Source organism: Epinephelus moara, chromosome 12 (genome assembly GCF_006386435.1).
Source record: "Epinephelus moara isolate mb chromosome 12, YSFRI_EMoa_1.0, whole genome shotgun sequence".
Taxonomy (NCBI): Eukaryota; Metazoa; Chordata; class Actinopteri; order Perciformes; family Serranidae; genus Epinephelus; species Epinephelus moara.
In genome coordinates, this window is record NC_065517.1 from 29,874,857 (window position 1) to 29,946,945 (window position 72,089).

The 72,089-nt window shown below is 42.0% G+C and overlaps 3 protein-coding genes and 1 non-coding gene across 5 annotated transcripts in view; all 4 read right to left on the reverse strand.

Annotated features, from left to right (window-relative positions):
- Window positions 1-6,144: 6,144 nt before the first annotated feature.
- trnal-cag (transfer RNA leucine (anticodon CAG)) lies at window positions 6,145-6,227 on the reverse strand. Its single transcript has one exon. It is a non-coding gene; the product is annotated as a tRNA-Leu (tRNA).
- An 11,329-nt stretch (window positions 6,228-17,556) lies between these two features.
- Window positions 17,557-20,771, reverse strand: sox7 (SRY-box transcription factor 7). The gene is made up of 2 exons (XM_050057651.1): window positions 20,291-20,771; window positions 17,557-19,230 (listed from the first exon to the last, which is right to left on the reverse strand). Exons 1-2 carry the CDS (start codon window positions 20,520-20,522, stop codon window positions 18,248-18,250), a joined length of 1,215 nt encoding a protein of 404 aa, XP_049913608.1. The 5' UTR covers window positions 20,523-20,771; the 3' UTR covers window positions 17,557-18,247.
- A 5,339-nt stretch (window positions 20,772-26,110) lies between these two features.
- pinx1 (PIN2 (TERF1) interacting telomerase inhibitor 1) lies at window positions 26,111-56,686 on the reverse strand. The gene is made up of 7 exons (XM_050057652.1): window positions 56,549-56,686; window positions 55,698-55,807; window positions 55,488-55,580; window positions 54,307-54,388; window positions 53,660-53,752; window positions 46,616-46,698; window positions 26,111-28,092 (listed from the first exon to the last, which is right to left on the reverse strand). The coding sequence occupies exons 1-7, from the start codon at window positions 56,565-56,567 to the stop codon at window positions 27,385-27,387; spliced, it is 1,188 nt and encodes a 395-aa protein (XP_049913609.1). The 5' UTR covers window positions 56,568-56,686; the 3' UTR covers window positions 26,111-27,384.
- A 10,145-nt stretch (window positions 56,687-66,831) lies between these two features.
- tdh (L-threonine dehydrogenase) overlaps window positions 66,832-72,089 on the reverse strand; it is a 6,029-nt gene continuing 771 nt past the window's right edge. The window contains exons 1-9 of one of the 2 annotated variants that reach the window (XM_050058069.1): window positions 71,723-71,873; window positions 70,755-70,949; window positions 70,424-70,466; window positions 70,212-70,282; window positions 69,431-69,580; window positions 69,129-69,301; window positions 68,903-68,993; window positions 68,331-68,600; window positions 66,832-67,954 (exon numbers count right to left, since the gene is read on the reverse strand). In XM_050058069.1, coding sequence (XP_049914026.1) covers window positions 67,815-67,954; window positions 68,331-68,600; window positions 68,903-68,993; window positions 69,129-69,301; window positions 69,431-69,580; window positions 70,212-70,282; window positions 70,424-70,466; window positions 70,755-70,941 — 1,125 coding nt within the window. In that variant the 5' untranslated portion in view covers window positions 70,942-70,949; window positions 71,723-71,873 and the 3' untranslated portion in view covers window positions 66,832-67,814. Of the gene's footprint in view, window positions 67,955-68,330; window positions 68,601-68,902; window positions 68,994-69,128; window positions 69,302-69,430; window positions 69,581-70,211; window positions 70,283-70,423; window positions 70,467-70,754; window positions 70,950-71,722; window positions 71,874-72,089 lie in introns of those variants that run through there. The other variant, XM_050058068.1, reaches the window with a different exon arrangement.

A 72,089-nucleotide genomic window follows, 5' to 3' on the forward strand; every position in this document is an offset into this window, starting at 1 on the left:
TAAAAAAGTTCAAATAAGGAAAATAAAAATCACATCCTGCACACAGGCCAGCCTGAGTTCATCCAGTTTAACATGGATTATTGCATCCTTTCTTTGTATGAATCACACAAACACACTACTGCTCAACATGACTTTAACCCTAACTTTAACTGACCTTTTGTAGGAGCAGTTTCGAGTGTTGCTCTTTTAGTTGTTAGTGCATATTGCTGTTGCTTTACAAATAGCATTTAGTGTGCACAAGATACAGCAGTCCAGCCAAAATGTACAGTAAGTGTGTATACTCACATGATCCAACTGAAAATAAATAGTCCCAAAAATCACAGCATGCAAGACATAAACTCCCAAAGACAACACACCAGAGCTATTGCAAGCAGGAAAACAAGAAACCGGTTCAAAAGCCTCCCTCCAGAAGCGGGCCTACCTGCTAATCACATACATGGGAAGCTAAGGATAGAATGAAAAGCCCTGCTAATCACTCTGAGATTGGACTGAAATCTGCTGAGGCTTTGGACACATGACTTGGACTTCACCATTGCATAAAGGGAGTTAAACACGCTTTTAGAAAGCAGTTGAAGGCTCAGTGACAATCTATGACTAGGCATAATGCTCCTGCTTTTATCTGCCACCTTTTGTCCCTTCACTCATCCTTATGTGGCCGCAGTCTCTGCTGCTAACTCCTGGTTAGGCTGTGTGTTATACCTTGGCAAGAAAGAACACATGCAAAATATGAAATTTCTTATTATACACCAATTTGTCCTGCCATAATGTGAAAGTAGTCTTGTTACAATTACTTGGTGATATTGAGTGCTGCAGGGAGGACGCTTATTTGTAGGCCAACAGGAAGCATAAATGCGACCACCAGAAGTAAAAAGCTACCATTAGGTTATAAATGAGCTACAACATAGTAGCATGACTTCAACATCGCCACCACAACCAGGCTGATTCTCATTTAGCCACTTGTTAGCGTCCGTCTTTTTAAGACACGTAAAGGCTTCAAAATTTAGTGATGGAGCATTTACTGACGTATTTTATGTCGAAGAGCTAAACGTGAAAGTATCTTAACCTTGTGTTAGCCACAGACCTTATGTCAGGCATCGAACCTAAATTGGACTTTGAGACAAGGGAACTGGGAGTGCTAAAATGCTAACTTCGGGTTTTAGGACTCATTCCTGTGCCACTGTAAAATAAGAAATACATTGGTGTGTCAATAATGTGAGTTAACTTGTAAGCGAAAATTTTGCCAATTCTTTTTTTCACAAGGAAGACGGGGATAGCAATTGGACAAACAGATTTTTTACATTTTTTTGTTTCTTTTTTTAAGATATTTTTTGGGCATTTTTAGCCTTTAATGGATAGGACAGACAAGTGTGAAAGGGGGAGAGGAAGACCACAATAAAAATTGAACGCACTTTATTTATTTTTTTGTTTGTCCTTTATTTCCTAGAATGACTTTCAACAACATCTACGAGGTGAATGGCCCCACGATATGATATTATCTTATTATCTTAAGTCACAATAAAATATCAGTTTAAACATTTGGCAATATGCTGAGTAGTGTTAAAATACATGTTGCAATAATTTGTGACTTATCACTTTCTTCAAGTGGAAATTATATCCCCAAAGGCAAACTCTGTCATTATCTGTTAATACGTTTAAGTTTTTTATTACAGCAATATGTACCCAGTGAACTGAAGACGCAAATGATTTTTAGTAGGTTACCAAAACTTTAATTTGTGTTTGCAATATTAATAATTTGTATAATTTGAAAAATTGATATTTTGCATCGGCATATTGATGTAATATTGCCGTGCAAAATATCACGATACCATGCTGTGTCATTTTTTTCCTCCATCCCAATCACAAACCTCACCTGCAGTTGTCACATTTTAGGTTTTCTGCAGCTCAAGAGAGACAAAATCATCTGTCACAGTGACAGAAATGACAAGGCGGCAACAGTTTCAAGTCACGAAAAAGCAAATGAAACTCATCACTGTCACAACACATGTTCCTAACTGAGCGATGGGTTTGTTACCTCTTGTCAGAAATGTCACTTAGGGAGCTAAACTGAAAGCTCTCCCTCTTGTGACAGATTTCTCTCAAAAGAAAACAAAGCCTGACATCTGTTTGTGTTTCAGTCACTCACATATTAAAATCAATTGTACATGTGCTTCACTGTATTGTCTACTGTCAAAAACTACTACACAAAACTACAGCACAAAGCTTTAAATGAGATTTTAATGTTTGATTTTATATCCTGCGTTACTTTACACACTTATTGTGTTTTAGTATTCTAGATTGTTTTATTTATGTGTCATGTAAAGCATCTTCGAATATCTCGAAAAGCTCTTGATAAATACAATTTTAAATCATTATTTTTAAACAGAACTTAATTTTTTTTTGTGTTTTTGTTTATTTTCTCCAACGGCGTGCACTGATTTTACTTTTCCTTACTTCCTGTCTGAAAAGTTCATGTTGCGTTTCAGTTCCACCCTAGAAAACCTGCCTTTGTGTCACACTTAGCAACCTGAACAACAGCACAGCCATCAGATCAACAAGTTCCCAGTGATATTCAGCCAATATGTCACTTGCCCATTTCACACCGGCTCTCCTAATTGCTGCGTCATGCTGTGTAATCACCATCACAAAAAACCAGATACTAATTTACATATAACAAGCAGAAGACAAAGACATGTCTCCAGGGTCGTATCAAGATAAATGGGGAAGGACGGTGGCGTTTAAATCACGTCTTTATTTTGCATGGCACTGTGACACTAATAAGAGAGGCACTGCCCTTGGCTAATTGGCCTACATCAACCCAGCTGCCTGGTTGGCAAAGTCTCCCCCGGCAAGTTTGATGTGAAACACTCACAAGGCCAAAAACAACATATTTGCTGCATTTGAGAGGTGCCGTGTGTGAAGCTGTTTTACAGACTGTATGTTCCATGTCTAAGTATCACTCAGGGTCAGCTCACTCTTTTCAAGGACAAAGGAACTGCCACAGAACACACGAGGGGTTACCCTTATCAGAGGCTCACAGACCGCGTGCCGATCCCTCCCTGTGATACCGGGAGTTTCAAGAAGTGCTTCATCATGGGAGCACCCACTCCCACTAAGCCTTTATAAGCACACGAACAGTGGGGCAAGCCCCCATGCTGCCATCTGTCTTTGGTCTTAAGGAGCTTGACGTGTCAGGGTGAGGTGGAGTTGACTCAGGGAGGGCAGATTTATTGTGTCCTGAGTCATGGGAAGAAAACAGCAGAGAGACCCCCCTGCTGAGTCACGACAATACATGCTGAGAGTGCCGCTTTGACCTCTGTGGGCTTTCCTGTGCAAGGAAGACACCGCCCCTCGCTCCTTAGAGTCGAGTGAAAGAGGTTACTATCAGTTTGAGTCAGTTGAATGGAGTCATCACTTTATTAAATGTCTGAATTTCCCCATATAAGGGCCTTTCACCTTTCTGAGATCTATCAAACTACTCCATCCACTGCCAGCCTCTCAGAGCTTACAGTGCCACACAGAAAATGATTTCCCAGAACCTGTAGTCTGTATTAAATTGAATTAAATATGATTAGCGGGCACTTCAGTCTCCGCTCAGCTGTCTGGGCTCCGCCACTGCCAATGCAGTTTGGATCACACTCACAGCGGGGCGCCCTGAAGCTCATCATCTGTCAAGCTCACACGTGAGGGCTGATGCTCAGGCTTAGCACTCCCCCCTCCTGGCTGCAGCTAAAATATCAGGGCTAATTAGTGGGCAACCTGCTGTGCAGCAGGACTCCTGGTATGTTAGTCACAGTCCTACTGAAGCTGCAGACCCAGGAAGTTGCAGGCTTGACAAATGACCTCAGTTAGGAGTCAAGACTTGGAGGTTTAACCTAAAGTTCAAGGTTAAATAAATACTGGTAATTAAATGATGCACATGACGGTCACACACACAAATATTGTTATGTAACTGCATCAATTTAGGCTAAACATTTATTCTCATTTGGCGTTTCAAATTTGTGGGGGGGTGGGGTGGAGGGGTCAGTCTGCCACCTGGTCGCTACTTTTTTATAAAGCCCCGACCTCACCTGAGCACTGTGGAGGTACACGCCAAGAACGTCCTGAGCACTGAAAATACAGGCAGAGGGCAGAGTCTCTGCAGAAAAACACACTACCTCACACTTATAGTGGGTTGCAAGTGATGATTGAGAGTCTCTTCATTGTCTTTTAAGGGAAAATCCTGCCTTAAATAACCATTAAAATCATATTATACAAGTACATAAGACATGCCAGTAATCTGGGGCACCCACTAGCTCACCTATCGGAGCAGGTGCCCAATGTGTGAAGGCTAGGTCCTTGCCGCAGCTGCCACGGGCTCGACTCCAACTCCGGCCTTTCGCTGCATGTCAGCCCCTCTCTTCCCATTTCACGCTACAGTTTCCTATCAAATGAAGGCAAAAATGACAAAAGAAAAAAAAAAATCTTAAAAAACTATACAATAAAGGTGCCTTTTAAGTGTGATTTAAAATACTGTTTAGAAAAAAAAAACATGCCACTTGCCGATACCTTGCCAATGCCACTGTCCATTCATCTTCCATTTACTTCCCTCCATCTATCCCTTCAGCCTGAGGAAAGCACCCTGAGTAGATCATCAGCTCCTGCATGTTGAATAAGAGATGAATACATTTAAGCAAACCAAGAAAATACATAAGGACCAAATTCATTGCTGCTCGAGTTTAATCTATACGATTAAGCACCTGTGCCAATCTCATGGTAATGAGTGCCCAGACAGGCTTGACCTCCGTACACTCTTTAACCTTTACCTTTCGCGATGAGGTCGCGGCGAGGATCACGGGGAGGGAGTATAAATATAACCGAGAACAGGAGCCTTGACTGCATATTTACATACAAAGCACATTTGCACAATCCGACAGCAGCAGGCCCACACTCTGGACAAATCCTATTACACTTAGAGAAAACCTCTGGAGAATGCTAATGTACATGTCCTCTTATATTTATCCATTTGTAGTTTAGTTTGGTTTATTTACAAGCTGTACAAATCTGTAAGTCTGGGGTTTAGCAATGCAGGTATAACTGATTTTATATATGTAATAAGGTTGATGCCATATCAAAAGTTAGCAGACAATATTGCTTTATGAGTTTAACACCATCACGGTAAATTAAAATGCATCAGTGTGTTAGTACATACTGTTGTCACTGCATGCATGTGCACCTGTGCCTGTGTGTGTGTGTGCTGCATGTCATGGAGATACTTTGTGTCTCTGCACGTGCAATAAATGTACAGCCATCCCCATTTATATTTTCAGAACATAAGTCACTATTTTTACACCCTGCTATCATAAGCCACGAGGGCTGGGAATCCCATTAGTGACGTCTAAAAATACTTCTTCTGCGTAATCAAATCAGGCAGTCGCCTTATCTGACTTCTTTAAACAGAAGATTTACGTATACAACCATACCTGCATCTACACACCTCCATGGCAGGAAGTGTGGTCATTATTATATGTTAAAGTCAATTATTTCAGACACTGCCTCTTGCTGCATAATCACTATAAATGACAGTCTCACATTGTTGCTAATATCAATCAACTCAGTCTCCAAACAATGAGCTGCTCAATAAAATGCCATCTAAATTATGCTTTCTCTGGTTTTTAGCTATAAATCAACTATAACTGGCAGATTCCAGTATATAGCACATATATTTATATTGGGTTTTTTTCTGAATTTTAGAGTGATAAAATTGAAAAAATATATATATGGCTACATAATCTTTCTTAATGTGTCCAATTAGCCACTCAAACTTGTTGGTGTAATTAATTATCTGTACTATTAACATTAATGTAATCAGTGTTTGTAAACCTGCATGTCACATTATTCAAATGAGACCACACTTTAAAACACAAACACAGCTGCTGTGCTGTCAAACTGACACAGGGGTCACACATTGCAGGCAAACATGACATAATTGAGAAACAGCAACAATATTTGGTAATGTAATGTAATAACATAAGTCGTCCTGGTGTGATATCATTTTATCTTATTTGTGGTGAGCGTAAAACATGCAGAAAAATAAATAAGTCCGCCAACAGTGTGATTGAAGTCCGTAGTGAGCATGACGACACACAGAGGACAAAAAAAGTTGTTTGTCAGAAGTGGGATTCGAACCCACGCCTCCAGGGGAGACTGCGACCTGAACGCAGCGCCTTAGACCGCTCGGCCATCCTGACAATTGTACATAAACTTCTCCCCTAATCGTATAAGAAAATATAAACACACAAAAAAGATGAAAGTGTTATCAACTGTACAAACTACGGTCAACACAGCCGGTGTTTTAAAATAAAAAAAAGGCGGCCATACATTTTGAGTGCACCCGTATTCTGACCGTTATGATAAGTGCTTTGAAACGGCCAAGCGCGAGCTGTCAGGCAGAGAGACACACTTTAATCCCTCTTTTTTTACATTCTGTCATTTTCTCACTTTACAAAGAAAAGTTTTCCATTGCAACAGTCTTACCTAAATGTAGTCTATGGACTATATTTGTTGTCAGCGACGTGAGGAGTCCATATGATACAATTTAAACTTTCAAACTACGTCAGATTTAGCGAAGTTAGCGCGACGGCACACGTTGCTAGTTCCGGTTTTCAAAATAAGAGATTAAATATTTACCAAATAGCCTAAACATAGTATTTGGAAAAAAAAAACCTTTTGATTGTATTCATAGATTTTAAAACATGTTAGGCGTGTTTCTTTGAAAAATTAATAGTCAAACTTACTGATGAAACTGTTTTTCCCCATAGTACTCATGGAAGAAATGCAGTTTAATCCACAAAGGCTTATTCTTGACGTTACATTACTCAAAGTCTACAGAGTAAAAGACGTTTATAGCAGCAGTGTAGTCATACCCACCTCTTTTTCTGTCCATTCACAGTATTAAATTCAAATTCAAATATTTTCAGTCATATTACCACAGAAATGTCTCCAGATTCTCTCCGAATTCCTTAATACTTCCATTCCTGGAAGGATTCCTGCTCATTTTGATCTGACATCAGTGTGTTTACTTGGTCTTAAATTTCATTTAAGGTGGTATCAAAAAGGTCTTAAAAAGTCTTAAATTTAGCTTGGTTATATCTGTAGACACCCTTTATAGAGTATACCCACTTCTTCCTCAGTAACCTACCCTTCTATCTCGTAGCACACCTACCTTTTCAACTACCACTACACCACTAGTTTATTGAACATGTAGTCCAATTCCAGAAATCTTAGGTTCATAAACTACTTGTGGACGAAATGGGTCAATGGGTCAACAGAGTCAAACAAAATGGCTTTTTCTTTGGGAAAGACATTGTAATAATAAAAATCTATGCAGTAGGGATGCCCCATATTTCACCAGGAATAAAGTGCGCCCAATGAATGAAAATGCTGAGTTACTGCAGTGACTGGGGTTCAATTCTGTTCCACAATATTTGCTGTATGTGTCCGCCCTCAATTGTCCTATCAAATAAATACAAGAGGGCCAAAAAAAAACTACACAGTAAGATTAGTTTATATTGTATGTGGGTGTTGGCTTAGAAGTACCAAGTCCAGCAGCATAGGTGTATGAAACTACTTATGGAAGAAAATGGTTTTATCCCACATTAAGGTTAGACAAAAAAGCCCAGACATTTGTTTTTACAATATCTCATGCCTCAAAAAAGGAAGACATTTTGAGGTACAAATGTGGTACTTTTACTTTAGAAAATCTCTAATTTGATACAGTGAAAATGTCCAAATTAGTCTTGAACTGAAATGTATGAGTTCATGTCAGGAGTTGTTTATTTAATGATTATTCAGGCGACCCAAATTGAAACAATCAAGTAGCTTACCTCACATTTTAGTGTTTTTGCACGTTTGTTTTGTTTTTTACAGAGGGTCATAGATAACATGTTTTATACCTTCTGTGAAAACAATCCAATTAATCATATTTCCACAGACAGTATACATTTGGTATTTAATTTGTGTTAACATCTTATTTTGAAAACCGGAAACAGTCACGCATATCCTCCGTACACTTTACGCCAACTTCGACGCTAAATTGTACAAACAAATAAATTGTATGTGGAGTACAATTAAGAATTCATAGTTTCTCCTCAGGTAAGTCTTTCATATTGCAACACTTGTCTTTAAAGTTGAGATAATACGAAAAGTAAGTTTCAAAATCTTCCTGCTCGCGCTGGGCCGTTTAAACACATTTACCGTAAAGGTCACAATACGGGCGCACTCCAAATATCTGCCTCGGACACAGTACCCACCTCTGCAGTGGCATTTGACAAGTAGAAGAGCTTTTGACTGCAGCTTTTCTCGTTGCCACCAGCTGCTAACTCCCAAAAACGACTTTAAATCAATAGAAGAATCCTCCAACGTCTTCAAGCCCAAAGCCAGGTACTCAGTTTTCAAGTGTAATCCCTTTTATTTTGTCGCCATCCCTGCAGGACACGTGTCACTGTTGTGAATGGCAGGAGTCAAACCAAACTAACTTCCTGATTAAAAAATATTGCAAGCTTGTGATTGGTTTAAATGTCAAGCAGATCAATTTGCAGCTGCAGCTGAGCCAATAGTAACGTGTGTTAGCAGCCAGTCAACTAAAGCATTTGTTGAGCCCCTAAAAAGTTGCTTGACGTTTTTTATGTACTTTTATTATTATTTATTTATTTGCAAAGCTAGAGCAATATTTCGTTACATATTTTGCATAAAAACAAGACAAATAGACCTTGAATTTAATTTATTAGAGTTTAATAAATTAAGACCTCTGTCTATACTACTGTCATGTCACTCCTAACTTAATCTTCAGCTCTCTTTAGTTAGACTGCTCACAGCTGGAGCCAATTCAGAAGATGACTGCATCAAAATCTCTCAAATGTACACATGCCATTGCTCATGGTTGAAGAACAATATAATACTGTAGCCCACATATCTTAATGTTTAATTTATAGTCTATGTTTGAGAGGCACTCTTGCCTGTAGGATTATTAAACCACTACTAAGCAGAAATTGGTCAGTTTATAGATGGCGTAAGTTAGCCTATAAGGTCATGGGGTACTGTAATTAATGGGGTTTATAGATTCTTAGTTCCTAACACCTTGGGAAAACTGCTCTGTGAAAGTGCACACTGTGTAATATTTTGCAGAAGCACAATTAACTAAACTACAGGGTCAAGTCTTGCAGTTAGTGCAGCACACTTTAAAGGAGCTGTGATCCTAGAGAATGTCTCAGTGTAAGTTTATTTGTGCTGCATTGCTGTGTTGCAGCTATTTTTGGGAGTGGAGACACAGTTGAAGCGTGCAGTGAGCCTAAACATGAAATGACTGTAGCCTGTATATGTTTGAATGTCTTATGTAATGTGGCTTATGACTAATGGTTATTGAGTTCAGTCTTTGTGTGCCCACCAGTAGGTCACAGTGGATACGTGACTGAAGCTGCTGTATTTGCTTATCAGAGCCCTCAGCTATCACTGCTCTTAAGTATTCCGCCATCTGTAATAAACATAGACCTCTCCAGCTCATATCCTGTTTTGAACCTGTCAACATGGTACTTTAGTTGAAGTGTCTGAGCTCTGGGGACGAGTGTGTGAGTCATTTCCATGCGTCTCATTTTTGATGTTGAGTCTTTAAGGAAATGGGGCTGAGCATCCAGCAGGAAGGGATTCCTCTGAGCTCAGACATCAACAACATCCCGAATATTACACCCGTAACGTAAAGGTCGGAGGAATGGGGAGTGAGCATGGAAATGATGCCAGAGTGACCCACTGCCAAGGTCAGAAAGGAGTGTTCTTACCCAGAAACTCTGAGTGTAAACAGCACACATCAAGGCAGCGGAAATGCTGTGTGTCGTGACTGACGTACTTTTTTTCTCTGAATAAGCAGCTGGGATGGGGTTTGTTGTTCCTGTATGTAGGAACTTGCATCACCGATCAGTCATCTTACATGACTCTTACACTTGCAGACTCTTCAGGCTCCTGGTTGACAGAGACTTAAAGTGTAATTCCAGAGGTGTGGGCAGGATGTCTTTGTGCGTAAAGCACTTGATTTTTTCCCATACTGATAGGCAATGGCGCCCCCAGAAATTTGTCATAGGGGTGGCCAAAACCAAAAGCCATAACTGAATTTAAGGAATTTGATGACGCTGCTGCAGGCTACATGACCCAGGTTAACTAGTTTGACAAGATACCACTATCTAGCTTACAAAATGAGCACACCACAGCCTCTTAAACCAATCTCACCCCTCAAAATCAAGGGGACCATACTCTTAACATGTCGATAGTAAATAAATAAATATGCAGTATTTCAATCAAAATGCAATATGAGATTAATAGCCATGTCTAACACAGATAAAAGTGATTACAATGCAGCAATGTCTCTGCTTTTTTTGGCACTACCAGGCAGGAAACACAGCAATGTCTTGGTAAAACACAGCTGCATTTTTTGGCACTCTCCTGGCAGGAATGTGGTGACGTCTCTGTCAAAAACAACCACTTTTCATGGCACTATCTGCTGGAAAAAATGGGTCGCTACAAAACAAGAATGGATGGCAGAGGAGATGCCTGCACACTAAGAAAGCCACAAAAAGGTCCACAGGCTGAGATCAATGCAAAAATAGTAAATTTATTTAAGACATCTGTGCACAAAAGAAAGGGTGCTCAAAAAGTGATAAAGAGATTCGATACTATAGTTGTGTTTTTTTGTACATTAGTGTATTCTTATGTTATAGGACAGGTTATTGTGGTTTGGTAGTCAGGCTCCTCAGAGTTGCTCTCATCTAATTAGTGGCACCAGCTGATTGACTGATCAGCACACCTGGTAGGAATCTGTCTGTGTCTATACCTGTTCTGTGAATCAAGGAAAAATGGTGGTGGGTTGCTACAAAACAAAAGGTCCTGGCAAACAACCAATGTGTGGCTATAAAATACCCATCTTTGGTGACTAAAAAGCCACTGGAAAAACAGCAACAGGTTGCTACGAAACACCCATATTTGGTGACTAAAAATCCATGGGAAACCATCAACAAGTGACTACAAAACACCTATGTTTTGTTCCTAAAAATGTCACTGGAAAACCAGTAACGGGCTGCTACAAAACAGCTATGTTTGGTCCCTAAAAAGCCACTGGAAAACAGCACCGGATCGCTACAAAACACACATTTGATGCTGAAAAATCTGCTGGAAAACCAGCAACAAGTGACTACAAAACACCCATGCTTCATTCCTAAAAAGTTGCTGGAAAAACAGCAACCCGTCGCTACAAAACACCCACATTTGGTGACTAAAAATCCACTGGAAAACCAGCAACAAATGGCTACAAATCACCCGTGTTAGTTCCTAAAAAGTTACTGGAAAAACAGTGATAGGTCGCTACAAAACACCCACATTTGGTGACTAAAAATCCGCTATAAAACCAGCAACAAATGGCTACAAATCACCCGTGTTAGTTCCTAAAAAAAACCAGCAACAAATGGCTACAAATCACCCGTGTTAGTTCCTAAAAAGCCACTGGAAAAACAGTGATAGGTCGCTACAAAACACCCACATTTGGTGACTAAAAATCCGCTATAAAACCAGCAACAAATGGCTACAAATCACCCGTGTTAGTTCCTAAAAAGTCACTGGAAAAATAGTGACAGGTTGCAACAAAACACCCATGTTTGGTCCCTAAAAAGTCGCTAGAAAAATAGTGGGAGGTCGCTACAAAACACCCACATTTGGTGGCTAAAATCCACTGGACAACCAGCAGCAAATGGCTATAAAACACCCGTGTTAGTTCATAAAAAGTCATTGGAAAAATAGTGACAAGTCGTTACAAAACACCCACATTTGGTTACTAAAAATCTGCTAGAAAACCAGCAACAAGTGACAAGTGACAAAAATCCTGTGTTAGTTCCTAAAAGTTACTGGAAAAATAGTGACAGGTCGCTACAAAACACCCACATTTGGTGACTAAAAATCTGCTAGAAAAGCAGCAACAGGTGACTACAAAACAACCATGCTTGGTTCCTAAAAATATCGCTGGAAAACCAGCAACAGGCTGCTACAAAACAGCTGTTTGGTCCCTAAAAAGTTGCTGGAAAAATAGTGACGAGCCTCTACAAAACATCCATGTTTGGTTCCTTTAAAGCAAAAAGCAACACTGTAATTACTCACTAAATCTCAGCTGGTTTTGTTATGACACACCATCCACCATAACCCCTCCTCCTGATGACAAAATCATCTCATATACTATGTCATTTTAGAAAAGTTTACATAAAACATCGGTATGAAGTGTGCAAATGTAACATATTTGTGGTTTGCTGAAACGTACAACTCCAACATATCTTTCTGGCGACTGGGCTATTTAAGATGTAAATCATTGTTAGTTGTTAAAAATAAATGTATTAAGTCAGTTCTTATGCAGACTGATCACAATCTAACTGTTAAATTGTCTCCACACAAATTCTATGAATGACTTTTTCTGAAATATGCAAAACTTAATGACTCTCAGAGTTTCTCACAAGCTGTCATCAGGCAGCCGGGTGCTTTGCTTTGTCTATCCTCCACAGTAGCTGTTAAAAGGGACTCTCTCACACCGCTGATCTTATAACATCACTCATCCAAATCATTAGTGCGTCTGCTTCTCAGGATGCACGCTGAGTAAACGCTGTTGGTGCAGGACGACAAGGCCAGAGCCACATAGGCAGTGCGAGGGCCCGCTAAAATGGAAAAGATGGGGAGTGACTCGAGATCAAAGACATGTCGCTCCTGCCCTTTTTAAAGAGCAGTGTCCAAATTCACGTAACATTCGGGCATGGTATTAGCTCATGTTTTTCCAGAGCTGTGAATTTACAAAGAGAAAACCAGTCTCATAAGATGACCAATTTTGCCTTGCAAACATTGCAGGAATTAGCCATATCCTTTCCAGTTTAGCAGCCTGTTTCACCCCAGTCTTGTTTAAACAAAGATACCAGACAACGAAACCACGTAATATTCGAATTATCTCGATTAAAACATGAATCAAAAACACGCAATTCCTCCTCCAGTTATTCCCACAATACGGGATCACACACGGAACAGATAAGGATGTTCTATCTCTTAAATGGAACAACCACATTGCAATTAGGAAGCACAATAGGAACATCCACCTCCACATTGAGGTGAAGAGTTACACCACCCCTGGGAGAATCTGCAGCAGTCAAAAACAAGGCAGATAGCGCTGCAGCACACACAGGCCAGTGCATGCCATGCTATTAGAGAGAGGGAGAGGGACCAGTGCGGGCCAGGCGGTAAAAATAGGACATGCACTGCAATTTTGCATCATGTCTTTAAGAAATAAGAGTATTTTTATACGTCTTGACTTTTCAGTGTTTCTACTTTGATGAATAATACACAACTACAGAACTCTTATTAAAGTGGGGAGTTTACTGAAATGCACAGTTTTGGAAGACATTTCTCAATCCTTCTTTTTTTCTCCGCACATCCTGCAGTGGAGCACAAGCTTTGCCGCCTGTGCCGATTTGGTAATCAGGCCGCGCTTATGGGTAAATGGAAATCTAGCCTTCTCCTTCCCTGGGTTGGCAGCCATGTGCTGGCCTCCCTCTGTGCTTTTGCCGCTCGCCTGTATCTGCTTAGAACAGGTGCCGGATCCCGTTCAGCTGCAGCATTCACAGCACAGGTACGGGTGGGAGGCCCTTGGCTGCTCGCACAGTCCCCCAAGTTTTCCAGGGGTCCCCATCTGTGTCCCCGCGCATCCTCTGCCACATGGCACCTGTCCCTCGACGAGTCTGGTCCATTCTTCGTCCGGCGACGTACACGCCTGCCTGCCACCCCACACTCTGCCTGTTGTTGAGCCACAATGAGATGAAGAATAGCTGCACCCATAATCCCTTGCTGTGAGATGTGTGTGTGTTTTTTTTCCCCCTCCTTCTTCTCCCCTCCTTTGGCCAGATTTAGGGCCAAGTACAAATTGTAAACAGGTTATTATGCTGCTGAAACACACTCCAACTGGAAATGCACTCCGACAACATTTAGTGTTTACTGATGTAAGTGTGTCTTTATCCGTCGCGCGGAGTAGTTTAATTTGGTGTAAAGTTCACTGCATTTATTGTGATGAAGATGTTGTAATGGGTTTGTTGTTGTCTATTTGCAAGGCTTAAAAGGAAGGACACTTGGAACGATAACTTTGCTTCATCGAATGTGATGTATGCAGCTGCATATATTATGTTTATGTAAGTGGAATAAGCCATCTGTCTTCATGCAGCGACAATACAATGCTAATTTAAACACCATGACACGAGTGTCTATATGTAGGTTTAAAGTGCATGTCAGTCTCAGCCTTGATATGCCTTAGTCACGTACTTCAAATCAGCCACTTCCTCTTGACCTACAGTTAATACGCATATAACGTCATATAGCACAAATGTTCGACCTCCAAATGTGACGCGATTGGACGCTCCCTCCGCGGCTACACAATGGACGCTGGACCAACCAGACAGTCAGCCTCCTCCGTGCCTCCGGAGGACACGATATTTAAAGTGATCACTGCTCACCTCGGTCCCGGCAGATGGATAATACTTTACACAGCTGTGCAAGCCTCCGCGCCCCCCGAGTCTGCACACACACCAAGAGCCCGTTACCTTGACAGTTGGTGTTGAGTTTTGACCGCCAAGTTGTTTGTTTGCCCAGGGAAGTGACATGACGGCAGAGGAGGAAATAGGAAACATAACAGACTACCTGACGGACTCATTCCACGGGCTTGACCTGAGACTGGAACGGAGCCAGTCAGCAATCAGAGAGAAATAACAAGAGGAGGCTCTTTTGTTTGTTCAGCCTATATCCTTATAATGGCAAATATTGTAAATCTTGTTATCCTGCTGAAGATTCAATTAGTCAAATTAAGAGATCATGCACTTCCTTCGCACAAACTGCAGGGCTTTACAGGCAATCCCTGCAAGCGCGCGTGTGCGTGAAGTAAAGTTTATGTTTGCAACAACGTCACGCCAGTGTTTGTTGACACATTATTTTCCTCTTTCCTTTCTTGTTGATTTATGGTCGCTTAAACAGCAGCGATGGCTGTCTCAGGTTTTCAGCAGAAGCCTCTGAGTAAAGGTTACGTTGACAATGAGTCACCTTCTAGGGAGGAAAGGATTGAGGCCGACAAGCTGAGTGTTTTGCCCTCACTTCCCGAGACCTAAAAAGTCACAGGATCTGCAAATCTTGATAAAAAACTTGTGGGTATTTCGCAGAAATATGAAGTGCCATTGAAAGATAAGCGTTATCACTGACAGAAAATGTGACGTGGTAGTTTTCTCATTGGAAACCACTGTGTACTCATTGGTTTAGATCAGGGGTGTTTCAGGCCAAGGACCCCTTAGCTGGAACGGAGACAAAGCAGGGCCCCCTTACTGCATATATTGTATAAAACTGAGTTGTATATTGGCAGGCAGGGGCCACTTTCACACAGATAAGTTGCTGGATAATGATTCATGTTAATTTGTATTTTCAGACATATTTGAATTTTTAAAAACCTTCAAAAACCAACAATAATGTTGCACCTCCCCTGAAGCAACACTAGGGACGCCCTGTTAAAGACCCAGGGTTTAGACACCAAATATTGTTTACTCATCACTCTAGAGGGTTGATCACATTATGAAAAAACCTACACACAGATAAATATAGTTTTAGTGGGGAATGCACATATATATTACAGTTTATTATAATGTGTAAGTGTGTGACATGTATTTGAATTTGATGCGTTCGCTGTCCACTGAAAACTGAAACATTTATCTCCATCTTTGATTTTGACAAATTGAAATGTGGCTTTATAGTTTCAGAAAATTCTTCTACTCCATAAGCTGAATACACTGTTGAAAAATAAACATTAGATAATCTGAAAACTGCACCGTTGCCATATTAAAAACAGAACTGAACAGATCTAGTCGTTGCCTAAATCTCTGCAGTGGTCACGTGATTTTCTGATTCATTCGGACATGATACACTTAAAATATCAAAGCAGAGAAAACGCTGCTTTATTCTGCAGTTCATGCGTGTGCACCGGTCTGACCCTAATGTGACGATGCTTTGTTGACGCTTGAGTCTTTGTCCTTGTCCGTGTTCCATCGTCCTACCCTGAGGTGCTGGATGTGATTGTCGAGACATTGTAGGGCGTCTTTACCGAGGGAGTCTGCAGCAGCACCCTGAGCTGACCCTGACCAACGGTGCACCAAAGACTACTTTCTCACCCCCGTAATGCCTGGGGCACCACCCGACTGGCTCCCTGCATCCAAAATATGATCGCACTCAAATGGACCCTCCGCAGAGTTTTGCACCCCTGCAGGCGTAAAGGGTAATGATGTAACCCCGGAGAAATGAGCACAGCTGCAAACACCGGTGCTTGATAAATGTTGTCATTCTGGTCAGTTACTGTGTCAAAAGCGAGCAATCATGGTTGAGTATGGGTACAGAGAAAGGTCATTTTGGGTACATGTGTTCGGCTTCAGAGTAAGAAACATGCTCACTGCTGTTTGTGGTGCATCTGCGGTCAAGGTACGACAGGCCAGGTTGACAAAGCCTCTCCTGAAAAATGGTGGGTGAGTAAAGACGGGTAAGTGAGATGCTAATCAGCGCGGCAGTGTTTCCTCCCGCTCGCTGAACAGCGGGTTCCCTTCCCTCTCTCTGGCTCTTTAATGCAGGGCCCAGCCAGGCCCAAACATCCTGACGGAGAGAGGCTTTTCCCTTATCAGTCAGGAAACACCGCTCCTCCGCCACATCCTCTTTACAAGAAGCACGACTCAACCGTTCCCAAAAAAATGCAGGAAGACCAGCCAGACTCCAGGATTTGTCAAAAGCCCCCTGAATTCCTTTTATCGAAAAAGAAAAATTCAAGAGAACAGAGAGGGTGAGAGGGGAGGAGTGGAGAGGAGGAGGAAAGGGGAGGTGGAGAGGAGGAGAGGAGGGGGGGGTAAAAAAAAAAAAAGAGAAAAATGAGGAGGGTGTAAAACAGTCAACGAAGCCCTGGGATTTATTTTTTTATTTATTCTGCACAGATTACGAAAGGTCTGCATCAGCAAGATAGAACACGGGGGTGAGGGGGTGGGGGTTGGAAGTGGGGTCCGGAGTGCCTAAGAATGGCACCCAGAATAAGACTCCGGGAAAACAAAGGACGGTTGAGATGGAGGCGGGCAGCGACGGCTGTGCCTGTTTTACACTAATCCTCTGAACCGGGATGAAATGAAAGCGAGAGGAGACGGATGGAGAAGGATGATGTGATGGAGGGTGGAAAAAAGCACGCAGGGGAGTGGGTGTCAGAATGGGCCACTCGCAGCACACGAGCTCAGGATAGAAGAATATAAAGTGTGACAAGTCAAAGATGGACAAATAGCATGAAAACCTGTAGTGTGACATAAGCAGTCCTACTTTATTTTAATGCGTGAGTGTTATTGTGTTAATTAGGTGCAATATGTATGAGTAGAAGTGTGTGTGTGTGTGTGTGTGTGTGTGTGTGTGTGTGTGTGTGTATGTGCTCATTACCCAAGCAGCAACTGCATTAATATAAAAATTGAACTTTATTTTAAATTATTGTCTTTCACAAACCTAAATCAGCATACAGTTATAGTTACCATTATTATTTTCCATCGTAGAGGTTATGATTATATATTATTAAGTACTTGAGAAGAAGTATAAACGCCTTTTTTCTTCATTATACACCGCTTTTTGTTAAATTGCATAAGAAATGTCCAACTAAAACCTCATTCAATTACAACTACTGAGGTAAAGACTCCCAGACTAACGAGAGCCAGAACATATGATACAAACATTCGAAATGGGAAAAGCGTTCGATAATAGCATTACAGTTTATGCGAAACATCAAAAGGACTTAAATTAGCTTCTAAGGAGCGTCTGTACATGCCGCAGCGGCAACAGTAACTAGTGACATTTACAAGTGGACAAGTCTTTTTACGATTGTTCTTCTGGTTTAGAAATTGCGTGACAGCTGGAGGTGGCATACTATAGTATTTTGTGTCTGCATCCCTGAGGTGTCCATCTCCCTTTTTTTAATGTTCCTCCGTTTGCTCTTTGTTCTTTCCTCGGCTCCAGACAATCATATTGCTCAGTAGTCAGTTCAGGTTTTAACGGTGGGATGATGTTGCTCATGGATGCTGATAAGGGACTGGCACCCGAGTGCAACATCATCCCGAATATCTTCACCCATTTCAAACCCTGCAGTGTCTCTGATCAGCTGTAGCTGAGCTTACGAGATGCCGTAGTTGTTGTAGTAGGCCGCCGTGGCGTCCGCGAGCACCGAAATGAGGCTGGTTTCTGTGGTGCTACTGGGACACGCAGTGGCAGAGGCGGTGGCGGCGGACGCCACCTGGATGTGTCCCGTAACTGTCATGCCGCTGCCCTGCTCGGGGTGGAACCCGGTCCCATTGGAGTTCAGGTACTGGTCAAACTCATTGCGGTCCACCTCACCCAGAAGCTCTGCCTGGCTCAGCTGGTCTAGAGTCTCCAGGTGACCCTGTGTCTCTGGTGGCGGGGACAGCTGACCCAGGTGGCCCTGGTGGAGCCCGTGGTGAATCTGGGGGAAAGATGAGGTACTGTAGTAGGACAGCGGAGGGCCGGGTATCAGTCCACCACCAGTTTGGGACATGTGAGAGATGTGACCTATGTGGGCGCCCCCACAGTGGATTTGGGTCTGAGCGTAGTCAGTGTGGTAAGGGGGCGGGCTGCCCATGTGTGTCTGATTCTGGTGGTGCTCATCTGGGCAGGAGGAAGAGCAGGACACGGAGGAGCTGTTACCAGACGTGGAATAATAAGAAGGGGGTACGTGCTCGTGGTCCATGGCATCTAAGGGGGACATCTCGGGGGGAGTGGGCAGGCCGTAGGGGTAGGTGTCGAAGCTGCTGTTGGAGCCGGCTGGGTCTCTGAAACTTCGGACGCTGGGCAGAGCGGGGCTGGGGCTGGAGAAGCCGCTCCTGATGCCATTGGGGCTGCCCTCGTCTTTGTCGTGGGGGTGGCACAGGGCTCGCTGCTCGGGCAGGGCGTTCTGATCAGGCGCCAGCCCGCTCAGGAGGAAGCCGGGGTCCACCCGCTTGCAGATGCGCTTCAGCTGTTTCTTCCGGCGAGGCCGATACTTATAGTTGGGGTAGTCCTGCATGTGCTGCACCCGGAGCCTCTCTGCTTCCTCTACATAGGGCCTCTTATCAGGGGGAGTCAGGGCCTTCCAGGACTTGCCTGTGAGAAGAAAATACACATATATATATTTATATTTTTATTTATTGTAGCTAAAAATCCTGAATAGGCTTTAACAGATGGGTTTGCAATAATTATTTTTTTAATTTAATGTTAAGTATAATGTCAGAATATATTTTCTCACACAAACAATTTCTATAACTTGTAAAATTTCCATTAATTTGTTTTCATTTTTAAAGTTTTAGGCTCACACTCCTTTACTGGATCATAAAGATATTAAATTCCTGTAAATAATGGTGAGCTTACATCATGTTTTCTAAAATTAAACAAGGGTTAAATATCACTATAAAACAGACACAACAAAAATGATAAAATAAATCTTCCTTTATAATAACAACACATAATTGTCATTTACTTCTCAGGTGCTTCACATAAAAAAAATCAAAGGGAAAATCTCCTAAAACTCCCACCCCATATTCAGCTTCCTTTTAAGTTCCTAATCATTTTAAAGGGACTTTCCCTTAGTGGTGAATTCCCTTTTTTTAAGATAAACACAAGTCCCAATTTAAACTTTATTTGTGTGAGCATATTTTACATGTATGGCTGCTCTGGAATCGGCTTTAAGATGATTTCCGATGTGCGGCAGTGCCAGATTTTGAGCTTAACATAAAGCACTAATCCAAGAAGCCGAAATCCAACGCAAAATTAAACATTTATGTCCTTTTCTGTTTCCATGGTCTGAACGAATTTTAGGGGTTTACAGAGACAGAGACATTTAAATTTGGAGGATTTTGGCGACGCGCTTTTTACTGCGATGCCTCTGAAATTACGCATTTAATTTACTTAGTCTAATTTAAAACCAGCTGCTGTTAAACACATTTGTTTGTCTTCTTTAACATTCCTAAAAGTGTTTTAAATATGTATCTTCCTTTACGGGTGTTGGAAACATTTAAAAAACTTTTGTAAAACAGCCGAGGCCCGATGGGAATTATAAAAGTGTGGGGAAAAAAATAGCAGAAAAAATAAAGACAGTAATAATAATGATGATAAATGTAATTAAAAACAACTTAAAATAACAGAAGTTTAAATAACTTTATCTCACCCAACATCTTGCTGAGCTCGGCATTGTGCAGGTCTGGATTCTGGACCGCCAGCCGCTTGCGCTCGTCTTTGGCCCACACCATGAACGCGTTCATGGGTCGCCTGATCCGCGGCTCCGGCGCCTTGTCCACGGGGGTCCTGTGCGGGCCGTGTCCGTCGGGCACGTCCCCGTCTCCTGGAGGACACTCGAAGGACTCCGGCCACGACGAGTACGCGCTGATGAGGGCTGCCATCTGCGCGCTCTCACCTCTCCAAACTTCAGACGCGCTTCTGACAAGTTGTGTTCTCTCTGTGTGTGTGGAGGTACACTTAATCAGAAAGCTATCTCTTTTTAAAAATCCAGCGGTGTTTGACACACTGACTAGATCACTGGTGCTACAGAGCTGCAGTCAGATGTCAGTACAGGTTTGGGGAGAAACCACAGATGTGCTCAGGCAGCGGCTCCTCCTTGTGAGTTATGATTCAGTCTTTCCTGGTGGATGGGGGGAGCGCTTTATATTTGAGGAGCAGGTTCCAGGAGAAGCCCCGGAGGACTCTCGGCTCCTCCTTGATTGCAAGTTGAGCTCCGTGAAAGGGAAGAGAGAGGGAGAGAGAGCAGCATTTCAACACTACTAACTACTTAAACTGGCCTCACAAACAAAACAACACTTTGCACTTACAGATAACGACCAAAATAAACGCACAATGCTCAAAATAAATCACTGTGAGTGACTTTATGTTGTGCTGTTGTGTAGATTTTTATGTTTAAATTTACATGGGAGCAAAGTTTGTCACACTGGGGACACAAAGACACAATTAGCAGCCATTAGAGAAAACCTGTTTATAATTCTAAATGTGTAGTACTATCGTGCTGTGATGACTAAGAGATTTGGCAACTTGAGGGTTTTTTTCTTGGCAACCAGGAAACCCTTACCTGACAAACATATCTAACCTGTTCTGCAGTAACATTACACAGCAAACTGCACTGGTGAAGTTTCCAGATTTCCACTGAACTCCTCAGCATGCCTGGGTGTCACGCAAAAAAATCTTTATCACTTTTTAAAAACATGATAATGCACCCTACAGAAATTCTCTACATAATTCTTGTTAAAAATCTAAATGCAGAAGCCTTTGATTACATCCGCTCAGAGGCGGGCAAAAGGTGCTCTTTTTTTGGGTGCACATCAACATGGAACCTCTGAACACATCTGTGGGTGACAGAGGAGATAACACCCACTGAACGCACACTACAAACAAATCAGTTTCCTTCTGTGGCCAGAGGCGGGTGCATATCAAATCCAGGAGTTCCTGTTGACAGGATACTCTTGGGCTGCGGCCATGGAGTAGCTCACACTCTCACACACAAGGGCACACACACACACCGGTCGAACACAGCTACTGATCACAGGTCAGATAGTATCTCGGTTTGGGATATTTAAAGGGGTGGGAGAGATATTCTGGTTTTTACTCTTCTTCAACTTCCTTCCTCCAGAGTGAACCCACATGTAACATGGATCTGAAGCTGTAATACACATCTTAAGGTTGGTCGTGCCTTCCCGACCATCAAACTGAAGTGTCAGCTAGCTGTGTGTGACACTTGCCCCCCTCAACACCCCACAGGAACAGGATACGGCACCTGAAGCCACAGATAGTGCGTGGAGCAGGCACATCAGTGATATATAGAGCCGCGTTTGCTGCTCTGACATGTGAAGACTGTGCCAGTAAAAGTCACAACATTACAAGCTGACGGAGGCACAGGAGTGAGTGAGGGTGCACATACAGTACAGTGAGGCAGCAGACTGGCAACGCGTGAGACTTAAGTTTCACGTCGTATTTGCAAGTTGGACTGCAGCACATGAGAGCTCCGAGTTGGGGGTTTTCTGAAATGACTAATAGCTCTATGTGTTAACCGCTGTGTGGGTGGGAGCCGTATCAGCCTGCTGTTGTTCACCCTCTCAGTGTGAAAGACATGTGGCTACTGGAGACTTGAGGAGGGGGTTCGTCTCTGTGCATGTGCTGTGTGAGGACATTTCACTATGGTAACATAATTCAAGCATTCAGATCAGTTTGTGAATGACTTCCAGTGTTGAGGAATGTTAGGCTAAACTTTTATAGTATTATTTCTCTCATACATAACCTGCTGTTATGTATTCCGATGGGCATGTCGTCAATACTAATACCAGTGAAATTCCACGATTCTCGAAACCCAATTCGATACCACGGTAAAAAACAAAAACAAAACACTGACTCCCATGTACTTAAATTTTATTCATCCCTGATGATCTGCCGAATTTAAAGTACTAGCCCATGTGGGTGTCTGAGATTTTGTGGGTGAGAAAGCATGCATTAATATACAGTACAACCTGCAGTAGATCAACATATCTCTCCTCCATTATTGTTGACGTTCAGCACTTGTATATCTAAGATGTGTAAAGCCCGGTATACACTGTTTGATTCTGGGCTGTCCCAGATAAAGATGACCAACGTGAAAGAAATGTGGCCACATTGTTGATCGTGGCTCTAAAACCATGGTCCTACATTGCACAGTGACACCTTGATCCACTTACGTATGTGACTGGTGTCCGTAGATGTGTAGTCTCGCTCACCAGACCTTTCTCAAGAAAAGAAAGGTCTGGCTGGGCCGACTCTCACTTTAACATTGGAGAAAAAAACGCCCCGGCTTTTTTTTATTTCTTTCAACCAATCACAATCGTTCTTGGCAGTGCCACAGCAACGGTGCGCTTGCAAAAATATTGCCGGGGGGAAACAGGTTTTGGTGTAACACGCCCACAAAAATATCGCCTACAGGACGCGAACCATGGCAGAAAAATGGCTACATCCCCACAAGATCAAACATCGCAAAAGTTAGTAAAGGAGGTGTTGAAAACTGCTACACAACCGGAGGTGGTAGGGTGGGACTTCAGCGGGTGGCTCGTTCAGCCCAATGAGAGGAATATGGGCTTGGGACATTATTGGGACAAAAACAGGACCTGCCAGGTACGTAGCATGATTTGTGAAATAGCTAATTAAAGAGACGTATGAACGGCTGAATGAGTCATTACGACCATCTGACTGTTTATAATATATAATCATATTTTACCAGAATAACATAACTCAGGTTCACAATGTGTTAAAACTAGATAAACAGGTAATTTTTAATCAGACAAAACTCACTTGACGATCAACACGGGCAACTGAATTGAAGCAAATAGCCTGTTAGCTAAGCTAGCACAATGTCATTCAGTCGCTCCGTAATCCACTGAAGTTACATTTTTTAACGTACCTGAAGCAAATTCCGGACTGAAATACTACAGAGGGGAGGAGTTTCGCAGGCTCATCAGATATCATGGAGATTCCCATTGAAATGAATGGACTTCTAGTTACCATGTCTCCGTACACATACGTAAGTGGAAACGAGGCGTGAGAGAGGTTCAAGGATGGCCGTTGTCACGTTCTTGCCATCAAAGACAGCCCGAGATAAAATTTTGACAGTGTCAGAAATTTGGGATGACCATTTCACAGTGTGACTGCTCTTACCACCTATGTCTTCTAACCAAACAATAGAAATGCAGCATGAAATGATGCACTGGCGCTAAACCCAAACAAAACAGAGGGATAGCAGCTTTCCATGGAGGCCAAATGCTTGAAAAAGAAATGTTCGGGATTCCAGACGAGTAAAACCATGTGGAGTTGTGGCAGCAGAGGCCTTGCCTGCATGATGTGTCCTCCAGCTCTTACCATGATCACGTAAAGAAGGACGAAGCATGGAGGGAAGTAGCAATGGAGTCGCAGCTGCCAGATGAGCAACCTAGCAACTGGCAAGCACACACACACACACACACACACACACACACACACTGCAGTATGTAGTGCCCACAAAACTTTAGGTTCTGCAATAATGCAACCCTCTATGTTGTGCTTCACAGTTGGAGAAGTAATAACTCTATGGGAAGCTATTCCATTGTACGTTGTAGCCTGCGATTCAGTAGGCCCTGTCACCGTACAGTCATAAGATCAGGGCCGTGCCTGACCAATTTGGAACCCTAGGCAAGATATTTGCTGCCCCTCCCCCCCTCCCCCCTCGGTTCTCGTGACATCCTTAAATTCCAGTGTATAATTTCTTTTTTTTTTTATAAGATATTTTTTGGGCCATTTTGCCTTTAATGGACAGGACAGGTAAGCGTGAAGGGGGGAGAGAGAGAGGGGATGACATGCAGCAAAGGGCCACAGGCTGGATTCGAACCCTGGCCGCTGCGGCAACAGCCTCGTGCATGGGGCGCCTGCTTTACCACTAAGCCACCGACGCCCCCAGTGTATAATTTCTAATGTAATTTTCAAAATAAAAGTGAGCAGCATTGTGTGCAAATGTCAGTAAATGGCGGTGGTTGAACAAATCACTCTGACTTATTAAAAGAAAAAGAAAATTGCTTTAAGTGACATTTAACACATCAGCTGGAGAGCAATTGTTTGTTTGCAGCAAGGCATTTTTAAAGGTGCAGGATTTGCCTAACAAACAATGTATAGACATACAAAAATAATCCCTCTCAATTATCTCTTCTGACCCACGAAGTGTGTGGTGGTGTATTCATCTGCAAAGACTCTGCACCCTGCCTGTATTTTCTTCTTACTTTGCTATGTGCGGGACGTTTATAGGTATGTAACTCCTAGCCGATGACAGCGCAAGTGAGGTCGAGACTTTATTAAAAAAAGTAGCGTTTAGGTCGTCGCATGCATCCAAGAGGAAGTTACAGAAATGGCGGACAAACACGAGAGTGAATCTGCAGTTGGCTTTCACTTTTGCGGGCAAGCACTGAAAGAGAGGATGGGGATGAAGAGTGATGTGGCAACACATTCTCACCATGACACCCAAGGATGCCTCCGGTGTCATGGTGTCAATTTACTCTCTACATGAGTTGTCATTTCAAAACAAACCAAACCAAACCAAGGGACCAAGTGTTGGTATTTGGAGAGTTGGGAATGAGACAGGGTTTGATGCAAAGTTGGCCTGTTTTCTGTTGGGACAGGTAGGTGCCAGCGATTAGCTTAGTTAGCTATCTTAAGTATCGTCTTTTTCATCACAAAAATGTCCAACAAAAGTAGCTTGCAGTGTACGAACAAGTAGTGCAGGGAGGAGGGGCCAAGTTTGAATGTTGTGCTCACAAACAGAAACCAACAATTCCTGCAGAATATACATTTAAAAACTTAATTGATGCAGCTTCTTCTTAACTTTAATTTAGCACAGATAAAGGTTCAGTGTCTGCAGCATTTACTTGTCTAATTTTATTTTAAACATGTAATTAATCTATCATCTATATGGACTGATAGGTTTTGTAATGCACTGAACTGAATGTCATGACTCTACATGACATGAGAACATGGAAAGAAGAAAAAAAAAACCCTGCACACCTGAGATGCCTACAATAACAGACTATCTTTACATCTTAAGATGACAAATGAACCAGTTCTTTGTTGCAACAGAAAAACCTAAAATTGTAACGAGGAGTGCTGTGTTGTTTTGACGGGTAAACGTGAAAAGCCGTTTCCTTTTTCCTCCTTTGACTCACCCCACCCACTCTTACAGCCGAACAAGACCGGCCTGTTGGGACTTCATCTGTCAAGTCAAAGAAAAGATTTCATGATGTCATCACTCGTATTTTGAAGTGGAAAGGGTGAGTGTTGTTAAAGCTGTCTGTGCCTGGAGATACATATCTGTGTATGTTTGGAGATTACCTTTACAGCTTATGCCTGACGTAAACCCACTTCTCCTCACTGCCCTCTCTTGTTTTCTCTTTATAAATTCACCTGCATTTCACTCCACCTATGAAGAAAAAAAACACGCATGCATGGCTATTCGGATTTATTTAAAAAATGATTTCATCCTGTGAAAGCACCATGTGTTTTCTTCCAGCTCATGGATGTGTCAGACTGATGTTTTACAGATTTCAAGCAAAACATCAAACTGCATCAGTTCATATTTTTCAGTCACATAACATCGAAGTAGTTTGTACAAGTTTAAATATAATTACTGAAGGAGATACTCATCATCTGAAGGATTTAACAAAGATGGTTGAAGGAAGATTCAATAAGACACGCCAGCAGTCTCTAATCATTTTTGAAATTTGATGTAAAACTCCTTTTTATAAAAAATTGTCAACTCATGATGTCCGAATTGATAAATTTTATAAATCGTGGGGACAGTCACATATAGAGAAACAGCTGTACCTTATAGATTAAAGAAACAGTTTGACATTTTGGGAATCATTGTTATTTGCTTCTTCTTTGCTTAGACAAAGGCTAGACTGCACAAACTACCACTCCTGACCATTCTCCTCGCAAATGTACAATCCCGTTCCAAAAGATGGACGAGCCAAAACTGAGGCTAACATCGCAGTTGCACATGGAAGAAGTTTTCCTTGTCGGCTTTCACCCGGAAAGCCCAAACCATTTTCTTAACCTTAGTCAAGAAATCCATTTCTGGTCAAAAGCCATCTACGAAAACTTCTCCCAGCTGCATTTGAGGCACAAAGAACTGCTGCATCCTGCTTCTCACCGAGACGTAGCTGAACTGCAATGTTCAGATGCTGCAGAGAAAATAGCAGGCTGCTAACTGCATGGACATAACTGTGTGGACGTTGTATTTTTGTTATCGTTATCCGTAAATGGAGCCTTCATTCTGGGGATACAGTACCTGGTGGTAGACAGAATTTCATAGTGAAATCGAGGCTTATAGGGACTCAATCTAAACAGCGATGGTGTTATTAATATCATTACATTGTGCAACCAATATCTAATTCATAGTGATAAGTTAGAGCAAAAAAAGTAATCTATTTCCACTTTAACTCCATGTTTAAATAAATCTAATGGGTATTTCCTAAAATGTCTGTCTCTTAACTTGAGGTATTTTACCAACTGCTTCAACAAAGTTCGACAGTACAAGTTAGTGGTTCATGTTCGTCATTAACAGGTTAACAGACTGTATCTGTACAAGAACATCTGACATGAAAGCAGTTACTCTACACGTGCCCTCGTGATGGTGTTTATGACAACAGGACAACATGAATCCCCCAGAAGACTACAAGACTGGTCAAAATGGAGTCCAATTCTATTAATTCCACTCTATTCTTGATGTTTCTTTTTCTTTTTCTTGTCCTTTTTGGATTTCTTCTCCACCACCTCCTCGACAACCTCCTCTCGGTGCTTCTTCCTCTTTTTCTGAACAACCTCAGATTCTACAGTCTGATCCTCAGTTGGCTCGTGTCCGTTTACTAGCTCAGTTTCCTCATCGTGTTTTTTACTCTTCTTCTTCTTCTTCTTCTTGGACGGAGGCAGCTCCTCGCAGTTCTGCTCCACACCAGAGGTGGAGCTACAGTCCTCACTTGCAGCCCCCTCGCTTTCTACCATTTTCCTCTTCTTCTTCTTTTTCTCTGGGCGCTCCTGTGGTTGGTCCTCGTCTTCCACTATTACAATAGGAGCAGGGGTGCTGTTCTCCTCGACCACTTCTAGATCATCCTCTGACTTTTTGCTCTTCTTCTTCTTCTTCTTCTTTTTCTTTTTGGGCTCTTCTGAGTCGTCGTCATCGTCGTTGTTGATGACGATGGGACTGGGCTGCTCAGACGGACCTGATGTCTCACTGGTCTCCTCTGAGGGTGCTGCACTCTGGGCCTGCCCGCGATCCTTCTTCAGCTGAGCCATCCGCTGTGCAAAGTACTCCTGCATCGTGAGAGTGCTCTTAACTGTTTTGGTGATGGACTCTGTGTCCAGCTCAAAGGCAGCAGGAGTAAAACTCTCCTCTTTCTCCCCCTGAGAATCGCTGCTGTTGCTCTCCTAAACCAAAAACACAAACAAGAGAAGACACAGTCAGCATTTAGAGAATCTACACAGAAATAGACAAACACACACAATGGTGGACAGAGGAGCTTAAGTGACCGTCAATCATCATGCGGAGATTAACCAGATTTTAGTGAGTGAAAGAGCCCAAAATAGGATGTTGAGGCAACAATAGGTGTTAAAGGATCATCTTAAAATAAGCATCGCGGACCTAATTGTCACACATGATATATATATCATCATCTTCTTACAACACAATGTAGAGCCACACATCCTGCTGGGTGTCCTTGCTCTTTAACAGCATAAACATCTCTGTCCAACAACATTTATTTAATAAATAAACCAAACGTGTAGACAGTGTCAAAATTAGTTCACACGGGGCCACTGCACCAAATGACAACAATGACATTAAATATAAAGAACACAGCTTCTGGAAATCATTTAACATGGTTTGAAAATATTTGTTTAATTCAAAATAATTCAGTTATTAAAAGTTGCAACTGTGGCTTAAAGCAGCCTTTTATATCTGACAGTCACATCAAGTACTCAGACATGGTTATACTAAGCTGAGTAAATCTCCTTTATCCATCTCCTTTAACATAAATGGTAAATTTAATTAGAAAATCAACATTGACAACAGTTTATACCTTAATCAGGGTTGGAAATTAGCACCAGCCACCAGCCAAATGCTGATAAAATACGCAACTAGCTACTAGATTTGCTTCACTCACCAGCCAAAAACACAATGGCAATCTATTGAGTGGCTGGAAGATTTTTTAATTCAGTAACCATGGTGGCAGGGGGGACAAAAAAAGTTAATTTCCAACCCTGACTTTAATCCGTCAGTGATTTTAGGGAAACCATCACATGATCACATGTTTAAATGTACAATAATAACACAATAACTTTGCAGTGATAATTCTGAAGATTTCAGTTGTTGAAGAAACTGTCAGGGGTGTTGATTTAATTCAAAGGTCAGGGTTTTTTCTATTCTTAGAAATCCCTTTTTCTGGCTTTCTGCCTGTATTAGACAGTGACACTGTACATACAGGCAGGAAATGAAGAGAGCAAGAGAGGCTATGACGTGTGAAAAACCGCGTGGGAAACCAGGATACTGTTCAATTCTCAAAACCTCTTGGCGTTGTCAAGCAAATATCTCAAATATATATCATTAAAATATCAAATAACACTTTTCATCTGGGCTAATGCAGGTTTCTGGTGTTTGGTCATCTTGATTCTGAAACGTGTATGTGTGTGTGTGTGTGTGTGTGTGTCTTTAAAGAAGTAAGGCAACATCAGATTCAGACATTTTTGTCAGAGTCCAACCTATTTTAGGATCAAAGCAGAAGCTGCTCGGAGCAAAAATAAGGCATCAACTGATTCCAGTGAGGCAGTGAGGAGGTGATCCCTTTGATAAAAGACGCACTGAAAATAGTGGTTAGTAAGTAGGAAAGACCAGAACTTATTTATTTGTTTCGGTTAAACTGGGGTAGTGTTGTCACCACACTACACCAAAATTATGAATTTGATATGACACCTGCCTAATTATGTAGATGCTGATACTGAAACGACATCACAGCAAAAGTCTAAAGCATCAGGACAAGTGTTAGAACTTAATATTCTTAACAAAAACCCAACAGCATCCGATTGGTTGGACAAACTCAACCCCAAGGCGGCTAGTTGGTTGCTTATAACAACAGTTTTCGACATGGAAGATATTTAGTGTCGGAATATATCATTATGGATTTATTTTACAAAGCCTCACAAAACTTCTGAAAAGGATCATACGAACACACCAGAGCACAAGAGGAGCACAAAAATGTAATGCTAGTTTCTGGGCAAAAAACCCCCAAAAACCTAAGGGTGAATCCCAATTCTCATTCTTACCCTTGCCCCTCCCCCTTCGTCTGTGTCTGCGTCTTCCCCTTGCCCGTCTATACAGAGTTGAGCAGGCTAGGGGTAGAAACGTTCCCCCTACGTCAGCAGAAGTGACAAGAGTTGACACGAAAATGCCATCGTCTCAGGTTGTGACACACAAAAGGAACACCGAAACATTAACGTCAGCAAAAACGCTCCAACATTGTATTAATTGTATCATGAAACATGAGTGCCGCAATTACAATATCAATTAAAATGCTGAAAATACATTTGTGCGATTCTCTGGGAGATCGTTTAGCCATTGCTACGTAGAAAAACTTTTGCCGGCCATCTGTTTGATGGTTACGCGGTGGATGATGCGAAATCCCTCATAGCCCCTCTCTTTCAAGTGTGGTCCTTCGGAATCTTCCTTTCAAGGGCTATGTAGCCCTCGGTCTTGGCCCTAGCCCTTACTCCAAATGAGAACTGAGACACCCTTACCCTTCACGTGAATGTGCAAAACCAAGGGGAAGGGGTGGAAAGGAGATGCACCTTAAGTCTCTTACACGTATGTAGCATTTCAGACATATTTCATAGCAGTAACATACGAAATTACATTAGACATCACTTTTATTTTTCACTTGCCCAGTTGGATATCTGCATGAGGCATCTCACTTGCTTATTAAAACCCTGTCATTCTTAAGTACTGGTACTAATAAAATTATGTATTGTACTGTTTTTAATGGCAAGGTACTATGACACCTTTCTAGTATCGGTATACGGTGCAACACTAATCTGGGGACATGACTCAGTCCAGTCACCGGCTCATCTCTCCAGCCTTTAGGCTACATTATTAAACAGGGACCAATGTGAGGTACAACACAGTCTAGATTTTAACTCTACAGCATGAACAATTTGTCACCTCACCCCTGCGACCCATTTGTCTTCATTTTCCTAATGGCCTACTCAATGCATAATGATTTGTCCAGAAGAATACAGGAGCTCCTCCTGAGGATCGCACTAAACAATGCTGCTGCTCTGTGTATTGCCTCGGAGATGGTGAGGTGGACGGCATTTTTCACAATCCTGCAGATTAGAGATGAACTGAAAACACGGGTGTTGTGTCGAGTCAAGTCACGGTTTGGCCTTTAAACTTTTACACTCAGATTACACCGCTTTGACCCTCAACGCTGATTGAGATAGACGAGCTAACGGATGGGCTGGTAAAACAATGTGGATGTGGATCTGAACAGGTCTTGTGGGACCTCATAGACTGAAATGTAAAGTGACAATCCTACATATGCACTGGGTTTTCTATGCTGTATCTATGTTTGGATTTTAGGATCGTCGAAATATCAAACTAGCCACTGGGGACTTGAGTAAAACCCTACAAGCTATCAGTCTCATCCCACTAAAAGGCTCTTTATAGTCAATATATATTCCATAAGGGACATAACCATTGTTTATGTGGCCTAATATATTGATTATCGTAAGAAACGATTGCTCAGCAAATATACCCGATTCGTAAAAAACCATGATTTGACCAACATCTTTGAGAACTACCTGAGTTACTGCATATTCTACTGACTGTATTCCATCTATAAAGGATGGATTCAGGAGCCTCACGCAGTCATGAAGCACCTGACTGAGGCTAAATGACGAGGCAGGACCACAAAGTTTTCCGCCACCCCAGACCTCTACGAGAAAGAGCCCCAACTTCTAACAAGGGAGAGGAGGCCCTTCAGGTGAGGCGCCATTAAGCAAAACTTTCCAACTTCCCGGAGAAAATCTATACTCCCTGTTACTGCACAATGGCATCCTCTCTGCTTGGGAGAGTGGAGATGGGGCTTAGAGCTGACAGCGCCAAACAACATGTAACTGGGATTTGGGAAGATGGCTGGGGGCCACTTTAGAACTGCCTGTGAAATTACTCTCAAGAGAGGGGAGAGGGTGAATGAGCGAGGGGGGGAAAAGGAGAGGAGAGTGACTGAGAGAGAAACATCTCCTTCATCAGGGGAAGTGGCTGGAGCTTGGTCCGTGGTTCGTCCTCACTGCCTGGGGATCTCCATTAGACCCTGATCCGACAGGACACACACACATACACACATACAGGTACAGTATGGATATAAACCTACAGGTTCAGTCAGCATTACCTGCAGCCCTGGAGATTTTTTGTTGAGGGCAACATGTTACTAAGAAACAACTCAGCAGTAATGTTTTGAGATCTTGTTTCCCTTTTTTCCAGGTGTGTGTCATTTTCTCTGGCCTGTTAACAGTCGCAATTTCCGTGTAAGTGCTGGGCATGGGACTTTTTTAAGGAAACACACACACACACACACACACACACACACACACACACACACACACTCTTTATTAACATCATTTTTAGTGAAAAACAAACCAATAGCACTAAGTGTTTGAAATGGCATCTTATCTTTCAATATGAAATATGCCTTTTTCTACGATTGGTACGTATGCAGCCTCTTTTTTCAGAGTCGTTTTTATTGTTGGTTGCCCAGCAGTCTCTCTGAGTGCTGCTGGACACAATATTCATGACTATCCCGGTAACAGAAACTCACAACGATCCTTCTGCGTTGAATCGACGCCATAGCCTGACGTGCACCTCCCCAGAAATGTAACTACATGTTGCTGCGACACAGACCTCCTGTCTGTTTCTGTAAGCTGAAACCATTTCCCTCAGTGGAAACAAAGCTTTTTTTATACTTTAATTTCACAGGTAAGAAACAATAAATTGTGAAGACAGTTGTTTTTGTCAGTGAACCTTGTGAGTTGTTATGGAGCCGAATTTTGTAACGTTACCTTTGTTAAATGTTGCTGTTGTACCTGGCCTCATTTGAGTACAGGAAAAGTCTGCTAGCTGCTAGGCTAATTTGTACAATGTAAAATACCATAGGCTCGTGCTAGTAACGTTAGCATGTTCTATTTGTGGGGAAAATGTGTCCAGATAAAGACAAGTGCTTGTCTGTGGATGCTGCGAGTTATCATGAAGCTGATATGTGTACTTGTGTTTAAAACTGTCTCTATTAAGCCATGTTTAATGTGTGTTTAATGTGTGTTTTGAATCAACTAAACTTCACAGCACTTCACAGAAACCCTGTCACCGACTAGTGTTTTGGAGATGTAACTGCAGAGTGACACAGACACACCACCGCACAAGTATAAATGCTCACAACGGCGTAGGCCACATGCATAGACTGCAGCATAGGCTCTGCATAGAGCTGACGCACAAATATAAATCCCACTTTATTGTGAGTGTTTTTAATTGCAATGTGTGATAGACGTGTATACTGTCTGATCCCTAGTGAGCCAACTCAGGCGGTGACATATTTCAGAAATGATTATTCTAAAAGAATAAATGAAAAGTGCATACATATAAAATAACACGTGCAAGTGAGTGGGCAATTACATATAAATATCCTCTGTGCCACACAGGCATGGGATGATACTCTCAGTGGCAGTCGGGTTAACTGAATATTTTCCATCATTGACTGAATTTCTTTTAACAATAACAGAAAAAATCTGAGGGCACTTTATCATGATGACAGATTAGAGCGATGAGGTCAATCTATGGTAACTTTAAGTAATTCACACCCCCGTCCAGTTGGTTGCATGTGCACATTAATTGGCTATTGTCTAGTCCTGTGTTTGATTTCACCTGCATGACCTCATTGTCTATCTGGCTTTAGCCATCGCATTGGTTGGTTACATCACTACATACCACTGCAAAGTGTCACAGCAGCTGAGTGCCAGGGTTGTAGCTCTGCTGGAGGACACTGTAACAATGTTTCGCTGCTTGTTTTTCTAAGGAAATAGAATATTCTCACTTTGCATGATCCGAATTAAATTCAAATACATCTTTTAAGGCACTTAAAGATCCAATCATCACTAAAGTGCATATCATGCAAGAGAGCCGATAAAACAAAGGGAATAGTCAAAGTTGTCAAATTGAAATCTTTTGAATTTTCATTGGAATTCAATTATTTTTTCTCAGATAGCTGCTGTTAACTAGTAAATATGAAAAGGCAGCAAAACATCCTTCCCTTCTTATAGTTGTACTCGACTAATGTATGTAAACTTACCACAGTTGGAACAGTGATTACGTAACTTTTAAAATGGGCATTACGCCACGTTCTGTATATTAGTTATTAAAAACGAAAATGAACGAATGAAAATTTAATGCTATTAAATGTGTCTTTTTATCACTAAAAAAAAAAAAAAAAAGAAAGAAAGAAAGAAAATTAAAATAATGGGCATGAAAGTCTACACAACCTGCCTCAGACCGACATGACACAATAGTTACGAAACACAGCAATCATAAAAAGCCATTAAATGAATTTAGGATTTAAGAAAATGTAATCACGGCAGTATTAATATTCCTTTACGCTTAATTTCCTGTCATTAAAGAGTATCAAATGGTACTTAAGTATTAAAGGTCCAGCATGTAGGATTTAGGGGGATCTATTGGCAGAAATACTATGTTCAAAACAGTGTTTTCATCAGTTTATAATCACATGAAAATAAGAATCATGGTGATGTTGTTATCTCAGAATGAAAGGTTTAGAACTACATACTGAGTGGGTCCCCTTCCACTGAGTCTGCCATGTTGTTCTACAGTAGCCCAGTACGGACAAACCAAACACGGGCTCTAGATAGGGACATCTGTCTTATCACACTGGCCACTGTACTTCTCCTACACTCTTGGCACTGTTTCAGTTCTGCAACCTCACATTTTTTTGCTTTTCTTCAAGATCAGTGAATTTAATGTATTTATTATGTAGTATTAAATAGAATGGCTACTAGTTTACATTCCTGAATTGTAGTCAGTGGTAGCTTTATGTAGATTATAAGGTCTACAGTCTAGATTTTTAAAGTCAGACTAAATATTCAATATACAGTACATCAGTACATTGGGAAGTAAGCAAAACTTCCACATGCTAAAATACCGTAGTTGTTTTGCTTTTTCTTGTCAGGCTGATCCTCAAAGAGAAACATAAAATTTAACATACCGTAACTCGTTCTAATATAAATGCAAAACCACAGTTTGAAGAGCAAAGTATTTCCTATAATAACAGTTACTTTCAAAAGGGATTAGCATGAAACTAACACCTACAGCTAAGCAGGGACTTAACCAACTTATAATTTTTAAAATCTGTTTATTTAGTTGTTGGAGCTGGAGAAGAATGATTGAAAAAGGCAGTCCCCAACATAGTGGGGTTGGAGAACACACCTATATCCAGCCGTGTCTACTACTCCTCCTCCTCCTCGTCCTCCTCCTCCTCCCGGACCCAGAACCCCAGGAAAAGGATGCGCTCAGTGCACTGTGTGCAGTTCTGAGATAAGGCTCCTTCGGTAGAGGAGCGGCCTGGCTGGCTATCGGGCCCTTCCTGCTCCCCTCTCTCCCCTGGCGGGGGCTGGGGCTGGGCAAGGAACACAGGGAGGGCCCGCTGAGGGTCCCACAGAAAAGGAGAGGGTGGGAAGACATTCAACAGGCCGCCTCCTTCAAGACACTCCAGTTCTATCTCTCCCTGCTAATGTGGCCGATGGAAAGCCAACAGTAAGACATGTGCCAAGGTGCCAAGATACCGAGGCCAACATATTCAGGAGGAGAGGCAATCAAGCCAGCAGAGGGATGGTGGAAAAGGCTCAGCATGTGGAACTTTGTTGACCCAACGAGATCAGCAGAGAAATTTAATTGACTACAGACTAGATCCAAAACCTTCATGGAGCAAGTAAAGCCTCTTAAACTGTAATTCTGTTCTCTTTAGAAATAAGTGGACATTTTTAGGGATGTCCTTATTAAAGTTTTTAACCCAATACAAGGTCTTTCAAATTGAGTCATTGCTAACTGAGACATTGTTTAGCCTCAAGAGTGCAGGAATAAGCACTAAAACACATGAAGGTAGGTCTACTTCAGTAGTAAATTAGTATTAAAAAAAACAGATTTTTGTGACAGATGAACAGCTCTGCACTTAGAAAACATCACCCTTTTTTGGTTCCCTAAGCCTCTTTTACACATGCACGACTAGAGGTTGACAGTTTCATTGGTTTGGCTGATTAATCGGCACAGATTGGACTTTACATAAACTATCGCTATCGGCTTTTTCCTGCTCCAAACTATGGTTATTACATTGGCCATTAAAAAATCCATTGGTCAACCTCTTTGCACTACCTAGTGGAACTATATGTGAGAACGCAAATGTCCGAATCAGTTGAATCAGACAATAATCTTTAAACTGTATCCTGCCAGCTCCCTAGTGCAAAGTCTGTGTAATATCCAACTGAGCACGTGTAAATAGAGCAGGTAATCGTCCGAACAATTCACAGAGAGCGAGTGGACGTGTTGATGATGTTTCTATCACGGCACTTGCCGAAACCAGAGAAAACAAAAATCCGAGGGTGAAAAAGTAGGGTCATTTACAGGAAGATGGCAACAAAAATGTCTAACTGGAAAGATGACGAGATTCTGTAACTTCTGTTGGTATTTTATGATCAAATTATGAACTGGCCACGCAACCACGGTGTAATCCACATCATGTCCTCCTGCATGCTCAACCCAGGCGCCACCCCTCGCCTAAACCTATATATACGTATTTCTAGTTGGTGAATCTCTGAATGTGTGCTACACGTGTGAAAGGGAAATCCAGACAATGTCTAGACCAGATTCTCCGGACAATGTTCGCAGTAACGGTTCTCAAGTGTTTCAATAGTTTTAAATTTTATCTGTAGATATCTGCAGGTACTAGTATGGATCTGTTGTGCCAGCATTTTTTGGAGTCTGACCTGCAAAATGCCCCTTAAATATAGCAAAATACCACAACTGAATTTGCCGCACTTTCTGACGCTCACAGTCAGATTTCACTAACTGCTGGCTGCTATTAATTTGTTCGTTACTCAACAACTGGCTGGAGTTTCCATGGGTCAGAACAAAGGACTGGAAATAGCCTGTCTGCAGCCAATGGGTCCATTAAATGCATGGATTGGTCCTAATCCTGCTTCTAAGGATCGGCACAGGACGTCTAATATTTTCATGTGCCCTACTGAAGGCTGACATATGGGTGCTAGTTACAGCTTCTCAAAAGATCTTTTTTGTTTTAAAGCACATTTATCTTGTTGTTTCTGAACTGTTGGACAAAATAAGGAATCTGAAGACATCTATCAAACACACAATGAGCATCTGTCACGACCTCTACACTTCATGGTACTTTACAGCCCTACTTCCAGGTGTTACCACTTTAGAAATGTATAATCACCCTCCCTCCAATTCTTATCATGAACACAGAGGTCCTGTAAAGTTGTGTAGCAAAGCATCCGTATTTCTGTTGCTGTTTCCCTGATGCAATGATAAAACCAGAGAATGAGGTTGTTTAAAAAAGTGTTTGGAAACTGGGGCATGTAACTCTGCCTGCGGTAGAATATTTGTGCATAACCCAACTGACACATTACACATCACTTTGTTGGTTAACCACTTTAGTAAAAGAGTGCCAAATAACAGTTCATTCCTTGGCATTTCATATTAAAATCTGGCAACCACCCCAACCACATGAAAAGGTGTTGGATCTCGGCTGTATTTTTTAATTGGGCATTCAGTGGTAGCTTCACAACAAACAATAACGAGGTCAGCCTTCCTACTACCAACCCTTCAGGTCCTTCCAGGTGTGGGTTAGAGGTTTAAAAATAATACAGATGAATTATACTGTGGATCAGTCATGAAAAATCTCCACCTCAGGCAATTAGTGTAAAACTGGACTCAGATGCAAAAGTTCACTGGTATTAGATTTATTAGAAGTTATTAAAACAGATAAATATGTCTTACTAATCAGCTTTTCAGAAGGTATAAAGTCACCTTCTGGCTCACATGTTAATTAGCATTTGACAAAGTTGCAGTTGCCCATTTATTTACTTAAAAACTGCCTGTTTGCATTACTTGCTGCTTTTTTTCCTTTCAATAATTTCTAGCCAATATTGGTTGGGTCTGTAATTGCATGAGTGTGCCCTCATTGTCCTGCCACAATAATAAATTTGGCGATACACAAGGTCTATGGATCAGGCCCTGATTAGCCAGCTGTCTCTCCCTGATGAGCACACGAGTCCAGCAGCCCATCCTTCATGAGCCTGATGTGGGCGGACAGAAAAACAGGTGGATGCCTTATTCGCTGGTAAATAAGCAAACCCTTCCACTGACCATCAATTTTTTTTTTTACGTAGTGTCATTTCCTCCTGATATCTAGATTCCTTTTCTGCTGAAATTATACGACAAAGTTAAAAACAATAACATGATGTACCATAAGCACATTAAACGCCACACATGGAAGCTTCCACAAAGCAATACTTTTGCTAAAGGCGTACTCTCTGTGTGTAGTTAAGACAAAACACAAAAAAATGGGGTTTGAAAAATTGCACTTTGTGCCCGGTGCGAGAACGTTTATCATAAGTAACAAATGAAGACAACATTATGCATGCAGCATGACTGCCCTGTGCTTGTTCAACATTGCAAACGCTTGCCCCCCTCAAGAGCATAGGGTCCCCCCACCCCAACCCCAGAGAGGGAAGATACAGTGATTATTTTCCCCCGCTGTGATTTATTAGATTAAAGAGTCAGTGATTAAACGGTAGTCGGCGGCTGTAAACAGCCGAGAGGGCTGGAAATCTTTGGGCGGTTAGCTTCACCAGGCGGTAATTACCCTGGCCCCATGTATTCTAGCATAGGCCCGTAACTAAGAGACGGACGCCCTCTTTTTCTTTTTTGTCCTGCGCTAATCTGTAAGTGTCAGCGAGCTGGCATGGCCAGGAGGGAGCAGTCCGCAGAACTGCCAGGGAGGTAGGTGGTAAATGTGTGTGTGCGTCTTTGCAGCAGGGGGTGGAGTGAGGGGGGTCGCTTGGCGGGTCTTGATATTTTCCGCGGCAGAAGCAAAAGGGCCTGTCAACAAACATGCTCAAGAAAGGGGAGAGCTTTCGCTTGAGGCAATTAGATGTTATCTGAGAATGAATTAGAGCTCTTCAGCTTTACAATGAGCCCAGCACCCTGCATGAGTGCACCGGCCCATTCAGACTGCGCCAACCGCACTGCCACAATGCACGTTTACACCGGCATCCCCTTTCAACAGATCACCGCTGGGGTTGATAGACAATTGAGCCAAAGAGAACATCTCTGCTTTGGTGCTGTATTTTTATTTACACTGCGACAACTCATGTTTACACTGCCATCCCCTTCCAACAAAACATTGCTGAGGTTAATGGTAAACTGAGCCTAAAAGAAAAATCTCTTCTTTGGTGCCATATTTCTATTTATACTGTCAATTACACAATGCAGTGGAACTCAAGAGTAAGTAAAGAATAATCCTGTTAGTGGGGGCCGTCATGACAGACACTTGACCCTGTGAAGAACAAAGCTAATGACAAAACTGCTTGAAACAGAAATAAAGAGCTTCTTAATGAGTTTACGATGACAATCAACATGGAAAAATAAAAAACACTTGACAGACTGCTTCCTTGCATGAGGTCAAGCTGAAATTAAAAAAAAAAAAAAGATGTCTTAGTCTTACATGAGTGTCGCAACCAAAGATATATTAATGGAACCATTCTATGCCTATAAACCAAAAGTGAAAAAGTAAATAATTTTGACTCACTTTCAAAATCACAATCCAACACTGCCTCACTTCTCTGTCTAAAGGCCTCAGCAGCAACCTGTGAAACCCGCTCTAGAGTTGAACACCATTTCTATACCGAAAACACATTTTGCCTCTGCGCCGTCAGCAAAGTTTCACCGCTCGACTCCGCCCATCGGCTCCCTGGCGCCTTGCCGACGCATCTGCCAAACGCTCGGGCCCCCAACCCGCGCCGCCCCTGCCCCATATTCCTTAAGATGGTGGTATCGGGGGAGCCCCCGCTGACGTGCGATCCTTCATGTGGACGACGCGTGGGCAGGAAATGCTTGCAACAGGTGCCACCCGATGAGGCCTGATCCTCGAGCCCTTTGTGCCTGAGCAGGAGTGGGAGTGGGAGAGGCCGCGGGGGTCACGCTGACCCAGGAGCAGGGTGAGGCATACCGACTGTCTGACTGGAGGGATCAGACGTCAAAACAAGCTTTTTATCAAATTATACTCGACCATTTTTCTTCCCTGACGGTTTTAAGGAGTGCAGAATTAATGAACGGGTCAATGTTGTAACAATTTCCAGGTTTCTAGTGCCGACTGGAAAACTTGATTCATTAAAGATATGGATGTTATTTTTTAAGGCTGAGTCAGCAAGCTGAAAATCTAATTTCACTGAATGCATTAAGGTGCAGTAAAACTAATATAAATTATGCTCTGGAAAACTACAAGCAAAAACTAATTAATAGTCATTAACAAAGTTTGAAGGACAGTATTTAAGGCATGGCCATTTTACAATCTTAATATAGTTTTCATTAGAAATAGATTTTTAAAAAAAAGCTTTTTAGTTATAAAAAAAAACCAACAACAACAAAAGGAAAAAAACGAATTTTGTCTTTTTCAAAACACACACCCCCTTAAAGAAATGTAGAAGCAAATATAGGCGGAAAAATAAAACTATGGCTTGTTTCCACCTTTCATCTGAGCTGGCGGCTTTAAAAAATGACTAACTTTTGTTGATGTATGAATCGGCGGGGAGTCTATTTATCAGCAGGCCCTCTGCGGTCGCCCGCTTGGGTCCCTCAAGTCACAAGCCGCGTCGCTCCCCTTTGACTGATTAATTAGCCAATCAGAGGACATTTTTCACTGGGCGGCAGAATGGTTTATTTCAGCTAATGCCGGGCTTTCGAGCTGAGGCCCGTTGGAGCCTCGTCGGCTCTTTCGGCCTGCCTGAGTGGCCGGGCAGAGGGGCAAGGGAGATAAATCAAGCCGGGCTGGCCCTCCATGTGGCTCCCCTAACTAAACCCCCTGAGGAGGGCACGGTGGTGGAGAAGGAGGAGGAAGCAGAGGGGGACGCAGGACGGCCAGGGGCACTGCTCGCCCGCCGATAAGCACGGGGAGCACAGGGCTGCCAAAGTGCCTTCATTTAGAAGTGGCCGGGGCTTTTTGATATCTCGGCAGAAGGAGCCTGTCGTTTGTCATGCCGTGAGTAATTGTGTTGAGGGGCACAGGAGGAAGCAGGAGATGGAGAGGGCTTGCGAGCGTGGGATGGGTGATGGATAACAGAGAGCCGTGTAGATGGACAGGTGCTCCAACACAACTTGATAACCCGCACTGGTCAGGGAGTGTAAATAATGGTTTTAAGCATACATTTTCAGGTGGCTACACAGAAAGGTGAATGAGGTTTTGGGTGAAATGGTGGTCATCTGTTTATCTTGTAGATCAGGGTCTGTATTTCACAAATAATTTGTTGGAAGTGTGTAAATTATTTGTTAATTACAAAGGTCACAGTTTATTGTGGTGTTGGTGTTAAACTAGACTTCATTACATTAAGAGGTGTTTCTTATTTTCTGTCCTCCTTATTTACATACATGAGGGAGGCAGAATATTAGGAACACCTCTCAATATGATGCAGTCCAGCGTAACACCAACACTTACTATGACCTTAATACTAAAATGGATAAATGAATTAAAACGTCTATGAGTGTTGAGGAAAAAAAGAGAACACGGGAAGCATAACAGTAAGCTTTATAGCAGAACAGCTGTATTGGATTTTATTAAATTGCACAAGTGTATCTGATAAAGTGGACACTAAGTTTGGTATGCTTAATACTTTAGTGTTCACTCGGCTCGGTATTGAACCTCGATACATTTTGAATACAGTCTGAAATGTGTCTTTAGCATTGATGATATAAATGTGCTTGCTTGGGTTTCTTCAGTTAATCATTCATCTGATATCTGATGATGAAATCAGATATTTTCTTAATACATGCTGTTTTTTAAGCCTATTGGGGGTGGGATGTGGAGTTTTTTTGTTTTTATGTTGCACAGCTGGTGTACAATGATCTTAAATTTTCTTTTTTCTTTATGTTTCTGCAATTGTTCGACAATTATCAAAAGCTCTCCTCCCAACACTTTAGTTTCAACTCCAGAAAGACATTTTTATGTGAATTACATCATACATCAGGACTCAACAATAAGGATTGCGAATTGCCCTGGGCAAGTAAAATTCCGCGTTGGGCAAGTAAATCTAAGAACTCACAAAAAAAGAATTAACTACACAGTTTCCAGAGCAGATGATTGAATTTGCTGAGGACTGAGCCATCTCCCTTCCTTCTCATCTCTGTTGAGAGTTGCACATGCGAAGTACCGATCAAGCACCCGCGAGAAAATGGCGGTGGGTAAATAGAAAGTTTAAGAAATGAAAAGCAAGTGAGCTTTTTGATTATGCTGGAAACAGGAGTGTAGTTGGTGGCATTAAAGGATGTATTAAATTATTATGTAATAAAACATGGTCATTTTTTAAATGACAATTAATTCTGGTCTTTATTGTTAACCGCTAATAATTAAAACAATCTGTATAGGGGCAAGTGAAAATTATCTTCGGGCACGTAGATTTCTGACTGGCAAGTGAAAAAAACATTAATGTTAAATCTTGTTCATTAAAGGTCCAGTATGTAGGATTTAGTGACATCTAGTGGTGAAGATGCAAACTGCAACCAGCTGAAGTTTCTCCCATGTGCCAAGCATGTGGTGGTCAACACAAACACAGGACTGGCCCTATGTAGAGCCAATGTTTTTTTGTCCATTCTGGGCTACTGTAGAACAACATGGTGGACTAGGTAGAAGAAGACCCGCTTCATATGTAGATATAAACCACTCATTCTCAAGTAATGAAATAAGTCTTAGTTTCAGGTGAATATAAACTAATGAAAAGGACAGATGCCTCTGAATCGTACACACTGGACCTTTAAAATGGAAAATGTTACTAATTTTAAAAAGGTAAAAAAATAAATAAATTAACGGCACAGCACTACTGTCTGGACGGGATGTTTAAACCACACAGAAGTTCAGTTGAAACACACAAACGGATGAAACTTACCGGCTACCTATGTACAAACAATTAATATGAAAGGGTTCATAATCTGTCCCATGTGCTCACTTGGTCTTTTCAACACGTCCAGTGCTGTCTGTGACGAACAGAGGCATGCGGGACAGTTGAGTGTGTGTGTGTCGGCCTGTCTGCGTTTCAGGGAGCGTTGCGAGCAGCGATAAGAGGCGAGCAGGAAGCACATCACTGCAGAGGAAGGAAAACCCCAGCAGTGGGGGACTGGTGGAAAGGGAGGCTGGAGAGACAGCAGTGGGTGGTGGGTGAAGTGCTGGAAGATTCACGAGGCGGGAAGGAGGGCAGCTCTGGAGGAGCTGATCCAGATTTGGTCGAGTCTCCTGGCCTCACCTCGTCTGAATGCAGATATGTGATAATGCGACTGGCAACTGCCAATCAACCCCAGCTCCGAACCAAAGCACCTAATGCTGCTAGAGTTACTACTCAAGAATACAGCTCTATAGGGTGCTGAGATTATTGTGCATGTATAGTGTAGAGTGTATTTATGGTGGACTACTGTAAGCACAGATCAGGGTGCGCTGAGGGTCACTGGCAGTGTCACAGACACACTCACAGGAGATCCCACACAATGCCTAGAGCTTGATTGGTCCATCACCCTCTTTACCTCTTCCCAGCTACCTCAGATGTTGCTGGGCTTCAACACAAGGCCTCATGGGATGCCATTGTAATTGTGTTCAGTGTTTTCGATATGGTCAATGGTGTCCCTTCTGGCTGAAAAATAACAACCCATAACCAAACGATTAGGGAGAAAATGATGGTGTGTATTGCTTGCATTTCCAATGTTAATCAGCTGGGGAGCAGCAACCATTGTGATGTTATGGCTCGGCACCTGCGGGGGGAATAGGAAAGGTTTTTTCTCGTGCAATTTATGGATTTTTAAGATGCCAATTTCTTCAAGCCAAATGCTTGAGATAAACAGAGGAAGCCAGCAAGAGGCTTCTCTGCGTCTCCGAGTCCAAAAGCTACATTTGTCATTGTCCTTTTGGCTCTGCGTGGAGTCAGCAGAACTCGTGACACCGACGACACCAGTTTATTAAATCAAGATTTATTCATTCATGACAAAATACAGAGAAGTTCTGTATCTGCTTGAGTCACTTCTCATGTCTTTATAATGATAATCCCACAATTTATTTCACGCAAAGTCCCATCTGTCAGCATCCAAATCTTCTAATATCTAAAAACGTTTTTACAAATCTCAGTTCTGGGATTATCGTGACTTTGTTTATGAAACTTATTTAAGCATCATGATTTTATCTGGCAGAATTTCAACTGAGTGAGTGAGGTAATAAGTGTTGTGACTCACTCAAAATCTATGTAATGCATGAATAAGTTCAACTGAACCACTGGAGCACAGAAAGTTTCATTAGCAGGTGAAATGTTTAACTTTCACGTTTAATTTCTGATATTAATAATAACTAATTTTTTGTTATTCCAAGGCTGCCAGTTTCTACATTGGAAGTAAAAAAAAGGTAGTATAGGAGATTTAACAGATGCATTTAATAATGAGGTTTTGTTTTTTATAACTAGGCCAAAGTAAACTTACTGGGCCTGAAATGCAACTTGTGCATGTCTGAGCCTGTAAGCTACATTCCAAAAGCACGAGAGCCAGCAGAACGCCAAATGGCAAAGTGACGTTTGAAGTGACCAGCCGCTGACGCCGAGAGCAAAAAGAGAACTTTTTTGCAAGCGTCATCATTCGAGATTTCTGCACACCGCACCCCAATTTTGATTTGCCTTTAATAATGCCCACTGGCATTATAACTACCTGATGTGAGCGCTCCAAGACAGAAGTACAGAAGAGGGGAAGTGCGGAGAGAGGAATGGGGGGTAAGAGTGCAAATCCCTTAACTGGATTTAGGTGCTCTTGCCGCCATGAGTGGCCTGTTGGCGGTGTTAAAGCTGCACACTGTGACATGGCTAATCTGAGGCCACAGGCTGCTCAGGAGCTCGGTGCATGTAGAAGCACAAGGATCGCATGATGCTGCAGCCACTGATGGAGGCCATCAGCAGCAGTGGTCAACCTTAATTAACAAGACAGAGGCAGATAAGCTGGAGCCACCTGGCCAGAGGTATACCATCTCCTCCCCGAGTGCACACTTGACATTGAGGGGGTTAAGAAAGATCACAGGCCTGCCCTTTCCATTTGGAAAACTACTGTTTCACAGCAAAGAGTCATTTACACCTTGAATTAGGAATATTCCCTACAGAGCTTTTGCAACTGGATATAGTGCACTCTGGCACAATAAGACTGACTGGATAATCATATGTTACAGGCATTGCTCATGATCAGATTCCCTACTTTAGATATAATCACAACACAAGAAAGCAGGGATGCACTAACTGTGAAATTCTGGTCTGATACTGATCTTTAAAATAAAAAAATTGTGCAACAGCCGAAACTGATGTTCAGTTGTTGTGAGAAAGTCAACAAACATCTCACTCCGCTGCGGCAACAGCCTTGTACATGGGGCACCTGCTCTATCCACTAAGCCACCGACGCCCCCTAGCAACTGTTTTTATTCAACTTTCTTGTACGAAACAAAATCTTGCAAGGTTATATGTGAACACGTTGAGATAACCCTATAATTCTATAATTTACCTTTGCTCAATTGTCATTTTTACTGAATGGAGGTTATAATTTTACTCAATGCAACCAAGCGGCAACCTCCAGGGATGAAAAATGAAGCCAATATGGGAATGCCAAAAACTGCTGTTCTTTAAACGGCCACTTGAGGCTGGCTCCAAAAGCAAGTCAGTCCCCACTGACCCACATGTTTACAGCCTGGTATAAAAAATGGTTTTAGTGTCTGTGGCTAATTTCCCTTTTCATGACAACTGTACAGGAAGTGAGTTTTTGTATAACTATATACTATATAAGTTTATATTCTATTGAGGCTTAAAGTCACATAATTAATAATTAAGGACAGGCCTCCATGAGTGACAGACTGTATGCCCACAGTCAGATTCAACCCTTACTCCTCCACAGCTCCAGCCTCTCGCCCAAATACAGTCACTTCTGACGCCAAAAAACCAAGATGGTGACAGCCAAAATGCAAAACTTGAGGCTTCAAAATGGGAGTCCACAAACGAATGGGTGACGGTGGCTACGTCCATCATTTTTACAGTCTATGACTTCAAACTCTGTAAACTGTTACTCCCAGCTACCAGCTGCTAACAGCAAACCGCTCACGATAACAGTAACAGTCAGCAAGAGAGTATGGGCCGATAAATTGGTGCATCCCAAAAATAAAGTCCTAAAGACAAGTGCGTCTGATCGTACACTGACTACATAAGACAGGTGAAAACTTGAATACTTTTGGAACTGCAAAAAAAACAATACATTTTTTTCTTAATCTTTTTTTTTTCTTTACACGTGTCATGATAAAATTGTATGCATTAGACTTGTGTTTAATATGCTGTTTAGAGTTTGTTTCATACATTTTGTTTTGTGTTCCTGTATGTTCATGTTTCAGGTTGGATTGAATCTGCCTTTCTGTTTGTGTTTTTTTGGTCAATATTTACCCTTTATTGTGGATTAATTTTTCATTAAAATAAACAATTAAAAATTTATTTAGATTGACACTTTTGAGGAGGAAGATGTTTCTTCCTTATTGCGAATAATGTAAATGATCTTGATGCCTCTTACCTGCTCTTGGTCATTGGCAGATCTTCCCCTCTTCCCAAAGATACAGTTGAGGTCTGTTTCACTGCGAGAGGACAGATCCTTTCCTAAAAGGAGAAAAAAAAAACATTTTTAATATCATAAAGCAATTAAAAACAGAAAGATAAAATGACAGAAATTGCAAAACAAAACAAAGCCAAAAAAAAAAATCAATCTTGGCAAACACTGGTGGGTTTTTACTTTAGCAGATACCAAAACAGACCAGAAACAAATCAGTCACGTTTTCACCAAAAAACACCCACACACAAAATAAATAAATATAAAATGCAGACATCTAAAGGGCAGCTGTTTTACCGAGGCAACCTGTAATGGTTGCAGTTGAAAGTATTAGTGTGTTTGTGTGTGTGTGTGTGTGTGTGTGTGTGTGTGTTGGGGATAGAAGGTAGGGGGAGGTGGTCTTTAAAGCAAGGAAAGGGGAGGTTTGCTTCTTGCTCCAGGGATAAAACGGCAAAGAAAAATAAACCGACGGCGAGGTCTGCCACGCCACGCCTCCGGATTGCCATTTTCAAGCCGGGCCTCAAAGACTCCTGGAGCACAGTCGCCTGTCTCAAGCCCGGGTCCTGTTCGTACAGCTGCATCCTCTTCCTTCAGCGGGGCTCTGATAACATTTGGTTATTTATTGCTTTTAAACCTCTATCTCCCCAACTCTTGGCTTTGAAAGTCACTGCATATGCAGGTCTAAGAAGTAAAACCAAGAAAGTATGTTGAAAACTAAAATAAATGACGAGGGGGAGGAGGGGAGAGGCCTGCGGTGTTTGTCATCTAGTGAACTCAGGTCAAATGTAAAATTATGCCCAATCTGACCTTCGCGCTGTTTGGATGAGGAAGTACCCGTCAAAATTCTCAGGCTTTCAGGTGAAAGTGCAAATAACATTGTCTGATAAAAAGGAGCGTAAATGTTCAAAAGGTGGCTGAGTGCCATGACGCAGGATGAAGCATATGTGATGCTGTCGTGCAGTGGAAAGTGTTAGTGAACACATGCTGGTTTCCAAGGACACGGTTGAAATAGCAACAACTGTCAACTCAGATAACTAGTCAAACCAGACCAACATCACCAAGGCTCTACGGAGAAACACTCAAACCTGACTAGATAAAAAATTAACAAATCTTTCTGTTAACAGATTTACACTGGCTAAAATATGAATATCTGATTTAAAAGCCCCAAGACTGCGATAAAAGCCAGCCACACAGAGCTACAGATGGAGAGCTGTAGTTAAATTCTGCATCAACCACCCTCGCTGCCCTGACAGGTGATAGATGGAGGTAGCAATTAAAACTGGGTTACTGGTTTATGCTGTGGGCCCGGACCTCAGCGGCGGAGATTTTGGTGCCTTTCCCCACAAACAAAGGCCATCAATCCTCAGTGCTGGCTGAGAGGGAACAAGCCTTAACAGGATATCAATAAAAAAAAGCAGGAGAGAGTAAGGAGGAGGCCTGTGCTGAGAAGGAGAGGGAGATGTCTGGAAGGTTCTCTGATGCTTCTGTGGCCACGACATTTTTTCGCAGGAACGTTTTTACAGTTTTAATATCAAATTAACCAAAACGAGACTAGTATTTACAGGGTTCTGATGGCTTAAGGCAAGTTCGATTTAAGACTTTTTAGGCCTTTTTTAAGGCCATCAAGGAATGAAGTTTTAGACTATTTTCCCCAAATTTGAAGAAAAAACAAACAAACATGACCCGACAGTAATTTCTTCGGGACAGTTTTGCCCAAATGTTTACTGTAAAGACTTTTTTGGGAAGCACGTGCAGTCTGTTGGCAGGTTTTCTAGGCAAATTTGTGTTTCTCACTCCGCATGTGGGATTCCGCTACCTTGATTCCCATCGTGCCAAGTTTGGAAAAACTTTTCACACAGGATACATTAAGCCTTTTAAGTATTGCCTTGTATTGGTTTCAGCTATGCTGCAAAATCTTGGTGAAGTGGCCAGTTTTCATTTAATATGCCCTTCCCGATCTCGTCCAGGGTACAGTGACAGTAGTTAGCAGGCAGTGGATCCTCTGCTTTGAGCATCCCGGCCAGAAACAAAATATTAATGTTACTTGTTTTGCTGTCTTGATCAGTGTCACATTAACGCAACGGGCAATCGGTAAATGACTTTTTAAAAAAGGTAGATGTCAGTAATTATCTTGAGATAGAATTACAGTCCTGTGGTTGTAAACGTGAGCGAACAAGTCAAAGTTGCGCTTGTAGTTTACATCCATGTCTGTACACACATGGATGCTTCACACACATCTTCCCCCTCAGCCGCACAGACAATCTATATAGTCTGCACAGTTTCAAAGTGGGCACCCAAGATTAGAGTCACCAATTCAGTATCTGACCAAATGTCTCCCCTTTTATTCCTGAGATATGATGTTGAATAATGCCCAGAACATTTGCATAACATTAAGATGTCACAGTGAAGCTGACCTTTGACCTTATGGATATAAAATGTCATCACCTCTTCATTACATCCTATTAGGCATTTGTAAGACATTTCGTCACAATTTGCATAAAGGATTCCTGAGTTTTGTCCAACATGTTTTGTGTGGTCACAGTGACCTTTGACCACCAAATTCTAGTAAGTTCACTTTTAAATGCAAGTGGCTGTTCGTGCCAAATTTGAGGAATTTGGGGTGTTATTGTAATATTGCATTCACAAGAATGGGACGGACAAGGTCACAACAACCTTGATCTTTGACTACTAAAGTCTAATCAGTGCATCGTTGAGTCCAACCGGACATTTGTGCCAAATTTGAAGAAATTCCCTAAAGGTGTTCTTGAGATATCACGTTCATAAGTACGAGACAGACGAACGGACAATCCAAAAACATAATGCCTCCGGCCACGGCTATCGCCAACAACATCGAACAATCAAAAATGATTAAAAAAATCTGACTTCTATGTCTTGCCATTTTTAAGATGTTTGAAAGACTGACTCGAGACATTTTAATACCAACTGAAGCTTTATTTTTAGATTAATGAAGAGTAAGACTTTTTAGGGATCTGGGAAAACCCTGATATAAGAAGGAATACATTTATTTAGTAACTGCTTATAAACACCACTAATTATATCTCTGAAATGATTTAACGACCAGATACAAAAGCAGGCATTTAAATGCTTTAATGGTTGACCTTTGTCTGCTCTCTGCACATCCAGAACTATGAGAGTAGTACCTGACTTTTTCAACCTCTCATGTAACAAGCTTAGCAACACTAAATCTATTACCAAGCCTTAACTTGGCAACAGCTTCACAGGGAGGGGAGCCGGCATCGGAGCAGTCAGTGGAAGCATGCAAACAGGCGTGGCTGGTTGTATGTTGCCAGGTAACTCTTTGGTTGCCCATGCCAATCCAGACCACAAGCTTGACACGGTCGGGCAATAACACAAAGAGATGATTAAATAAATAAGATAAATTCTTTGATTGACTTCTGATGGATGTCTAATATCAAGGAAAGGATCGTAAATATGTCCTACATGAAGTACGACCATGTCAAAAGTGAGGGTTTCACAGTCAAAGTGCACTCAAACTTCATGCCTGTCAGACCACTTTAGGCAGGCGGAGCACTCGACTCTCAAGTTTCCAATTAAGTTATGAGTCGTTTATGGAAAAACAAGTAGTGCCAGCGTCCCTTCTGTTGCATGACAACAGTTGCCGCCTCTTTTGAGAAGAAACAAGTTAAAGTGGTGTTACGTTGCCAAAGACATCTCTACTGCCTACAGAGCCGCAGACTGACTCGAGATTGAATTCCAGTTAAAACATTCCCACCTAAGCTCCCATTAAACTGCGTCTCCCTCTGCTTTCTGACAGTCTGAGAAAATAAAGATACTGAAAGAGAGTGGGTGTCAAACGTCTGAGTGTAACAAACAATAGCTGTGCCCGGTGCTACCTGCTCTTTAGCTTACTCTGACATTTATAAACAGGTGGTGGTGAAAATGGGAGGAATCTCCTCGAATGGATTAGAACGAAAAGTCCTGCGGGATCAGACTTTATTAGTTGCCGACAGGTTGGGGTACAAGTGTGTCCTAATGACGATAAAGACGATAACAGAGGGCCCAAGTTCAGAGTCAACACAAATGTCCCGTGATAAACAACAGACAAGCGTGGCTGTCAACATGACAAAAACACTTGAGCGAGGTATTGTTTTCGATGCTTTTTATGGGGTCAGTGGGGTTGTCTGGGGGGGAGTGGGAGGTGGATGTAGCTGTGAGGATACAGAGATCCAACCTGAAGTGGAGCAACTCAATAAGCTTACAGTTTACAGGGTTCCCACACATTTTCATGGACAAAATTTCAAAAACTTTTTCATGACTTTTCAAGGACCCATAATATTTCTTCTTGCCCCACCTGCCCGGCATTTTTCAAACACATCAGACTGAAACTGTATGCGATAGTAAACAAAATAGGGCTACGTATTAGTGCTACATCACATCAGCAACTACAGACAAAAAAAAATTGCCAGTAAACGTTACATAGAAGAATTCTCACTTAAGGTTACTGTAACAATTTCATTACACACAACAATATTGCACAACTTTGTTTCAAAACTTTCAATGGTTTTACAAATTCCATGCCTTTTGCAGGCCTGGAAAATGTTGAAAAATTCGATGCCTTCCAGGTTTCCACGATTTTTGGGAACACAGAGTTTAGAGCTGCAACGATTCATCACTTAGTTGTCAGCTATTATTCATCAATTGATGAGTTTGAGTAATTTTTAAACGATGAAAGTCAAAACTCTCAGATTCCAGCTTCTTAAATGTGCAAATTTCCTGGTTTCTTTATGACCGCAAACTGAGTATCTTTGGGTTGTGGACAAAACAAGACATTTACAGATGTCATGTTGAACTTTGGGAAACACTGAGCAACATTTTTCCCAATTATCTGACATTTTATGGACCAAACAACTGAACGATCAATCAACTAAATAATCAACACATTAATCGACAGTGAAACTAAACGTTAGCTGCAGCCCTATCACAGTTGGGTGCAGGGTAACATTTTAATAGGGCTGCAACTAACAATTATTTTCATTGTTGACTAATCCATTGATTATTTCTTTGATTAGTCAACTAATCCGTTTATCGAAAAATGTGTTAAAATGTTGAAAAATGTTGGTCTGTCTCTCCCAAACCCCCAAATTATGTCATCTAATGTCTTGTTTCGTACTCACGCCAAAGGGTTTTAGTTCACTGCCATGGGAGAGTGTGTAAAGCTACCAATATCTGAATGTAAAAAGCTGCAATAAGAATATTTTTATACTTTTATAGTACTTTTCTAGACTCAGCTAGTCGACTACTAAAATAGTCACCGATCATTTTAATAGTCATCGATTAGTATATAAAATTCTCCAAACACCTAAGTTGCTCGCAAATCCAAATTTCCAAAGCAAATACAGTAAATGGTGCTGTGCTGTAACATTAAAGAATGTCTTAGTTTAATTTATTTGTAGTGCACTTATCAAAATACACTGTAATGTTAAAAAAAAACAGGCAGGCATATCGAAAAAATATTAATAAAGTTTCAAAAAATGGATGATAAAAAGCCACATACACCAAGGAAAGTGTAAACAAAATCAAAATTAAAAATAGACATTGTAAGGGAGCTTTCTGGTAAAGGTAAGTCTAAAAAAGTGATTTAAAAGAAGATTCTGAAAAGCATCAGGCAGGTCGTTCTATGTCTGGATGCATTCACAATCAATGCATCAAACAAACCGATGCTGACAAAGGTGCTACTGAACGACTCAGAAAAGTCTCAACTTCAATACAAACTTGCTGTTTACCAAGTTGTACGATTTCAGTAAAGTATGAATAGAACATGAGAGCAGAAAGCACCCAGAGGAAAATCATCGCCCCCTTCAAGTGTGCCTTGTACGGTGCATCTGTTCCACCAGGGACAAGGTCTTTATCACAAAAACACGGTGAGAGGGTCTGGGTGAGACGCAGAGGCCACGTTTTATCTGGCGGGGTCATCTAATGGGTCACGCAGCCCGTGGGAGGTGTTGTTTTTGGGGGGCCAGTAAATGGACATGCCAGATGCCCCAAACAGGAAACAGGAAGTTGCTACTGAATGACGTAAAATATAAAAAGCTCTGCCAGGTGAGGCAAAAGTTGAGATATTCCGTTTTCCCATGTATGCTGACCTCATCAGGTACACCTCAACCAGATAACAAGAACGATTATGGAGTAATACCTTTACCAGATGTTGGAATCTGATGAGCTTGCACTACTTTCTTGCAAAAGAACTTGCACAGCTACTACGATAAAAAAGATATGCTTTAAAATCAGTTACATGTTGTAAGTTTACAAGTCAAAAACAAGCACCATAACTATTGAAAACCTGACAATCTTAATAAGAAAGTGTGCTTGTAATCACTAAACTATGCTCCATGCCCAAGTTAAGCAGCTCAGCGGTGAAATATGGGCCAGTGGTTATTCATTTTGGTCTCCAGTGGTCCTGAACACCAAATACCTCCTCGTGCCTATCAGTGTTCTGGCCTTGACCAGCAAATCTTGACTTCCTGACGTGTAAAGGAGTAATGAAAGTTGAAGGAAGAGTTATTAATAACCTCCCCTAGCAGTGACCGGGCCAACTGACCCGGCACAGGCTGACAGAGCTCTGATCAGCATCTGCGGTCCGAGCCAAGTGCACAAGGCTCAACGAGGGGTTAAGGAGGCTTTCTGTCTGTCTGAGTGGACTGTCTGAAAGGTGGACAACTAAAAAAGTGGAGGCGCACGCAGGAAATGTTGCTGGAAAAAAGGTGCTGAGCTGAAATCATTACACAGTGGTGCTGAAACAGTTTTATCTAAAATGCAGATACACTTTCAGGGGAGGATTTCTACTGTGTGCTGAACAGTTGATCCAGTCAGGCTGAGTTTGTTGCATGATACTACACACACAGTTTTACAGATAATCAATTTAATGACTGGTGAGATGAGAAAAGAAAACACTGTGAGCACAACTGAGCTACGTTCATGCTTGTGTTTTTATGCCGTAAAGTCGTGCCAGCTGCCAAAAGATAAACCCACCTTTAGTGAACTTCATGTAGTGCACCCTCTTTTTGGTGGTCTTAGATTTCTCCTCCAAGCTGAATCCTTTCCGCTCCTCCGGTGGTGGAGAATCTAGAGATAATACAGAAAACATAAGAAGATAAATATGATCACATGGAGTTACAAATTTAAGATGTTTAGTGTTACTGTACATCTCTACCAGCTTGGATTAAACACTGTTCTATATGTGCTTTGTTTCCCAGAACAGTGATAATGAAGACGTTTTATTGTATGACAGTGACTGTAAACAATGTCACTCCTAAATGTTGCAGAGCAGCACCCTCTACTGGCCGACAGAAGAAGCTGTACTGTTATTTGGAGTAGTAATATGAAGCCACAGTGGCAGGGTTACCACTGAGAGTAAGTATACATCATGTATCAACCCTAGATAATGCACTGCCAGTGTGAGTCATACAGTATGTGCCACATATGTAGTGTATTAACAGTACCTTTATCTTTTTTGCACAACCACAAGACAACAAAAGGTTTTGGTTTCAAACTGAAATCAACTTAAACGTTTTCTTTAATATACCACCCCGTTAAGACAACCACCACAATTCTCAACGTGTCTGTAAACAGGTCATTTTATACACATTACACATCTTAACACTGCTGACTGTACATACCAGTGCCGCTGTTTTGAGCATGGCAGCTGTTCAGTTGAGCAAGAAGCTCATTGAAATCATCTTGGTGGGCGATCCAGTTATCCTGTCAACACAGCAGATGTCAACAGAACTGACAAAAACTTCAAAATGGTATATAATTATGGATTTGTGCAGTCAGTTGCCAGTGTATGAGTTACACCTGATGAAAACTAATGTAGTCTGATACAGTTATCCCATAGCTCCTCCCTTCCTGCAGGTTATAATGTTCAGTTTTTGTTAAAAATGTTTTAGAGAGGCGCTGATTCAACTGTATGGTCATTTTTTGGAGGATGCAGTTAGAGATGCTGTTGATTTGAATTGTGTAATACTATCAGGTGTTTTTCATTATTTTGTCCAGCCAATTTACATAAAAAAGGTTAGTCTTAATAGGAAGAAGATCTCTCAGTATAATACAATAGTATTACTATGGGGCTTTTAAATCACGTCATAAGGGGCCAGTCTTATATTTGTGTAAAAAGAATGTCATCCAATTATTTATGCTTTAATGTGTTTTACAGTTAAAATCATGAGTTTTTCACAAGCCACAGCTGAGCTGACTATTTAACCTCAGTAGTTCTCAGGCGTTGCCATGGAAACCCGCTGTGGCCGTAGAGAGCATAGCGACTCTGATCAGTGATGGTCAGAGGATGATGTGCAAAAAAAACTTGAGATATTACTTTCATGATGCCCGTTGTAATCCGTTGCCTCTGCTCTGAGTCTCCATTGCTATGGTTACAAACTAGCAGTTGAGCCAGCGCAATAATTTTGAACCTGTCATCAGGCAATTTGACCGGAATGTCTTTTTAGCTGTCCTATAACACCTTTTAATGGAAACCCTGCAGCCAATCAGAATTGAGTATTCACCCAGACCATGGTTTAAATCTCATGAAAAACCATACTTGTTGTTTGAGTAGTGTGAATACAGCCCATCACATCACATTCAAGGCACTGCTCCCAACAATAAACACATATATCTGCAAATAACCTTAAGAGTAACGTAACCACTATGATGATCTGCTTATAGCATATTCTCTTCAGGTTCTTGTGGAAAATCACTCAAAAATAGACAAGATGTTTTACAGTTAACAATAACATTCAGGAATGAACAGAGCAACCACATGATTTCATTATAGAAGCACCTGCAAAGTGTTAAATGTGCTCACCTCATAGCTGGCGGAGGTCCCAAGACCATAGTTGTTGTTCTTCACTTTTACTTTGATATGGTCAGTGGAGCCTTGCTCACTTCTCCCCAGGCCCTTAACATGAGAAGAGAGGAAACATACGTGTGACAGAGGTGTTCACCAACTCATTCAGTCACTGCCAAAATATTAAGAAATTATCCACACTGACCCAACCACAGAGATCCATCTCACCTTGCCCTTGGACCAGCCCATTCGCTCCAGCATCTTCTGGCCGAATTTCGAGTCATCGTTGCTCCAGGCGCTGTTCCTGGGGTCAACAGACCACTTCTGTTTCCTCCGGGCTGCACAGACAGCAGTGACATCATTACATAACAGTCACCAAAACATTACATAAACCCGCAGGACTCACACTGCAAGGTGACGAAACCTTATGTACACACACAGGACATGATACTGTGCAGAAAACGATATATAGCAGATGATGCGGTTGTAATAATCACTTTAAACTAGAACTATTGTTAACAGACAGATGGAAGTTACTTCTAGCCACAGGGATACTGTACAGCGACTCTTATCGTTTGAATACACACATTTCAAAACACTATACAGTCTTGCTTGGTCATTAAATCAGGTTTAGGCCCAGATAATAACCAGGACAATGAGTTATCATGTGCAGTTGACACGTTTGACAACTGTCATCAGTAGTCCGACCATGCTTTAAGACAACAGTGTGCCACAACTTCCAATACGTTTATTAAAAATAGGTCAAATTAATAAATAAATACATATAATTGACCATTAAGGACGTGACATTTAGCCAAAGTGAGCTAGTGACAAGTTATTGCAGCTGGCATTCAGTTACAAGCTAAAACACGTGTTTACAGACCGCTGTAGTAATACTAATGCTAACGCTAGCTAGCCGAATAGTTTAAAATATACAAAATACTGACTACTTTCGGTGGAAAACCTGTTGACATTTAGTAGCGGTGGGTTTTAGCGACAATTACACATAGTAAAACACACTATTATATTTAAAGAAAAGGGTAAATATCCGTCAAAACTGTAGAAAAAATGTAACTTACGTTCGGCGAGCATGGACATCCTGGGGTCCTTAAACAGCTTGATGGGAGTCGCGTAGGCTTCCAAGAAAATGCCTGAACATAATACGTGGCCACGCTAGTTGTTTTTCGTCAATAAAATATTGTTGTAAAATATTTACTGTGCGTCGTAATCCATAAGGATGAAAGTATATTGTGAGTCTATTATTTTAACGATGGATATTGTCGTTATTTTGTTAGTAGTATCAGTGCAGGTAATTGTGTTCGCCAACAGAGGGCGACACAGGCAGGTTCAATGACCCCAAAACTACAGCCCAATATATACCTATAATACAGCCTGATAATATGCCTATAATGAAATGAATAATGGAAAATATAATTTTCAAATTCAATAAAAATGTAACAATTAATATGTAGGCTGTAAAACACAAATATCAAACATATATTATGCCTGAAAGAAGGGTGAAATGTTTTTTTTTTTTTTTAAATGCAGACTAGAAGCATTAAATTATATGTAATTATATCTATCAATAGGCCATAAATGCCAATATCAATATATGTATTTGTGATCAGCCAATATCATCCGATATCAGCCCACAGATTTATTCATCAACCTGCACCCAACACCACCCCATGATGTGCCCAACTCAAATAGAGCATTGCTCAACGTGTTCTTGCCACAAAACCTGCAGCCAGTTTCATAATGTTTGCACTGATGCATGTGATGCACTAACAAGATCTCATGTCGAGAGTTTCTGGATTAGCTTCTTGTGCTGACAGAGATATCACAACCACAGCTCAGTATAAGAGCCAGGAAGCTACTATCAATGATGGGAACACAGAAGCAGGCATCACTTTGTCCTGTCTGAACACAGCCCTGAATTAGTTACTCATCAAAATCAAATTCTGTTTTTGTTGTTTCAAGCTGTTGTGCTGCCAAGGAAAACACTTGAAAGAGGAGCGAGTAGCACTTGAAGGCAGCACAGAGTAAACAGCTTTAGTTGAAATGTGGACTGACTGAATTCTGCATAAATATCAAAGTCGTCTTATGCAACTTGCAATCAACAGACACACATTGACCTAAATTACCAACCGTTGACTGAGGCATCTGTAAAAGGCTAAAGCTACCAGATGAAAGACAGTGGTAGTTTCCATGATATTACCAAGTGGTTGCTTTGGTGTCACTTAAAGTACCTGTTAAGGTGTTGAAGCATGGAGTGTTTTGTAACACACTAAAAAAAAATGAGAGTGATTGTCCTTGAGCTATGTACGAGTTATGAAAGCTGTCTGGGAATACTTATCAGCCCTATCAAAAATAAAACTGAAGTCTTGATATGAGGTCAGTGTTTACATTTCCTGTGCGCCTAAGGACCCAAGAATTGGACATAATATTTATTTATGCTGAAAATCCTCAGAAGATGCTTGTGGCATGGTTCTTTGAAATCATGCCCAGGAAAAGAAAATGCAGACTCAGGTCACCTTCAGGAGTTGTGTGAGAAAGGAGCCAATATTTAACTCAACCTTATTTATGTAACACCTGTCATACAAACCCGTAGCTCAAAGTGCTTCACATAGCAAAACTGAAATAAGACAGACACAATTTAAAGGACAAAGTAAGCAACTATAAGCAATACAGCAAGAATTCATTCATCTTCTGACCGCTTCATCCTCTTGAGGGTCACAGCAAGAATTAAAAAAGATAATTAAAAGTATCTGCACTTTTATACTTTTAAACATGAGGAACATTTAAAAATAAAGCAGTGGAGGACCTTAGTGATCTGACTTGGACGTAAAATGAAAGAACATCTCTGATGTATGGAGGGGCAAGGTCGTTTAAAGCTTCATAAACAAGTAAAACAACTTAAAAATCAATTCTTAAAGATACAGGTAGTAAGTGTAACCCTCTGAAACCTGGAGCGACATCACTTTTCTTGCACTGCTTTAACACGCCTTTCTCAAGTATTTCAACCTTTGAACCCTGAGCAGATTGCTTTCAAAAACACAGGGGGAAAGGCACTGAGCATCTTGGTAAAAAAAATTTTTTAAAAAGTCACACGGATTGCAAAAAAAAAATAGATTTAGAAAATTTATTTTAAAAAAAATAGGAAAAAAGCTAGGGAAAAACTATATTCCTAATAATTATTATTTTTACATTTTTAACATCATGTTACAGAATTATTTTTAAGCATTCTTTTCAGGTCATTTCCTTTTTTTGTTTTTATCTTTCTCTTTTTGCTAATTTTCTTATTTTTATTTTATTATCTTTTTTTACTATTTTTTTTTTGCAAATTTTTTGAGTCATTTCTTCTTTCATTTCTCATTGCCCTCTTCCCATGTTTTTAAAAGTGTGAAATCAGCCAGTGTAATGTAGTGATCCATTTTCCATTTAAAAAGGAAATGTATTCTCCGACGGGATTCTTAAAGAGAAATATTGATATCAAATGAATGTTAAAACATGATTGAAGAGTGCGAAACACTGTTTTATATATGAAACCACAGTAGGGAAAAAAACTGCAATCAGACAGATACAAAAACTGCAGTGTTATTGGTTCAGCGTTCCTCTTAGAGACTGACACCGATCTCATCTAGGTGACACGCATGTCCTCTCCCGAGATGCAATTATTTTTATCTCGGCATTGCTATTCTATACAGGAACATATGTACCATACTGCATCACAGCTCCTTAGATACTTAAATCTGCTTGTTGCTGATGGCATGAAGTGAAAAATGCACTCATATACTGACAGCATCAGTTTGTTTCTATAATAGTCACGGCCGAGCAGTGTAAAGCTCTAATCTGACTCCATATCTGTGCTTAAAGTTACCACCTCCAGCACAGGATTAAGACGAGGTTGTGTAACAGCTCCAGGAGCCTGGCAGGGATCAGCGACTATTGTTGACCTGACTGTGAGCTGCAGAGAGGCTGACAATAGGAATCATGATACTGTGCGGTGTCCCTGCCATTCCTGTTTTTCCTCTTCTTCTTTCAAGTAACCTTGGCAGACCTCTCTGTTTTTTGCAGATATTTTGCTTAAGTAAGCACCTGCAATGTAAAGGTCACATCAGGTCACGAATGTCATTCAAAATTTATAGCTCAGGGATGACTGAATCATAGAGCTCATAAATGTGGCCATAATCCCAAAGTCAAAATTGATTTTCTGACCATCATAGTGTCAGTCCTGTTACGGACTACTGGAGCGGAGAAGAAGCCATTAAATGCTTTGCAAAAGCATTTCCTAAACAGAAAGAGAAGTTGAGGTCTTTACTGCCCATGAGAGGATCTTCTTTTTGCAGTAGGGCAGCACAAAAACACAAAATCACGAAGCATGTTTCCCCCTGATACAATTGTCTGGTCTACCACTGGCCACCCGGTGATGGCAATAACTGAAGGTCAGTGTTACTGTCTTCAAAGGCCCAGACACACCAAAAGGACTTCAGGCAACGAAAGCCAACTGTTGCTTCACCTTATGTCACCTGTGTCTTGGCTCAACAGTTGCACATGAACACACCTCAAAGACTACAGCCATTGGCGAACCATCAGATACATGCTGCCTCTGTGTGAGAGCAAATAACTCTCCACAGTAGAAGATGGCTGTAGTCTGTTTTCGTCATTCAAAAAGGGAAACTGGAAGACCGTCTTGACACCAGTTAACCAGTTAGCACATTAGCAACATAACCACATGTTGAAAGAACAGAGCATATTTACTTAGCCCTTGTGAACAATAACACAAACCATCATGAAAGAGCTCAATGGTGAAAGAAAAATAATCTTACCTTATGTAACAAGTTTGTTTTGACCTCACTCGCTCTTGACCTTAGCTGTCTGTTTACTTTCCTCACTTCTGTTTCTACTCTTGTGCGCTGAGCTGAACAGCCAATCAGAGAGATTTTATTCAACAACAGGCTCTGCAGTCTCTGGCGCTGATTTAGAATGCTGAATCAGCAAAAAAAAGCCAACATGGGCTGACAATGGGCAACAGTGCCGGACATACCTCACTCACCCCGGCGACAGACATGGCCCATCATTGACCGACAGCTGACCGCCAGCTTGGTGTGTCACGGCCTTAAGAGGCTGTGGAACGCTTATTTTTTAAACTACCGCAAGTGTAGTGGTATCACATGAAACTAGACAACCTAAGGCATCATTTTGTACCAATCATGCCGCTATGACATACTGGGAAGTGGGCTAAACAATGCTTCAAACTAAGGCTTAATTTTGGTGAGGGAACAACTGGCACAGCCATTTTGAAAGGGGTCCCTTGAACTCTCACCTCAAGAGATCTGAATGAAAATGGGCTCTATGGGTACCCACAAGTCTCCCCTAGACCCGAGAAGACTTGCTCTTAGAAAATGTTTTCTTCCTTACAATCAGTGTACTCTTTCAAATTCAAGCTGTAGCCTAAATTTGTCTTTTTAAGGAAAAGGACAACCAGAAAACAATGAATCACCAAACACATAATGAGTAATATTAACTCTAGAATGAGAAACCAAAGTATATCAGTGTGCAGTTCCCTAACTCTTGACATAGTTTTCAACTAGCCTATATACCAGCATGAAAAAAATTCCCCAAATTTAGTTATGGTTTTTGGTTTTGGTGTCCCACCTCAAGATTTTCCCATCTGGCCACCTCTATGAAAAACGTCTGTGGGCACCACTGACAAGAGTGTACTGTTTTGACTCAGCTGACTAAAAGCCTGTAACTGCAAAAGACCGATACACAGTATGCCTTTATTTTCATATTTCTCTTAAGGCTAGAGGGTGAGAGGAAGGTGGTGGTAGTAGGGTCCTGGGCTCTATCACCATGGCAACAGGTCTCCATGTGGAGTCACAGCTGTAGCACAGAGTGTAATGGCCCACAGCCAAGCAGCTCCCTCCCCCCCGGCCTTCTTTATGTCTCGTCCTTCACTTTCTGCCCCGATCCAAAGCGGCTGCACGCTGTGTGAATCTTATTACACGATGACGAACAAAACACTGGGGGCCTGGGCGACCGAGGCAGCCTCCTGATTGGCCGATGGGAGGTGGGCCTGCAAGCCCGTGTGTGCACACCCAAGGAGACGGATTACATAAGAGGCAAGGCTTCCCTTACTAGAAAGAGAACATGAAGCAAAAGTTGAAGACCCTGTCACATGCCTCGTTGTTTCTGTTTCAAAACACCCTCCTCCACCGGCGTCCAATGGGAAGCTCCGCCTGTGAGGCACACATGTTTAGTCACATTCACATGCATGCAAAACAAAACTTGCATGTAGGAATGTGGTGCCTCTGAAACAGGTCTATGTGTTTGCATCACAGCTGCTTGCAAATCTGCAGGAAATCCTTAAAAGATATAGGTTGATTTTTCAGTCATGCATTGGCCTAATGTACACTCTGAGAAATAAGGGTTCTTCCTGAAGAGCGGAGGTTCTACCCAGAACCATCTTCTTTGTATGAATCCAAAGAACCCTCTTTGGATGAAAGAGTTCGTCAAGGAAAGCATGGTTGTTAAAAATCCTCATCCTTAATGTTTAGCCTTAATTTAAATGGTATTTTTAATATAGATGTCTCTGGAATCCCTTTAATCAATTCATTTTACATGGGTTCTGATACCTTACCATTATTTCACACCATTCATTACCACATGGTCTGCTAAAATATACATTTTTTTAATGGGTAGCCCGTACTTGGCCCTCTTAAGGCTGTAGTAGTCATAGTCTCAGACCTAAACTGGCCGAGGCAATAGACGCATGCTCCACAGTGTCCACCCCAGGCTTTGCCCTGATAGTTGAAAGCATTATTTGCGTAACAGAAGAAGAAGTCGGTCACAATATGGTGAAATCTACATCCAGAGCTGTGCATTTTTGGACTCGTGGAATGTACAGAGCTGTAAAGTTATCCACCATGGTACCAGTTTGCTGCTAGCTAGTCTCTATATACAGACTCTACCTTCAGTGAATGTAGAGTCTGTAGGCAAACCCCGGAGATCTTGCCTCCGGAAGAACAGTGGAAGAGCCCTGGTTTCCGGTTGTAGGCTGTTTGTAGTCCGCGTGATATTGACCAATCACATTTGAGCCGGCTGCAGTTGTTGTCAGGTTAAACGGTCCGTGCGGTGAACTAACGAGGCGGAACATAACTTGCGTCACTGCAAACTCTGAATCCATCGCAATGGTTCAGCATATTTACTTATATATAAACAGAAGTCGGAAACGGAAATTCACCTCCTCTGCCCAAATTAAACCAGAATGCCAAAAAATCGGGGGTCTGCCCCCAGAGGCTGTATTCGCCGTCTGCCGGAAGTCAGACGCCGAATACAGCCGATGGGTTCCGAGAATGGCTGCTAGCTAACTGTAGCTAACTTGTTTGCAGATTGTTTGATCTTCGACGTAATGGGTCACCCAGAAAAAGAAGCAATACTAACAAGCTGAAAGGGGGCATATCGCCACCTATTGTAGCACAGTCTGACATACTTCGGTCAATAAATTGTTTTGTTTTCCCTCCCATTCCGTTTTTGTACACTGAGACAAGGATAGTAGTTCAATTAAATGGCTTAGTCGAGCTATACCTACAGCCCTGTGCTCTGTCTCTATGATGAGTGGTAGAGAGATCTTTGGACAATGTGGTCAAGTAATTGCTTAGAGCACCCCTGTGCTGGTTCTAGATGAAACCTTTGTAATATAAAAGGGTTCTTGGTAAATTTAGATTTACCCTCTCTGTGATAGAACCACCAGAGAGGGTTCTGGGTGGAGCCAGCCTAACCCTAATAAAAGGTCCAACCAAGAACCACAAGGGTTCTTCCTAGAGGACAAGCCAAAGAACCCTACATTTTTCTCGTTAGCACCTTTATTTCTCAGAGTCTAAGCTACTCTCAGGCCACCAAACCACCTCACACTCGCAGCCAAATGTAAGCAAAAAGACTCCCTGTTCACGCAGGCAGGAAGACTGAATTAGAGCTGTACATTGGAAAATTGCAAATCCAGTGCAAATATTGATTTTCATTTGCAATTCCACATCGCTACCAAGCTCCTGAAGGTAGACGAACTGCAATCTTTTATATAAGGGAGAACAGAAATGACATACGGTCTGACTTAAGAAGGACTTCAACAATTGAAATTGCTAAATATTTGGTTCACTGTGAGTTGTCTCATCTTTCTTTGTGAACTACTTCCCTGTTATAATCAAAAAACTAAAAAATGCTTCTATTTTGCATTCAAAATAACAGCACATATCACTGTAGTCATGCCAGAAAGTATGACTACAGTGCTTTGGAGTCCAGGTGTTAACATTGTTTTGTCTTCCCCCGTTATACAAGCTGCAAAATCTTAGGAAAACAAAGATAATATTGTTTGCAGAACCTCTGCTGGGAGTGAGAACAGTGTGAGATAATTCCTACTTATCAAAAGGAAGTGTGAAAAAGCCCTCGTACTGTACAACTTTCTAAAGGTTTGTTGAAATCTGTGATGAGGAAATGATCATATTTTTATTCCAAAACTGCGGAGCACACCTGTGGTTTTATTGACACACATTCACAGAGGAGAGGTGCTAATTAGCGATGAGGGCTTGTGTAGTGTTTGGCTGAAATGAAAGCCTGTGCGCTCTTCAGTCTGAGTGCTTCATGATTGGGACCAAATGGAGAACGCACATCACCTTAGTTAACATTTAATTCAGCTGAATGAAGCCAATCTCTGGGCTCGCTCAGGCAGCCGGTCTCCCTCCTCTGTGCTCTTTCCTATCTGCAGCACAACTGCAAAACAAAACCAAACAAGGTCACCCCGGAACAGCTCCAATTACTGACACAGAGAAATTGAAGAAAGGCTATCAAGCGTGTAGTGAAGGACACTGCTGTCCTCAGGGTTACAGTTTATGATCCTATATGGGGAAGAAGATACAGCAGCTTCAGTTTAGTGAATTTAATGATGTGCTGAGAGAACGTCCATCATTTGGCTTCGTTTTTTGCACCCTCTGACTAAAATAGGACTCAGATATGTCAATAAGTACATATGTTGCTTGCAATTTTAACCCTCAGCCATGGAGTCAACACTGGAGGGAGGGGACCGAATCTGTTGGGGCGTCTAGGTGGTTTGCCACTTGGAGAAGGCTTATGACTGCATTCCATGGGGAGTCCTCTTGAACGTACCGTGGGGAAACGGGTACCAGGGTTGTTGCTATGAGGCATCTGGTCCTTGTAGAACCAAAGTGAGAACTGTGTCCACATACCTGTCATAAAGTCAATCATGTTTGCAGTGGGTGTTGTCCCCCGCCAGCATTGTCCCTTGTCACTGATTCTGTTTGTGCTATTCATGGACAGGACCTCAAGGCACAGCTGTAGGGAGGAACGTGTCTGGTTTGGGGACCTCATAATTGCATCTCTGCTCTCTGCAGATTACCCCCAGCACGTGCTGGGGCTGTTTGCAGCCGGAATTGAAGTGGTTAGGATGAGTCAGCAGCTCCAAGTCTGAGGCCATTGTTCCCTGCCAGAAAATGGTGGAGTTACTGCGCCAAGTGAAGGAGTCCAAGTATCTTGGAGTCTTGTCCAGGATTGAGAGTAAAATGGAGCGTGAGATTGACAGGCAGTTTGGTGCAGCATCAGCAGTGATGAAGGCGCTGCACTGGATTGTCGTGGTGAAGAAGGAGCTGACCTGGGAGGCTAGGCTTTCGATTTACTGGTCCATCTACGTCTATGACCCTCACCTGTGGTCATGAGCTCTGGGTAGTGACTGAAAGAATGAGATTGTGGATACAAGCAGCTGAAATGAGTTTCCTCCGTAGGGTGGCTAAGCTATTCGGCGTCTGGCTTCCGGCAGACGGCGAATACAGCCTCTGGGGGCAGACCCCCGATGTTTTGGTATTCTGGTTTGATTTGGGCGGAGGAGGTGAATTTCCGTTTCTGACTTCCGTTTATATAAAAGTAAATATGCTGAACCATTGCGATGGATTCAGAGTTTGCAGTGACGCCAGTTACGTTCCGCCTTGTTAGTTCACTGCACAGACAGTTTAACCTGGCAACAACTGCAGCCGGCTCAAACGTGATTGGTCAATATCACGCAGACTACGAACAGCCTACAACCGGAAACCAGGGCACTTCCGCTCTTCTTCCGGAGGCAAGATCTCCGGGGTTTGCCTACAGACTCTACATTCACTGAATGTAGAGTCTGTACATAGAGACTAAGGGGGGTCAGGTATCTGGATGCTTACTGGGCGTCCTGTTAGAGGTTTTCACTTTCACATCCAGTACTAAAAATGTATTACTGTACATTTTTACACTCCATGATTCTCTTATTTGTCAGTCTACATATTTAATCTGGCTCAACAACACAGTCATTGAAAGCTTTTGTTGAAAGACTTAGAGACAGAATTGTTGGGGTGTTGGTGCTTCAACCGATCGTTTGATGCGCGTCTTGTTCTGCACTTTGTTAGTTGTGTCTCATTTGTCCGTTCACATGTACTTGATTGTATCTTGTGCTGCTGCCTGTCTTGGCCAGTACTTCCTTGAGAAAGAGATTTTTAATCTCAATGGGAACGCTCCCAGTTATATAAACGTTAATTACAATTATGGCTGCACCTGCACAGTAATTATGATTCATAAGACAGAATTTCAGTCTGAGAGCAGCTGTAAAATTATATAAAAGAAAAAGTTTCACGCTGTAACCTTTAAAGTAAAGGTGCATTTGCAACTGCAAGCAGGTTCACGTTACGTAAAATGGCATCCTGACAGCTGGATGTGTTTTCCCAAAGTTCCAGCCAAGCACATCTCAACTCTTGGATTCCTCTTTCAGTCACTTTGGGTTTGGAAGGCCACAAAGTTATATATAGATCATAATTAAGGAGCTGTCAACGGCGATGAGCTCAAGCCTTTACACCTTGCACTGAAACAACAGCTCTCAGCATATTTTCGCATTTATGCAATTAGACAATACTGGTTTTAACTTGCTTAGAAGTGCTGGAGGCAGTCTGATCTCTTATCCTCTTTTTTTTTTGTTGCTGACACTTCCACTAGTCGGATTAATAAGCACAGTAAGCTTGTATAACTTGTAACCCAATATGACGACTTGGCTTCTGCACACTGCTTTAAAAACAGGGACAAGGAAATTAATTCTTTCAAAATGACTTTCTCAATGTCAAATCTCTTTCAGTGTAGACAGACAGATCCCTGTTCTCAGGAGTGCAGCGTTCACTGCGAGCACATCTCATACTCAAATGTTTGCCATAGCACGTACTCCAACACCCGGCGGGTAAGAACTGAGGCATCATTGCCTTTGGTATGTTTTTGCAAGACAGCCTAGACTAACTTGTTAGAGATTAACTCCTCTTAATGAAAAAGACAACAGAAACTGGCATGTGGAAAAAAAAAAAGTTTTATTGTCAAAGCTCGTTGTGTGATTGAAAGAACAAACAGAACCCGCTAAGACTTTCACTATGAACCCAATTTCAGCAAATCTCATACAAAACGTTAAAACACAGAAACCACTAAATGTGGCCGAACGTGAATGTGGCGTGCAGCGTCACATTTCCCTTTATGTGTCACAATAATTCCAGAATTGATGAAAAAAAAAAATAACAAAAGGGGACAGGAACACGAGGAACAAAAGTGTTAAGTAATGCTTTCACTCAATGAAGCTCCCACAAGTTTAACACCAACAGACAGAATAAATAATGTTACGTGGAATAAACAGAAGAACAGTTCTTGAGAATCATCGCTCTGCACTGCTCAAGATACAGATGCACCGTATCGGGAATCACCCCTGCAGGTAATTAGACTCATTTACTTGTCAGAAATTTTAGGATCTGTCTAAAGTGCATCAAAGGACACAACTAAATTACTTGATTTTAGCCCCAGGAGCGTTAGGCCCCGAAATACCTGAATTTTGACAACCCTTTGAAACAAAACCCTGACTGAGTTGGATCTCCGAAGAGAAAACTCGCAAATACACAATGCAACAGTTTGTTAAAGTGATTTTTTGCAACATTTGCGCAACTCATCAACATGCAAGTCATCTTCTTTTTCATCCAATCACGTTTTCACAGGCCACGTTTTTATCCCTGATACCGCTGACAACCTTCCACCAACAGACTGCCCTTCGCCCAAATCTCCAAGCAGAAAAATGAGGGGCAAAGCAGGGGTAGATAGACACGAGCGGGAGGAGGATTGTCTAGCCCGCGCTGACCTTTTACATTCTGGAGACACGGTAGCCTTTGTGCCAGGCAAGCAGAGCCCTTCTGATTTTAACAGAGAGAAGTGAGACAACGAGTATGTACAGGCCGTGTTTCTCTATTCTCTTTGGTCAGTCTTTACATTATGTACAAAGAACACTGGGCGCCCTCAGTTAGCGCGAGCCATGCGCGTGTCCGTGCTCAAGTAGTTGAGCATTGTCTGGACGAGCTCCGGGAGATCGTAATCGTGCTTCCAGCCCCAGTCCTTCCGTGCGTTGGAGTCGTCGAAGTCCATTGGCCAACTGTCAGCTGGAAAGAGAGATAAGCGAGACATAAAATTTATTCATGCTGGTTTTGATTTACAGCTCGCATCAGTTTCTGATTAATGGACTTCAGATCTGTGTTTTCCAAAAGCCTCTTTAACCCTTAAGTTACTTTTGAAAGAAGAAACAGCACTGTGCTCCAATTCATGACAAATAAAATGGACTCTTTCTAAGTTAAACACACTCTGAGGTTTTGCTGCTACAGAGTACTTAGCGTGCGGTGGCTAACGTTAGCTTATTGCAAAAAGATACTGCTGTGTCACCGGCATGACTGAGTCAGTTTGTGGACTTTACATTTTAGCACGTCACAGATCACAAATGATGAAGCTGGTGACTCAAGAGAACCTTGAAACTCGACTCACCTATGGCCTGCCGTACGTGGTCAACGTCATACGTGACCTCCAGCTCGGGCATCTGCTTCTGGAGCTCCTGGGCCAGCTCCTCGGGGGTGAAGCTCATGGCGTTGATGTTGTAGGTCCTCATGCTCAACGTGTCGGCCGGCGCCTCCATCACCTCCAGCGTGGCCCGCAGGCAGTCGTCAATGTACATCATGGGCAGCCGCGTGTCGGGTTTCAGGTTGCACTCAAATTTGCCGCTTTTGATTGCGTCGTGGAAAATCTGGACGGCGTAGTCTGGTCAGGGACAGAGATAAAGACATTAGGATTACTTTCATTCTCGACTAAACCCGTCTGATGAGCCGACTAAAAGAGGTGTAACGCTGCAGAAGTTACAAAAATTGAGGGCATGGTAGCTGTTCAGACACATGAAAATATGGACATAGAGCATCGAGTTGTCTGCCAGCCTAAAAATACAGCAAGCCATGACAACTTTCTGGAACAAGTCGGTTACATAACAAACTTGTGACACGACATGAGTGGAACAGGAATAGACCTCCATTAAAACTGAAACCTTGTGTACGTTCTGGGTCTCTCACCTGTTGTGCCGCCCCCAGGCATGGAGTCAGCAGAGATGATTCCTGGGTAACGGAGACAGCGGAAGTCCAGGCCGTAACGGTGGTGATAGTACTGTGGAAGAACAGAAAGGAAGCAATGATTGATGTGAGCATATTGAAAGTATTCAATGAGTTCTTATACATGCTACATTACATGTAACAAGAGGTTTTATGTTTTGGAATGACAAAAAGAAATGTGAGGTCTCACCTCTCCCATCAGCTCAGCATGGACTTTGGAGACACCATAGATAGTGCGAGGTCTCTGCACACACAGATCTGGTGTAGGGTTGCGGGGTGAAGTGGGACCAAAGGCGCCGATGGTGCTGGGGACAAACAAACGTAAACCGTGCTCTGCTGCGATGTCCAAGATGTTGTGAAGCCCTACGAAACAGACAAAGACCCATACGATTAGGACACCACACTTCACCTATATTTACAGAAACATTGTTGCACTCATGACTGTAAGACTCAATTTTTAGAGGCAATAAGATGAAGTTAGCGAGGGCTCACCAGTGATGTTTACAGAGCGTGCCAGCGCCACGTTAGCCTCTCCAACAGCACTGAGGAGGGCGCTGTAGTGAACCAGCCAAGTGATGCGGTTGTTCACCACAATTTCCCGCAGGTTCTTGTAGTCCAAGATGTCTGAGTAGATGAAGGGACCTGAGGGTGATAGAAATGATTGAAGATTTTATAAATCAACTCTTAAATTCATCTTGTATAAAGTATTTATTTATCATTGTTAAAGGGCCAGCTTGTGATTGCTTCCTGTATGTTTCTTTCCTGTTGCATGCATTCCAGTTAAAGTCCGTTCACAACCTAAAAGCTGTCACATTCACAACATCACCGCACAGACTGTCACTGAACTTACGTCACACACTGATGTGGCGTAATTTGTCAGTACTTTTCAGGAAAATGTGGCTTCCTCTTGCACATAGATGAAAGAAAATCAATAAGAAGTGGACAGGATTTATTTGCCAACGATGCTGTTCAGTCATTTGGCAGTAAAGCTATGGTACATTTGTAACATATTAACAACCGTCATTGGCAAATACTTGAATTTTTGAAGGGGTGTGGCATTAGTCATAGCTGCACTCAGTCTGATGTGATGAAAAACTGTCTAGTCACTAAGGAATATTCCATGAGGGGACAGCTGAACGCACTGAATTCAGTGTAATGTAGTCAGATGCTTCCCTCTGCATTCTGGTGTGTCTTGAAATTAAAAATGAAATGTTGTAAAAAAGCTTTCTTGTGTGAATCTGATCAACTGCTGCAGAATTCAGAGCCGACTCACCGCTGTGGAAAACGTTGCTCGGAGGTTTCCTGATGTCGGACAGAATGACGTTGTTCTTTCCAAACCTCTTTCTACAAAGCAAAAAAAAAACAAACCTGATGTTACACAACTTGAAAATTTACCAAAAACCGCTCTGAAATTGTTGCAGTGTGTCTGGCGACCAGCTGTTCGTCAGCTGTGAGCACACGATCTCTGATTTGTGCAAATCTTACCTCAACAACTTGGCGAGCCCCACCCCAAGCTGACCCAGGCCACCTGCGTTGAACAGAGAGAAACGTGGAGTGTCATCAGAGAAGTGCACATGTGAAATCAGCAGCAGCTAATAATTATCAGCTGGTTTCCATGGAGACTGGAGTAACTAAGACTGAGAGTGAGCCATAAGAAAAAAGGTCATAGCACTTGACGCCTACACTTTTTTTGTCATCTCTTTCTGCTCTCTTTGCTAAACTTGTTTTAAAAAATCCTGCTGGTGTTGAGTCTGTGCAGATACATGCATGATAAAAAAAAAATACTTAAACAACCCAAAAAACAGATGTTGCGTACCTGTAATGAGCACCTTGGGGTGGTCTGTTTCTGAGAAGGACACAGAGTGGAAGCTGGCGTCAGAGGTCACCTGCCGGGGGGAGAAGCTGATGTTGCGCACAGCCACCGTTAGGGGCTGGCAGCCGCACCCTGGGGTGCTGAGCAGGGCCTGCTTGGCCACCTTGCTGAGGGTTCTGATGACAGGCATGCTGGTACCTGTGGGAGGAAAAAACAGTGTCCTCAGCATACTTTAGGGTGACACTGCAGCTGTGCGTGAGTGAAATTTAGTGATTTTTTTTCTCTTTAAAAAGCAGGAAAATTCTCCTGGTTTTCCCCACCAATCTCCCCAGATCTAGATATTTGAATATGTTTGACTGCCATCATCTGGTGGCCCCTTTCAGTGCATTTTTCAGCCAAGGCATTAAGTCCTGTGTCAGTAAATTTGGGCTCCTCTCCAGACCTCAGGCGCCAGGACACAGACAGTGAGAGGACCAGACGACAAAAGTGGCACTCAGGGATTTCATTCACTCTCTTTAAAACTTAATTGCAGCAAAATGGTGAAACAGGCAACAGTGACAAATCCGCATAAAGACAATGAAAACGGTCTGAGATGCGAGCAAACGTGCCAGCAGGGAAGACACGTAAGCTTCAGTTGAATGCAAATGATAGTCTATTGTCTCCGAAGAGGCGCAAAGGCGCACTCGAGCGCATAGCAACCCTAAACTCCAAACATTTGATCGAGTGCCTTTCAATCACAGACTCCTTACTTTTACAAGACTTTCAAAGAACACTACTCCAGATAAATATTTCATCATGCATTCATTTTTAGAAACGCACACGACTGCAGAAAAGATGGAAAACTGAGTGCGTTACATCATTTAAATTCATTAACAGCGCAGTAGGGTTCAGTCTAATGAAAGCAGCCTTTCTTCATTTGGCTCATCAGCCCAGACTTTTTGCGTAACGCATCATTTCATAAGTGCACTTACCGTGAGAGCTGCGAGCGACCAAAAAAAGGGAAGCAAGAGAGTAACTTGGGAGTATTTATACTGCCCTGCCTTCAACGAGAACCAATCAGGAAGAGAGGGCGTACAGTAGCAGACGAAAACAGTGCCAAGAACAGGTCGACAATCACTGTGAAAGGATTTGAAAATATTTTTGGAACGTGTCAGGGAGTCAGAGGGACCTTATGTCTTGGATATATAGAGAGATTCTCATTTGGAGTAAAGAAAATCAATCATGTAATATATATATATAAATATCTTTTTTTTTACTATTATTATAAGGGAGATCACAGTTAAGCATCAGTAATAAATTTAATGTTCCTGCGCAAAAGTAAAAACGTGCGCTCTTGTT

Bases quoted from the DNA above. Each gene is read 5' to 3' on its own strand.
- pinx1 (XM_050057652.1), bottom strand. The intron at 53,753-54,306 runs GTATGTACAGTC...TATTATCTCTAG, and splicing joins TGCTCAAAACAGCGGCACTG to ATTCTCCACCACCGGAGGAG. The intron at 28,093-46,615 runs GTAAGAGGCATC...TTTTTGGTTTAG, and splicing joins CTGCCAATGACCAAGAGCAG to GAGAGCAACAGCAGCGATTC.
- sox7 (XM_050057651.1), bottom strand. From the start codon at position 20,522: ATGGCAGCCCTCATCAGCGCGTACTCGTCGTGGCCGGAGTCCTTCGAG. The intron at 19,231-20,290 runs GTGAGATAAAGT...TTCTTCTCACAG, and splicing joins CGAGCTCAGCAAGATGTTGG to GCAAGTCCTGGAAGGCCCTG.